Below are 72,089 nucleotides of genomic sequence, written 5' to 3' on the forward strand. Positions count from 1 at the left end.
TAATGACAGCTCTGTGGTTATAGGTATCTGCTGATAAGAAGAAATTCAGTGCTAAACCCTAGATTACAGTTTATAAATACTAACAGTTTTGATAGATTATTATTAAACAGCATTAATACTATAATTTTTAATATGGTCACATAAACTGATCCAGAATTACACTTTTCACAGAAAAAATATCTTAGGAAGGAAATTTAAAAGCTGAGCTTGCTTAATGTTTCATTGAAATACACATTTTTCCTAGATTCTGTAACTTTCGGCAGCATGTTTCATAATGACTTATTAAATAAGAATGGAGTTGATAATTCCTTTTTAAATTTATTATGCTGATTAAGTATAATCACTTGGACAGCTGGAATTCTTGTCCAAAAGAAAAACTTTCTCATATGTTCTTGCTTTGATAGATGAACAGAAAAAGGAAGCAACAATATAATTGTATGAGGAACTTCACAGCAACGTAGAAGTAAGTGAGCAAGCTTGATGCAAGGAATGTGAGTTATGTGAGCTGAGCTGAGTTCCATGTTTATTTTGGGATACTGTTTGTATCCATCCTGTGTGGGTATCATGTCATGTGTGATGCAGGAAGTTGGGTTTTCAATCCCTTTTCAAGAATTATTTTTGTGTTCTATCAAACACATTCAATGGAGAAGGTGCAGCAGTGTGTGGGATGTAGATCCTGTGATCTGGGTGATGTGTGCTTAGTGCTGGGTCACTGCCACAGCTTCTGGCTTCTCTTTGGGCTCTGTTTCACCTCCCTGCTGGTTCCTCAGAATGGCTGAGGTGGGCAGCAGCCCCTGGAGAAGTTCCAGGGTTTCCAATATTGAACTTCAAATATAAAATTTTGTGTTTAGAGAATGACAGTGGCATTTGGAGAGCTTCGTTTGCAAGCAGAGAATGACAGATTGGAAATGAGTTTCAAATGTGAGAATTCTGTTTATTGTGTTTATGCAGCTGGCTCAGTTTTGTACTTCATAGCTTGTGTTACACATGCAGTGTCAGGGCAGGCAGATGTGAAGGGCTGGAATGGTGAGCAGCTCACACTGAGACACTGGGACCCTTCTTTTATTCCTGCTGCCTTTGGTCACTGCCTGGCCCCTTCTGTTGCTGTTCCACTGGGCCAAAGCTAGAACTTTATTTCTCAAACAGTCACTCAAAATTGAAGTTTTGTCTGTGAAGTACAGTCTAGAGATCAATACTTACTTCCCATAGTTTGTTTATTTAAAAGATAATGCACTAGTGTATAGCTACAGAAACTTTAGCTAAATGCTCGCTCTCTGTATGTATAGCCTGCTATGTTCCTGTTTCATTCTCACATGCTCTTTTCTGTTTGTATTTTGATTATAAAATCAAACATTGCCTCAGCAATTACTCTTGGGAAACAAATGGTACAGCTGTACAATTCCAGGCAATCTTAAACTGGAAGTTGTATTGAACTTGGGGTATATTTCAGCTAGAATGTTAACTATGGATGTTACTGTATCTCCAAAGTAAAAGAAGAAGCAGAAAAAGTGGACAAGTTTGAGAAAGAATGCAAACTGGAAGTCAGTCGAAAGGAAAAGCAGGTTTGCTCATTTTACCATCTAAGATGTAGAGCTTTGTTTGTGCCTAAAGGGGCAATGCAAGAGCCAAGAAGTGTTTCTGGGTATTAGTAAAAAAGACAAAATAATATCTGAAGCTGTATTTAAGTCAAATTCTGCTAAGTTTAGTGGTGTTTCAGTCCCTTTACTCTACTGGAATTTATGGTTTGATTTTGAATTGGAGAACTTTTTTGTTTAGAATAATGTGACTTGATCAATATTTGGCTAAGATATTATCTAGACAAATTTTATCTATCTATCTATCTATCTATCTATCTATCTATCTATCTATCTATCTATCTGTCTGTCTGTCTGTCTGTCTATCTATCTATCTATCTATCTATCTGTCTATCTTGAATGACAGCAAAATGTCTGATTATCATACCTGGGGTACAAATGAAAATTAATATTTTTTCCAGACTTCATGATGATATTTCTTGCATTTTTCTAGATTTCAGCTCTTACCATACAGAGAGATGAAAAAGATGATGTCATAGAAGACATCAAGGCTCAGCTGCAGACATCACAAAATAAGATTGCTGACTTAATGGAAGCAAAATGTAAGAGTTCTGCCTGCTGTGTTTAAATGGAATTGTTTATAGAATTGAAATGTAATTGTTTATAATTGTTTATTTATTATATGTAATTGTTTAGAGAAGCACAGGAAACAGGGTCATGACAGTCCTATTCTGTTGCTGGTTGGCAGCAGAATTTTGGGGCCTTGAAGGCCTTATTTTTGTTTGGAGCAGGAGCTGCTCATGTGGGAGCAGGACTGGCAGGGCAGTTTTTAGGGGGAGTCAAGCAGTGAGAGCTTTTGAAAATTACAAGGGAAAAATATGTTGCTTCAGTTTGCAAATTTACAGTCAGGCAGATGTCACTGAGGGAACTTTTCAGAACTTGATTGCCAATACTTTTAAGCCATATATATTCAAATTTTATATATTATTTTATAGTATATGATGTCAGTACCATTGGTCTTTGTTACATTCTTTAAATGTATGTAATTTTCCATTTTTGGCAGCATTTTTTAGTAAATATCCTATTTTTTAAAATATAAACATCTTTTTTTGTTTAGTACATAATGAAGAAATGTTAAAGGAATCCCAGGTCAGTAAAGAACATTTGAGGGCAGAGCTGGAAGAGGCTAAAATTTCATTGCAAAAGGCAGAGGTACCCCTTGCTTATAGTTTTACAGTAGAAATAGATTAGATGAGTATTTGCATAAATAATTATGGATACTTTAGACATGAAACAGCTGTAGCTTTTTGTTGCAAAACATGTTTAGAAATGATATCATGTCTTGAAGGCTACTCAAAAGAACTTGGAAACTGAATTCCAGACTACAGTGAAAACATTATTTCAGGTCACTGGAGAAAAGGAAGAGCAGGAGGAAGAATGTAAAAAAATGAAGGCTTTGCTTGCAGCCCTGACAGAGGAGTTGGAGACTTCTGTTACCGATTTGAAAAGCTTGCAAAATAGGCAAATTAATGAGTTTAAATTCCAGGAGTGATCTTACAGGTTGCAGTCTATGACAAAATCAAGAACAACTGGAAATGAAGCTGAAATTTGGAGGTTTTTTTCACGCAGTGGTCTAAATGCAGAGAATTTCATGTAATTTTTTTTTTTGTTTGTGATAGTTGATACTGTATAAAAAGTAAATTTTTGTCCCCTCCAACTTTCATAATTCTCTCTTTAAGAAATACAGATTTCTTAAAGGTAGGTATATATTTGTTTACTTTTATGTCTGCTGTTCTGAGGTTGTACAAGTGAAATTTGATGTGTGTTGCAGGCAGATCTATCATCTGCCTGTTGAAAGGTAAATGTTCTTAAAGTGCTTGTGCTAAGACTTTGTCTTATTGTCCTGTAAGTTTCAAATGCAGTGCTTTGTACTCTACATTTGGGATACCATTTTCTTAGATTAAAGAAATCTGAAGATGACTCAAAGCTGCTTACCTTGGAGCTCCAGATTAAATCTGCTGAACTGGGTAAGGCTTGTAGAAAGGCAGAAAATGAGCTGGGCAGTAATAAAAATGTTTTCTGCTGTTGTCTGGAAATGGACTGTCTCTGGTAGTTGGAGAAATGATTTTACAGTGGCCTGTACCTGTCAGGAATGCCTGGATTTATTTTTACTCAGCTGATCCCTTTTCTTTGGGGCTCATTGGTGCTGGCAGCAGCCAAAGGGCAGTGCTGTGCACAGCTCCTATAGTCAGACCATTCATGCATAAATTCTTCTGGAGGTAATTTTGGTTTGCAGCTCAGAGCAGCAGCACTGCAGGTGCCATGAGTGACTTCTGCAGCAGAGATAAAACCTCCCATGGAGGTTTCTGTGACCCTCCCCATGCTGGAAGTGGAATGATGCTGGCAGGTGTTGTCTTTAAATATCATCAATTTGATATCCTGTGGTTTCTAGGGATGTGCTCCTTAGTCCCCAGAATCAGAGCTCTGCCTTGCTGTTGAGAACTTGCAAAAAATACCAGAATTGTGCAAGTGCACATAGAAACCATCTGGAAGTTAGTAGCAACTGGTTTCCTTTCCCAGCATATCCATGAGATACCTTCAGCAGTTCAGATTTTTTTTCTGAAACAATGCAGGTGCATCAATACTTGGAGAATACTCTAGTCTTACAGTCCATGGTTTATTTGAAGCTATATTTGTGGAAAACATAATAGGCTGTAAATTTTATTTAAGATAAATATTTAGTTTCTCTTCAGATATAGATTTGCTAATGTCTGAATCATTTTTTCAAGTCTACATTTAGATTAAGTCATAAATTAGCTTTTCAGTTTCTTAACTTAATTCAACAAGTTTTGAGAACTGGGTATTGCAAAAGGGTAAATGTTTTATACTGCCTGCTAAATATGAAAAATCATTTCTGTTCCAATAATTTTACATTTCATGTGCTGTAGAAGAGATGACTAAAGTAAAATGTGATAAAGAAGTGCAACTTGAAGAGCTGTCAGAAACTCTGGTAAATGTTAATTTTATTAATCTCATGGCATTTGCTCTTCATATGAAATTCCTCTTGCTTTGTAAGTATCTTAAATGCCATAAATAAACTCCATCCAGTCTACCTGAACATTTCTACTAAACTTTCTCACACACAATTTCAGTGTTTTCTTTGAAGAACTTCTTTATTGCCTCTGTTTTCCTTGTCTCCCATGCTTTTGGTTTTTCTTGTCTCCCTTGTTTTTGGTTTTCCATCTCAAGGTTTTTGGTTATTTCCTCCTTTGTTCATGCCCATTCAAATGCCACTCCCTCTGGATATAAAGTTTTCCCATTTTTCCTTCCTTCCAGGAAGGTAATTAGCTCTGGCCTCTGTGAACCCTGCTGTGCTGTGACACAGGCCCATTTTCTGTCACAGAAGTCTAAGCTATATGAAATACACTCTTAACAGAGGTTTATTTTCATTATGATTTTATATTTACAAGCCTAACAAGAATCCATATCAGCTAAAGTTAAGATAGTGAAATCAGGTGTGCATTTTACTATGTCTGCTTGTTGTTATAATCTGTGCATTGAGTGTTCTGAACTGAGTTTCACTCATTTTCTAAAATGGGCAAATTGGAGGACTTTGACTGAAGAAGAATCTTGAGGCTTGAGGCTACTGTACAAATTTTGCAGAGACAGAGAAATGTGGAGAGAGAAATGAAAATGCTCTCCAGATGAGAGAGGTCTGAAGCAGGGCAATAGTAACATGTTTTTAGAAATAGTGCAGTCACACATCATGACTTGGATACAAGTTTATACACCCAGAGCAGGGTCCCACCCTAATTGTGCAGCCCAGGTAATGAAACTCACAGCAGGGGACAGACATGAACAGCACCAGTGTCACAGTTCACTATCTCACACCACTTCCAGATCCCAGCAGAGACTGGAAAGATCCAATCTGGATAATCCATGACATGGATGTTGTTGGGTTCTTCTGAAAGCCTTGTGCTCTTAGTTCATGTCTGATAACCTCCAGCAGTTGGAGTTTGCTCATGGATACTGAAAACTCTTCATTTTGCAGAAAGAATTCCAGGATTTGAAAGCACAGCTGACAAGTACAGCTGAGAAGGAACAAGATTATTTAAAGCAGCTTGTGACTCTGAAAGCAGATCTTGAACAAGAGGCGTATGACCATTTGAAAATAGAATATTGAATTAGTTTTGGTGTAATATAGAAGTTGCTTTAATACACAGTGAAATGAACTGTGATTGTTTTCTAATGGAAGTTTTGAACCACATATATGCCATTAATTATATACTTACATTTCTAAATTCCACTTTCTCTATTTGTATGTGTTCTATGGCATATGTAGTTGTTCCATATCTCTCTGACTTATTTAACAAGAAGAGAAAGTTTCTGAATTCATTGCTAATCTTGCTTTGAACTACATCATCTTCACTAACCATTATATTGATATAAAAGTTGACTTTGATTTTCTTTCCTTCTTCTGTCACCTTTTTATATCTCTCTGGCTCTGCTGCAAAGCTTATATTTGTAGATAAAGGCCTGGACTTCTTTCAGCATGGAATAACACTTGATAATGGGTATGTTTATTTAAAAGGAGATTTCAAAATGCATCCTGTTATTCCTCTTGGCCATTTGTTTTAAATTAGGTTAAAGAATGAACAACTAACAGTGTATCTCAATAAGCTTTTACTAGAGAAAGAACAAACAGCACAAGAGAAAAATGCTGTGGCAGCAGAACTCCAGAAGCTGCAAGAACAACAAGAGGCAAGTTGTAAACTTCCAGCTTTCTTGAAAGGACTCAATTTGAGTCAATACTCAATTTGACAAATGACTCAGTTTCACAAATTAGATGATGAGCTGCAACGTGACTTGGGTCTGTAGAGTACCTGAGCTATTTTTTGTGTTTGAATTGGAAAGGAAGTGTATTTACACTTGTGAACAAGGCAGGTCAGTGTGCTTTGGATGTCTTTGAATTTTTTAAGAAGTCACTTTGAATTTTATTTCTTTGCTGACACGGGTCTTTATTTAGGATAGTAAGAAAGAAGAAGAAAATACAAAGCAGTTAGTTGAAAATCTAGAAGAGGCAAATAGCCAGCTAAGGCAAGTAAAAAATATTAATAATATTTGATATTGTTTAAGGAAGTAGACTCAAATAGTTGGTTATGTTCAAATGCTGCTTTCTGGGATTTTTTTGATTAAAGTTTTTCTAGATTACATAGCTAAACAGAAACTATTCAGAATTGCTGTTGGCCAAGTAGAAATTTTCTCAGATTGGAAATACCAATTGCTGCAGGAACAATGTTTGCCATCATTTTGTATTACACAGTAGGAGCTGTCTTGCTTTTTATATGTAGTGTGAGTTTTAGCTTAAATAGATTCAAACATTTTTACTTTCTTTCTATTGTTTCAAAGCAACCTGGGGTTTTGAGCATTAGAATGGATTTCAAAATTTCATTGTACACGTCTAAGATTTACAATTTTAATTTCTGGTTAAGAGTACTGAAAATGAAATTTCCAGAAAGGAAAAGCCATTGAAGATTCTAGAAAATAATTGGGAAAATTCATTTTTTCATGGATGTAGGGAACTTGATACAAGTGCATTTTTTAAATTGTGAAGATCCTGGGTTTTTTTTCTTCTTCTTTCTTGAGTCTCTAACCACTAAGGAATTGGTTCACTGCCATTAATTAACATCTTGTGGTACTTTATGGCTAAAACTCTGATTATTCTGACATGTCAGCTGGTGTTTCAGTCCCATTGGAACAAACCAGACTGGTGCAAGTGCAGGTTTGAGAACATTTACAGGAATTGCTCACATAGGGAGTCATTTGTAGAACTTACTAATTCATGTCTGAAATATCTCTTTCAGATGAATAATTTAAAGAAACAGATGGAAAATAAAACCAAATGCATTGAAGAGTTGCAGCAGGAGGTGTGTAGAGATTTTAAATGTCACAAATACATAAACACATTATACTTTGGGTTGCCTTTTCAGCAGGTTTGTGTCTGCTGTGATGTCTTTAGATACACCTATTTAATTTAAAAATTCTCCTTTCTTATCCTAACCCTGAGAAAACTAGGGAGTCAGCTTTGGAATCACTTGATTTGTTAAATGAGCCTTAATTTGAAAAGAGCAATTACAAAAATAATATCTTTAATAAACTTCTATTCTTTTTCATTTAGTGCATAGTGTTATTTATGTACTTGTATGAGTATCTCAGTTACCACTAGTAGAAAAGAATTCTGCACTGGCACAAACTGTAGTAACTTCACTGTAAAAATAAACAACTTGTATTTTTGGTCATGACATCTTCACACCTTCTGTCAGCAGCATCTTAGTTTTAATACCCATTCTGCACCTCATTTGTTATTCCCTGCTGCTGCTCAGGAGGAGCCTTTCTTAAGGTCATGAAGAAACAGTAATTATCACAGAAATTAGCTGAACATTCATTTGTTTGAAAAATTGTTCTGGAACCTGAGCTGTACAACAGCTGAGAGTTATTTGCCTGATGAAAGCTGGAATTTCTTGATGCAGTTAAACCATGACATAATTCTATTAACTTATTAAGGTACAGTGCTTGTTTTGTTTTATTTCAACAGAATAAGGTGCTGAAAAAGAAAATTATTGCAGAAAGCAAGAAAAGTAATACTTATGAAGAGAAGGTAGGTTTAAATAACATCATGTAGAAGATGAGGTGAGTGTTTTTAAGTCCCACTGTAAATAATGATAATACTTGTTAAATACATTCGGAACTGGTTTTTGGATCTGGGATACAGACTTTGCAGGAAGGAGTTCATAGTTTTTAGAAGATGCTTCCATTTTTAATCATTGGACACTGACTATTGGACATTTAAGAGATGGATTCACATTGCAATTAATGATGTTTCAAATCTGTTCCTTTCTTTTGTTGATAGTGGACTGAACAGGGTTCAGCAACCTCATTGTAACAGAAAAGAATTTAAAAGACATATATATATATATAAATATATTACTCTTTTTAGGCTGTTCTTTAAATGTGTTCTTCAGTGGCAATCCCTCTGATGGGAATATTGTGTCCAGCTTTGGGTACTGCACCTGAAGAAAAGTGGACTGTTTTGAGGATATTCATATGATAAACTTAAAAGGGAAAAACTGTAATCAAAATGCACAGCTGGGAGAAAAATGTACCATATGTACCATAAAACCTGTGAAAATCTGATACAGACTTACAAGAGAGGGAATAAAATCTCCATCTGTATTTGTTTTTTTCTGAGGCATTCACAGCATTTAGGGTGACTGCTTAGGGCAGTCTTCCCCATTGTGCTGTTGCCATTGTTCCTTTGAGTATTTTCTAACTCACTTCAGGCCTAAGTTCAACTCTTTATTAAAAAAAAAGGTGAACTTCTAAATAGCAAACACTTTAATCATATGCCTGAAAAGTAACAGAGTGTTTGTGCTCAAAAATAAGAGGTAAGAAAAAATCATCAACATAGTAATTCCTAAACAAATAACAGCAGCAATTCTGCATTCTCAAAAGGTGAATAAATTGCAGTTAGACAAGGAAAATATGAACAAGCAACATAAGGAAGAAGTTGACATCTATCAAAAAGACATAGAAACAAGAAAAGTAAATTAAAATAAACTACGTGAAGAGGTGAGAGGTGTTAATTTTTACAATCTAATTTTTTTTTAAATTTAAAATGTTTTTATGAAGCTTTATTGGCAGGAGTCCTTGTTCTTACATTTCAGATATAAATGGACCTTGTTGTGTTTGCCTGTGAGCAAAGCTTTAGTACATTTGGTTCTTAGGTTGGAGTATTTGAAAATATCTTTAAAATAAGAACTCCATTAAAAATTCTTTCTTTCAAGATATAGTGCAAAGAAATTCCACCCTTGGTATAAAGTCAGCACAATTAAATTAGATTATAACGTCTCCCACATTAGGACTTTTCCGCCCACACTTTTTTGATGGCAATACTAAGAAATGTTAGGGCAGAGGGCTTGAAATGGCCTTTTGGTTTGCAGTGAGCTTGCCTGCCATGGCTGTACCTTTGATCTTGCCCATTTTAACAATCTGCAGAAAAGATGAGGTATTTGAAAGGGATCTTAAAAGCAAATGAAGCCCAAGTGGGACTGCAAACTTTGCCCCCACAGGGGGAAGAAGAAATTAAGATCTAAAAAAAATTATATTGTTATGTTGATGAATGAGATGCAATTTATTACTGACAGGTAGAAAATATGAGGTTGCTTTGTGATGAAACTGCAATGATACGGAGAGAAACTGATACCCAATGTCAGCACAAGATAACTGAGATGGTGACACTGATGGAAAAGCACAAGGTCAGAGATTTTCCTGCTTGCTGTGGTTTGCAATGGGTGATACCATGTCAATACCATGTTTATAACTTGTGACACCACGTTAATGACCTTTCAAAAGCAGAAACAGGCCTGAGTCTGGGAAAAGGAAGCTGAACACATGCTGCACTTTGCCTCATCTAAAATCAAATTCATTTGAAGATTATGAACACATTCCTATGGGCAGATAAATTCCATTCATCTAAACTTCTGGGACTTTTAGATTTTTTTCAATTCAGGCTTCCTTTGATACCATGTGAATGCAATATTTTTCAGTATCAGTTTGGCTCTCTCTGAGATTACTTAATGACCATCAGCAGTTTAGCCTGACACATTTTAGTTTACCTTTCTATTCCTCATTTTGCAATATCTTTAGCAGATACATTAATAAAGATGGCACAGCTGGCTTAGTGTTGAGCACATATTGCTGCACAGAAATAAAGCACTCTCTGCCAGTCCACAAAATAATACTTGAATTGAGCATTTCCTGTTTTACAGTTTCTGCGGAAGCATCAATGAATCTTTTCTTTATGAATCTTAAGGGCCTGGTTTGAAAAAATGATGTTTAAAGACTGGATAACTCTATAATTGCAACATTTAGTCACATGTTTTGAGTTTGTTGTTGGTTTGGTTTTTTTTTTACCACAGAATGAATATGATAAAATGGTTGAAGAAAAAGATGCAGAGTTAAAAGTATATAAAATGAAACAGCAAAAGCAGTTCTCATCAGAAAGAGCACTGGTAAGGAGCACTTTGCAATGGTCAATAATTCAGTGAAGGGGCTGATGTCCTTGTGTAGGGGTTTTATGCTGGCTAAGTGCAGGCACACACAAAAAAAACATTTACTCATTTTTCTCTGCTATTGTTGAGCAGAGGAGGGGAAAGAAAATTCAAGGACTGAGTTGAGATAAGGATTAGGAGAAAAACACTTTGAGGGTAAAGCAGATTCAAAATAAATAGTATAAAAATTAATAAGAGAATTAAAAGTGAGTAATAAGAATTTTAAAAAATCCTTAAAACATCTTTTTTTCCAATCCCTCCCTCTTGCCCACCAACAGCACAGAGAGACAAAAGATGTGATCTTCAGTCAGTTTGTGACTTCTAAAGATCTTTTTTCAGTTTGCTTAGAGAGTTTCTTTTCCTGCTGTGCTCTGGGGTCTTCCCACCAGAGACATTCTCTGGGAACACTTCCAGTGTGCTTTTAATTTTTACCAGTAGCAGTCCCACCCAACCTGCTGCAACAGATCTTATTCTGGGCACTAAAAACTCAAAATGTTTCTAAAAATAAATTGCAGTAGCAGTGTGTTTGTGTCTGCTCCTCCAGGTAGCGTGTCATGTTCTGACTTCCCATGTTTCTGACTTTGAATAGGAAACTTTTGTTTTAAATATTTAGATTGTGCCCTCTCACCCCTGCTCTCCCAAGGGTTTTAAGGTATTACCTTGAACACTTCTGATCAAGTACCTGTTTCTTACAGTGCTTCAGTCTTTGTTAAACAAGCTAAAGCAAAGCTTCAAGTATAGGGCTGAAAAGCACATAGAATTATCTTGTGTATCTAATGAGTGTCCCTGTTAATTACTGCCTCACTTGGGACTGTTTTCCTTTTTCTGGTCTGTGCAGAGTTAACCCTGTCCTTTATTTAATGGTTTGTAGGAAAATGAGCTGTCATGTTTGAAACGGGAACTGTCCTCCCTTAAGGCACAGCTGAGAGCAGAAATGGAAGAAAAGGTGGAGTTTTTTATTCCCTGAGCACTGGGGGTGAGAGGTGTGGCCTGGGCTTGTGCTGTGGGAGAAGTTGGATAAGAAATGAAATTGAACAGAAAACAGTGACTTTGGAATGCTGGGCTTGTGCTAAATCTGGTCATAGATTTGTGTGAACTTTGTAGCAGTCTGCGATTGTAGACTGTGCTCTGTAATTACACCAAGAAGATTTTTAACAACTGAATTCAAATCAATATTTCCTTGCTGTCACATAACTCTTTTGTAGGAGAATCTTGTAAAAGAGCACTCTGGCAGTGTGATTCCTGACAGTGAAAAGAAACACAAGGTAACTTTAACTTTTTAATTGCTTTTACAATTTGGTAATATTTATATTTGTAGAATCAATTAAAGTGCCATGAGAATTTATTTGCATTCAACAAAAGACATTGGAATGCTTTTGACTTCAATCTTTTTAAATTATAGAAAATACAAATTTATGTTCCTGACTGCTAAACCTTGTTTAGATCTATACAGTGAATCTATTCATGTAAAAATAGAAAATCTCCAAATTATATTCCTGAAATAAAAAAAAAAAATTAAATAAAAATAAAAAATGCCTCCTTCAGTACAGGAAGCCTCTTGGGCAGTCCAACATTGAAGTTTTGTAACTCCTAACAGTGAATTTTTCTTGTTGCATTTTTCTGCCTATATTTCTTACTTCTCTGTAGATTTTTTTTTCCCCCTGGGATAAGAAGGGATTTTAAAGGGTCACACCATCCCATGGAGATATTAGACAGCAGTTTCTGGAAGGGCTCCCAGTGTGTAATTTTTCTTGCTCAGTTGTTGATTTTTTAATGTCTCTAGAACTGATTTACTTAGTCTTTAAAAGTGTCCATTTGTAAAGGCACTTTTCCTCTATGAAAGAAAAAAGCTGATACAGCTGTAAAAATGGTCAAAGTATCAAAGTAGTCCTGATGGCAGAACTCACCCTTCTTCCTGTCAGGAGTTCACTTGTGGTTTTCACATTGCAACAATGGAATCCAGCACCATTTTGATGTTATCAGTCTAAAAAAGGACTGCACTGGACCATTCAGTGCTTCTCAGTTTCACTTCTAGTGAAAAGACTATTTTAAATAACACCAATCTTGATATAGCTATCAATCTTTCTCTGAAAGCCTTTTCCTGCAGTTTTGTTTGTTCCCATTTTCTTTGATGTTTGATAGAGTCCAATGTAGCGGCTACAGTTCAGAATAACCTGAATTTCTGCAGATAAGCATGGAGAACTTAAATACAATGTGCCATGAAACTCAGCTCTTCCATAGCTTCCCCTTCATTCTCCTCATTTGGCAACAAAAATAATATAAAAAATTATATTTCCACCCCACCCCACTTTGTTTGGGTCTTTGCTTCATGTTTGGATGGAAAGATCAGAGTTCCACCATTTCTCTCAGGTGAATTCTGGGACACTCAGACTGTAAACTGGGTCCTGAGTTTGGCTTTAGATTCCATACTTACCCCATAAAATATAATCTAAAAAGAGAAACATTTTCTTTCCCAGACATGTGTTATAAAGACTCCTCCATTGGATAAAATGCAGAGTGGAAGAAGCACAAACCTGCCTGCAGGGCAGAGCAGCAGGAAAAAGCAGAAAGTGCTTGTGCAGCTGACACTCAGTCAGACAGCTCTGAGCACACTGAGCTCCTGGTAAGAGCCAGAGAACAAATCGTGTGCTGAGCAGCTCTTTGTGCTCACTGCTGAGGCTGAGAATGAAATAAAGAGTTTGGGCTTCCACATTCCAGCCAATATTTATGTGTATATTTTTAATTTATTGGTTCTTTCTGGAATTGTCATTGTATGTATATAATTAACATTCTTTTTATTGAACTGTTATGCCTCATAATGACATCTTTTTTTTCATAGTCTAATATCATTAGGGGGAAAGAAAAAGTATTTTTAATATAGTGTGACTAAGTAACTTTTTAATTTATTAGAGCATAGTCTCGGAAGAAGAAATGTTTAAAAATTTGTACAAAGATTATCCACAAGCTTCACAGTTACATTCCACAGCACCAAAAAAGGTATGTTAACCTTTCCTAAGATTAAACCAAGCAGTTAATCAGATTGTTTACAGAAACGAAAGGATGGCTTTATTTTCCTTCCCAGAGCCCAGCTCCATGCAGTGTGAAATCTCCAGGCTCTGCTCTGAAACTCAAAACCATGAGGAGAATGCACGAGGCGGGCTGGACTGTGCTCTCCAAAATGGACAGGAAAAGGAAAATTAAAGATACTGTAAAGCTCTTTGCTTAAAATGCAGAAATGCCCAGTGCCCTGGCATTGCTTGCAGGGCTGTTTTTCTCTCAGAGTTGGTGCTTTGTTGCATTTTTCTGTCATACTCAGTGTGTTTAATACTGTGTTCATTCCTTTACACATATAAACTTTATAGATCTATAACTGCAACCCCTGCAGAGCATTTTCCACCTTTCCTCCCTTGTGCTTCAAAATGTTGGGACACAAATTAGCCAATTTTAAATTTGGAAATAAATAGAACTACACAGAAAGTTGTTTCAAAGCTGTTTCTGGCATTAGAAATTCTGGTTTCAAAGAACTTCTGTTCTTTTACATTTACTCTGTTTTTCTTAACACATAACTACTTAGTGGAAGAAATGTAGCTGTTAAATGAATGTTCTTTTACCTGAAGTCCTCTTGCTTTTTCCTGCATTTTAATGGCTGTTAGACCTGTCTTTTTAGACTGTTTTGTTTTCAGTATGTTAAAATGGTTTCGAAACTTCTAAAATTTCAGTAGAATTACTTGTATTTAAAAAGATTTCAGCTTCACAAGGAGTAAAATATGCACGTTATAAGATTGTGAAACCAATGTTAAGATGACATTAAATTGTTTATCTGAAATATAAAGTGTGGGACTATTTGTTGTTGCTTTAAATATTTGAACACAGACAGAAATCACCCACCAGCCTTCCTAGGGACCAGCAGAAGTGCAAGGATAGATTAGAACATCTATTTCTGTATTAATCCTTGGTTAATCTTTGTCAGGATCTCTGGCTGGTCAGAGTGACCCTGAGAAAAGTTCCAAAGTCTCTTTTCCCAGTCTGGTGCTTGAAGAAGGAGTCAGGGCTCTTCATTTCTCCGTCTCAAGGTTGTTTATTTTATCTTATCTATAAAAAATTTTCTCCTGTCCTGCCAAGGTGAGCTCAGCAAGACAGTTCCAGGCACTCTGCCTCCCCCAGGGTTGTGTTATGTCTTTATACTAAAAACGACATATACAATGTTTACAATTACTTTCCAATACCTATCACCTGTGTTAGACAGTGGGCTTCTACTCTAAACCAATCTGTAAGTGCCACCATCACAGCAGAAGATGGAGGCCAAGAAGAAGAAGGAGAAAGCTAGACACATCCAGTTCCCACCATCTTCCCTACTTAACCCCCATACCAAAAACCCTAAAATCTACTTTTCCATCCTGTAATAACTTCACCAATATGCTACCTAAAGTGTTGTGGCTTGCTGATCTTCATACGAGATTGGTAATTTGCTCCATGGGTCATAATCAAAACCACAGGGGCATTTTGGGCTCTGTGCCAGGGTCTCTGAGCCCCCTGGCAGGGGTCTGGGCTGCTCAGGACAGCCAGAGGGATGTCCTGGGTCCTGACAAATCTTGGTTCCACAACAATGACAAATCCTGCTTCAGAGCCTAGACATAACAACAAAATTACAAGTGTTATGTTTGCCCAATTATCCCAACATAAAAAGGCCAAACAATATTAAAAATAGTAACAATTTTAATTAAATAGTTTAAAAATATATATAAACAAGGGATAATTTGGTTCCAATAATAGCGCATAAGCAAAAACAACTGTGGGGTACGGAGGGCAGAGTTCAATGACCCTTGCCACTTCACATACAAGCTTGCCAAGTGAAAGTCACCCCTTATATGCCATGTGTCAATACCATCTCCTCCTATTTTCAGTTCATCACTTTTCTGTCTCTGCCTTCATTACCACCTTTATCACGCATGCGCCATCACTCGGTTTGGTGGTTGCACAAGTCTTTGGGGGTCGTCACTGATGAAGGCCCTGTAGTCTTCTTCGTTGTCCTTTAATTCACCTTTGGGTTACACATGCGCACCAAGCCAGTACAATGTAAGCCAAAACTAACGTATCACTGCATCTACATATCAAAGCAATAAGTCCCTTATAATTAGCATTTTCTTGGACGCAACTGTATCTTCAGCTTCTTTCCTGTGGTCCTTGAGAACATCTGCTGGGAAGGGGGGGTGGGTGGAGCCCCTCCTTTCCCTCTCTTCTTTGGCATTACAACTTTTAGCTATTAACTATTTTATTATTCTCAAATATTAATTACTGTATCAATATTGATTACTGTTTCAATTTTTATCAGCACGAATCATACCTATTTATCACACAAGTACATCTTAATCCCCAAGCCCTGAGCCCCCTGTCCATCGCTAGGGACTCTGGGGTTTCCCCCCCTGCCCCAGTGTAGGATTGATGGGGGTAGCACAGTCGGGATGGACAGAGATGAGAGATCTCTGCAGCCAGGTCGTGGAACTTGGGGTTTATTGCAAAGGGCCTGGGTTCAGGGCCCTGCTGGGATTCGGGGTTTATTGCAAAGGGCTTGGGTGCAGGACCCTGCTGGGATTTGGGGTTTATTGCACAGGGCCTGGGTGCAGGGCCCTGCTGGGATTTGGGGTTTATTGCAAAGGGCCTGGGTGCAGGGCCCTGCTGGGATTTGGGGTTTATTGCACAGGGCCTGGGTGCAGGGCACTGTCGACGGAAGGAGACCCATACATCAATTTGATCATCACAGGCCCAATTTTATTGATCAGTACGGCGGGTTAAATACAGTTAATAATGAGCTTCATACATATTGCAAAAGTTGAGCTCAGGATTGGTCAGTTACATATCAGCACCTACGCCTACTTCTGCATTCCTATGGTTCTACTTTTGATACTTTTCACATATTCTCAGGATATATTCAGGACTAATCTCTACTCCCTCTCCTCATGTTGCAGCAAGGTCACTGCTGACCTTTCCTTTTAGCTTGCTGACTGCTGACTTTTCTCCTTCAGCTTAACCAGCGGCATTATGTCAGTATGGCCTTTCTCAGCTAACCAATTATTAATAATACTCTCCACATTTCCTTCGTTTTCTTCCTGAGCAAGGAGATTAGTTTGCCATGTTTTTGCTATTGTATGGCTGACCATGTTTTGAATACAGTTAAAGATACAAGGCAAAATAAGCAAAAACAGTAAAATTACACCCAGCAGGCCTATAGCATAGATCACAAGGTTCCTCAGCCACGGTCCAAGTCCTAAGCCTTTAAGCCATTCGTCAATTCCTAAACCGTCTTCTTCCTTAAGTTTGTGAAGTCCCTGTTGTAATTCTTTTATCTTAGTGTGAATGGACACCGAATGATCAGACAGATTCATGCAACACATTCCCTCGAACTCTTCACATCCATGCCCTTGTGCTAAGAGCAAAAAATCTACAGCAGCTCTATTTTGCAAAACAGCATGGTTAACACTTTGCACATCTGCAGTTAGCATGTCTAGAATTTGTGATGTCTTGTTCAGCTCATCTTTTGCCCAGCATCCTAATTGTTTTGCTAAATTCATGGCTTTATTGGCAGATCCTCCTGGCAAGATAGTTGAAACCACCACCTGTTTGAATGTGCCCCAAAACCGTGGATCTCCTATCTTGCTGCAGTCTAAGTCATGTATGCTACGTTTTTTCCTGTTTGAATTTTGACTCAGCTGCATTAGCAAGGACACATTAGGGTGAAACAGTGACAATTTTCCCAAAAAACAGGGTCCACCCTGTGGTTTAGCTGGTATACCATTCCATGCCCTGTCTCCACAAATCAAAAATATTCCTGTGGGTAATTTCATTGGTGCTGTGATATTTGTGCCGTTACATTGACTGTAATGCTGTGGAGAGAATTCACTCACATTCAGGGATGAATCTAGGGTGGCCCATGTTTCTTTAGGTTGGTTTAAATTCTGAGCACCCGAAAGTCTGAAGCTAAACCATCCACCAGCTGTAGTGTTAGATACGCTGGCATTTGTACTTCCAAAAAGATCCAGTTCCTCAGGAGGAGAATGCAAAGAGGTGTTAAGTGATTGGATTAGTAAGCATTGACGATAGCCATCACTCTGACCTGCAGTATACCCTTGTTGTACTGGCAATGTGATGTTTGACATGTTAGACATACATAAGGTTTGGTTGTTTATCAAACTGCAAAATTCTCCAGGAGACCACACCGGAAGTCCCACCAGGCATGTTCGCAATGGGTTAGTGACTCCTCCAAGACTAAGACAAAGCGATGATTGGTTAGTTTGATTAGCAAGTGTCACCCATAAATTTTCCCTTGGTTGACTAAAGTGTGTTATTCCTACTGCTTCACTTGCTACAGCATTGAGCAGTATAACAAGAACAAACCTCATTTTTCTTTCTGCTTGCTTTGCTTCTCCCTTTCTTCCTTCTGCTTGCTTTGTTTTTCCTTTCTTCGCTGTCTTTTCCCTGGTTTGCTAGATTGTCTATTGTAAGGCTGAGCCAATTTTTGAATATACTGATCTAATTCTAAATCAGCATCCTTGCTCACAAGTATAGCATGAGGTAAGTTTGAAGGCAAATCAGCTTTACAGCGAGCTGCTATGATGTGTGAGGCTTTATTAATTTCAAATATTCTAAGGTTTTATGTTGTGGTGTGTTGGTATGTTCTGTTTCTTCCCCCCCTTTGTTACGATGGTTCTGTCCTCCCAGTTTTCCCCACCCTAGTTTCTGTCTATTACTTAGTTGCTATGGTTGCCCCTATGTCATGTAATTTCCCCACTCTGTATCTCCTAATATGTATTATTTTCCCTCCTCCCTGGGCCCAGTCAATCACTCCCCACCACTCCCAGTCTTCCAGAATGTTCCTCTCAGGGGGAGTAGTGATTGGCTGAGGTCCCGGGGCCCCTCCTTTATAATGTATCAATTAGTTCTCCCTTACAGTCTATTATGTTAAGCACGTCCCCTGACTTCCCCTGATTGGTTTTTTGTAAATCCCACCTCCAGTTACCACCTCCCTTTATAATCCCATGCCCAACTTTTTTTTTTTTCTCGCGCGGTCACTCCCTGCTGGTCGCCCCCTGGGACATTAAACTCGTTTGACCCCAGAGAGTGTCCGGCTCTTTCCTGCTCCGCCCTATTCAGCAGCTCTACCCCGAGACCTCGTCCTGCAGGCACAGCCCAAGGCTATTACCGCCGAGGGGTGCTTGAAGCTGCCAGTCCTGGGGCCTTGCCACCGGGGCTGACACCCCCTGCTGCAGTGGGACTGTTGGCCACCTTCTCAGCTAGCCAGGTCACAGGGTCTCCGGCCAGTCATCGCTGCAGTTTTCCTGCAACTTCCACCTAAGATATGCTATAATCACTTGTTCTGCACTCTCAAAGAGCTCTAATCCTGTCCGTCCTGGCAGGCCAGTACCTTGTTCAAGAGCTCTAACCCAGAAAAAATTTCGAATCCACCTTCCAAAACAAGGTGCACACCATAAATATCCCAATGATCTCTGTGAATACCAATAAACCTGATTACAATCTGCACAATGCAAAGCTACCCATGCATAGCATTTATCTTTATCCTTTTTGCAAACATAACAAGGAAGTGAATATAAGTAAGGACCAGTATAAAAGTCTGGTTCTTCAACCCAAAGCAACCAATTCAATGGTGGTGATCGCAAAGCCTCTTCAGCCTTTTTACTATACAAGGCTAACAGCTCAAGGTCTTTCTTTAACACAAGGCGTATCTTATTTCGTAATCGTAGTTCTTATTCGTTATCCTCCTCAACAACTATATTCTCCTGAGGGTCCCACAACTGTAAGTGTTCTAATCATAGAAAATTAATTAGCAATCACTGATATCCTTATTCAAATGAGACCGTTCCCTTTTTGCCTTCTTTTTCTTATCTGTCTTTAATCTTGCTGCTCCTGATTTCACTGGTCCTGCCACTTGCAAACTCAATTTTTGCAACTTGTCAATGCAGCAATCTAATGCTCTATCAGGATCCCCTTTGAAGGGTCCTACAATTGAATGCTGTGTTAAAGGCACTAATTTCCTACACCTTATAGAAACTATACGTGATTTACTTTGAACCTTAATTCTATTTACAATACATTGTACTTCCCATCGATAATAAGCAAGAATTTTCTGTTCAGGAGACTCATAAAGATTTAAAGCTATATATGCATTTTGCCCTGTTTCTCTCCTTAATTCATCTTGCCAGCTTTTGCCCCACGTGTGCTCGTGTTCACAAGTATGACACCACAAATCCCACAATAGTGATTGCTCTATCCAAAAAGTTCTTTCACAACCCCCACAACGTAGAGCTATCCAGGCAGCACAATGTGGATTGTGACAGTCAAGACAATGTAGTTTCGCTGGATTCGTTAAACGAAAAGTTGATAATGAGTCAATAAAACCAATCAACTCCTGGACCGTCCGATAGTGACGTGTCAGTGCTCTGTCCACCGCTTCCGAGTGCCCCTTCAATTGTAACAGTAGTGGTTGTAGGACTAGAAGCAGTTTCTTCCCCAGTCGCTCCCTGTCCTCCTCCGTGAGGCGATCCACCAGAGGCTGCATCAAAAACAGGTTTAGTCCACTTAGCAGGCACCCACAAAGGCCCTGTAGGTGAGGAAACACAAAGATACCCCCGACCCCAATATAATACTTTTGCAGGTTTTTCCCATAATCCTGTACTTGGGTTCTTATACTTAACCCAGACCTCTGTTTCCTTAGTATTTTCCTGACCTGACCTTGGATGATGTTTCATTGCAGGGGGGGTATCATCTTCCCCAAAAATGCATAAATGGTTAATCACATACAAAACCTTAGCCAAACATGCTTGTGGATCTGCCAAATCTTGATGTTTTTCAATATACTGCTTAAGGGTACCATTTGCTCTTTCCACTATTGCCTGTCCAGTAGGAGAGTGTGGAATACCTGTCACGTGCTTAACAGACCACTGATTCAAAAATTTCCGAACCCTAGCACTTAGATAAGCTGGACCATTATCGGTTTTAATACTCTTTGGAACTCCCATAACAGCAGAACAACTTAACAGGTGTCTGATAACATGTGTAGCTTTCTCTCCTGCCTGAGCCGTAGCCCATATGTAATGGCTGTATGTATCTATGGTGACGTGCACATGCTTGACTTTACCAAATCTGGCTATGTGTGTAACATCCATTTGCCATTTCTCATTTATTTCTAAACCTCGAGGATTAACCCCGATGCCTAGACCTATTCCACCATTATGATAACTACATGTTGGACATGCTCTGACAATGGCCTTGGCTTCTGATAAACTCAGCTCAAAGTGTTTTGCTAAACCTCTTGCATTTTGATGATATCTACTATGTGCTTCTCTGGCCAATGTGAGCTTGTCAATAGGACAAGAATTATCAATGGGTAGAGTAACCAATTTATCTGCACGTTCATTCCCTTCTCCTAAAGCTTCAGACCACTTATGACTCCTAATATGAATCACAGAATATGCTGCATTTCTTTCTCGTAAGGCCTTCCTTAACTGTATCAGTAACTCATACAGTCGTTTATTATTCACTTCCTTAATTGCTGCTTCCTCTATTCTTTTGGCTACTCCTGCAACATACATAGAGTCTGTGACCACATTTAAAGGCTCCTGTAAGTTGGACACCGCCCGTACTACTGCTAACAATTCCAAAGTTTGTAAGCTATCTGCAGGGTCTGCTGTGAGGAGTTGATGCTTCCATTGTCCCTTTTCTTGCCAGGTAACAGCAGCACACCTTGATTTCTTTCCTGCATCCGTAAAAGCTGTAATAGCTCCTTCTATGGGGCGTTCTTCTCTCAAAGGTCGAGTGATCCAGTTCCATTCTTTCATCCATTGCAAAACTCTAGGCACTAATTTACTAGTCTCTACTTTAGCAGGTGACATCAATAATGCTTCTTGTAAATTCTTTGAATTAATCAAGTACCAGTCCAAGGTTTCTTTTTCCATAGGCAATCTAATAGTAGCAGGTTCTCTACCATCCACTTCAAGAATTCTGAGACGCCCCTTTTTGATTAATGCAGCCAATTGTTCAATTTTTGAAGATATTGTTTTCTTATGCTGTAGTGGTGGTGATAACCATTCCAACACCCGTATCTCCCCCGTTTTCTTTTGCAACTGAGAGAGAGCACCAAGCAAGTGGCAAGGGCTATTCCAGATAATAAGGTCAATGGGGTGGTTGAGTTGTCGACGAGACCATACCCTTGCTGTACACAGTTACTAATTTGCTGCAAGACAAGATGATGCTCCTTTGTCAGGTGTACAGGAGTAGTAGGGTCCACGCCTTTTAACAAAGGCCGTAGGGTTTCTAATAAATGATTTGGTATTCCCACAATAGGCTTCAGCCACTGTAAGTCTCCCAGCAACTTCTGTGCATCATGTAGAGTTTTAATGTCCAATTGTAATTCCAATTTTTGTGGTATTACTATTTGATCCGTCAGAGTCCATCCCAAATATTTCCAGGGCTTTGTAGTCTGAATTTTCTCTGCAGCAATAACAAGTGAATATGCAAGGGCTTGTGGATAAACGTAGGTGTCCCTTTTGTATATTGTTCCTGTACCAATTCATGGGCATGCATAAGACTCTCCCCTTTTAATGGCCATTGCTTAACCACCACCGGTGTATCTGTTTTCCAGGTGAGTGGAATGGGGAAAGTCCAAGCAATGGCAATTACCCCAAAGGGTGCTGATTAGTCAACACCACTCCCAATTGTGTTAAAATGTCCCTTCCAATTAAGCAGGAAACTGTAGGAGGCAGTTGAACAATTGAAAACACAGCAGATATTTGTTGATTCTCAATGCACACAGACAAAGACGGCGATCTGCTTGCCAATGTAAATCCTCCCACTCCTGTGAGCATGTTTGATGAAGGAAATAGAGGCCAATGTTGTGGCCATGCTTCTGGAGAAATGATGCTAGTATCTGCTCCTGTATCCAATAATCCATAAAGGGTTATACTTTGATGCCCATAAGTAATTTCAACCTTTTGCTTTGGTCTATTTTGTAAATCCACAGTTAAAAGTGTAACACCGGTAGAACCAAAACCTTTTTCATCCCGTGTTTGTCCAGTAAATGATTGTATTCCTGATGTCATTTGTGACAGTGGTACCAATTATGCAATGCGTTGTCCCTTTGTAATTTTAATCGGAGGATAAAGGGTGTAAGCCATGATTTGTATTTCCCCTGTAAAGTCCGCATCGATAACACCAGGCAAAACAAATAATCCCAACATAGTTGTAGAAGAAGGTCCCAGCAATAATGCTCCACATGTTTGTCCATTTAATATAAGAGGACCCTTTACTCCAGTGGGCATCCTCTCAGGCCGATTCGTCATTAGTGTGATGTCTACTGCTGCTGATAAGTCCAAGCCGAGGCTCCCTGTTGTTGCGGGTTGCAGACAGGAGGTAGCAGCGATGTCACGGCAGCTGCTGGTGTCTCCGATGTCACGGCGGCAACTTGTGTCTGTCCCTCATTGCCGCATCGGTAACACTTGATAAATGGTCTCGAGCCTCCTTACGTGACTGCCAGTGAGCCGCTTCGGAGAGGAGCAAGAGCAGCTAACAACTGACTCTGAGTAGACTCTGCTTGCTTTTGTAACCCTAATCCTAATTCCTTTAAGGCTTCTACTATAAATGCCTGTGAAGCTGTTGGCATTAATGCCATTCACTCTAATGCTTCCTCAATAGCCCAATTTGCCCCTAAAGTGGCTAACACTCTTTGGGTTGCTGGATTGCTATTTTGCAAGGCACACTGCTTCAATAGCGCCCTGCAACACCAGCCCGATCTATAGCAGTAGCTGTTCTATCAATAAAATTTCCAAATGATTCTTCCCTACCTTGTTTAATGCCCATATAAGCCGGTAACCCTCCTGGCTCTTTAACCATGTCTATTGCAGCACGCACTAACCACATAGACTCTCTAAGTTTATCTTCTCCCGATATCATCTGTGCCTCTGTACGTAAAAATGCCTCTAAGCCCATCAGCTCCTCTACTGTCACTCCATGTAATGAGTCATGTGCATTAAACAATAACTCTGATGCTGAGTGAATGTCAACCGAACTATTCCTCTTAAATCATTAGGACATAAAACCTGAGTATTAAAAAGATAATCTAGCATTTGCCTAACAGGTTCACTTTTTACTCCAAACTGACTAACCGTAGAACGTAGCTGAGTTAACAGCTTCCAATCTAAGGGAGTATATTCTGCTATATTATGCGTAAGGTTCCCCTGTGCATCATACTGTGGTGTGTATGTGACCGGATATGCAAGACTAGAAGCTATTTCTACCGCTTCACCATCCCCCATTTTCATTACTTCTTTTGCCAAAGCAATCCCAAGCTTCCCTCCTCTGTTTAGCCATCTCCCCCCATGGATCACGGTGTGCCCCTGGGATGGGATCTGACTCTTTAAGGGTGCTATGCTGCTGGCGCTTCGGTGCAGACACCGAGTTTTCACACGGGGAAGGCAGTGAAGCAGAGGCTGGCTCACGCGGGGGAATCAGGGGCCCCCCCGCTGGAGCTGACAGTGAAACCGGAGCCGGCTCGAGCGGAGCCGGCCTGCGGGGAGGAATCAGCCCCCCCGCTGGAGCCAGCTCGGGCGGGGGAATGGGCCCCCCCCTGCCGAAGCTGTAACCGGAGCCGGCTCGCTGAGGGGAAGCGACGGAGGCAAGGCTGGCGGCGGAGGCGAAGCTGGCTTGCTCCCACCCCCACCATCCGACCCGCCTGAAGCTGGTGGCGGAGGCAAAGCTGGTTTGCTCTTACCCCCACCATCCGACTCGCCCTCCCCCTCTGACAGGAAAGGTGCAGACGGTTCCACTGCGCCTATAGAAAAATCCTCCACACCACTTTGATGGGGACCCTTAGGCATAAGTATCTTAGTTACAGAAGGTGCCAGGGGATCATCCTCACGACCATACCCTATATTCCTCTTATGAGCTTCTGTCACCCTTTCTGCTGCCTTTCTGTCAGAGACCTGCTGAAGTAACGTGTTATACACCACCCGCCATAACTTCCCGAATTTCTTTGCTGACTTATCATCGTCTAACACTGTATCCCACAATATTTCCCCAAACTTCTTCCACTCTGCTAGCTCATGAACTGTATGAGGATTAGAAAAGATACCCTTAGCATGGCCATAGGCTAATAACCCTGGTAGCTCCTTTTTTAAATCTATCCCTTTTATCCCTCACCTCTCTAAATATGGGGCGAATAAATCATATGCCGCTTGCCTATCCATACCTATTAATCAGCGCGCGCTGTTGCAGCTCTCCAGGCTCCGGCGGCACGTATTGGCTTAAGTCACCGTTGTGAACCTCGAGGGTGCTTCAAATTCCAGCACCGTCCCGGCTGCAAGGACCCAAACCCAACTTCCTCGACCATGGCGTAATCACTTTTTCTTTTAATCCGAGAAAAAGGGCAGAGATTCGGTTATGCCCGCATTCTCCACCATTTGTCGATGGAAGGAGACCCAGACATCAATTTGATCATCATAGGCCCAATTTTATTGATCAGTACGGCGGGTTAAATACAGTTAATAATGAGCTTCATACATATTGCAAAAGTTGAGCTCAGGATTGGTCAGTTACATATCAGCACCTACGCCTACTTCTGCATTCCTATGGTTCTACTTTTGATACTTTTCACATATTCTCAGGATATATTCAGGACTAATCTCTACTCCCTCTCCTCATGTTGCAGCAAGGTCACTGCTGACCTTTCCTTTTAGCTTGCTGACTGCTGACTTTTCTCCTTCAGCTTAACCAGCGGCATTATGTCAGTATGGCCTTTCTCAGCTAACCAATTATTAATAATACTCTCCACAGGGCACTGCTGGGATTTGGGGTTTATTGCAAAGGGCCTGGGTGCAGGACCCTGCTGGGAGCTGCAGCCACAGCTTGGAGCAGGCCCGAGAGAAGAGAGGGGGAGAGAGGATGAGAAGGTAAGAGAGCAAAAGCGTAAGAGAGTAAAAGGGGTAAAAGCATCAAAGGCAAGAGCTAGGAGACAAGAGGTAAGAGCAAGAGTAAGAGAGGTAAGAGCTAAAACAGCAAAGTTCCCATTACAATATAATTAATCTTCTTCTGTGTTGAATATTCTGATTCTCACTAACCAATCTAATACAAGATACAAATCCTACAGCATTTTCATACCACCTATAAGAATCATTACATTACCATACTGTGCTACATTTTAAACCCTAAAAACTCCTCTGTGGTCCCCTTCAGTAGGGGCTGCTCTGACCCTGGGACCTGCCTGCAAGCAGAAGGAATTGTTCCATCAAAAGGGGATTACTTTCAGCGGCCACACCGTTGTTTTCCCGTTGTTCAGTAACTAAGGGATCTCATAGCTTGCTTTCATTTCAATCTCGCTTATAGTTTCCATATTCTCAAAATCTTTTGCCAGACAATCATATTTGTAAGGCTTTCCTGTTTCATCTTCCCCAACACCCCAGAGCCGGCGCTGCTGCGGCTGTGGGACAGAGGGGGTGCGAATGGGGGATCCGGGATTGGAGCGGGAGGAAGGGGAGGGAGAGGGGAAGGGGAGGAGCAGGAACAGGAGCAGCACGGAGGGAGCAGCCCGAGGAGGAGCAGCAGCCGGGGAAGAAGCATTGCGGGGTTCCACGGCAAGCCCGCAGATCGGCTGGGCCCGGCAGCATCGCATTGCCCCGCGTCCCGCAGGTGAGCGCCAAGGGGAAGCGGCAGCTCCGGGAGGGGTTTTGGGGGGGAAGAGGGGGATTTTGCTGGGGTTTGGACCTTGCCGATTCCGGAGTTATGAAAAGTGCATATTATATGGCTCTATGCAGATATTTACTGTGGGAATCCATAAAATCAGAGGGGTTTGGGAAAGCTGCAAAAGGCAGGCCGCAGAGACAGCAGAACTGTGAGTAGAGCGCAGCCATGAGATAGGTCAGCAGAAAAATTGTTTAAACTGTAGAAAAAGAAAGGGCAAATAGAACAATGGCCTGTGTATCAATGCTTGTCTGAATAGCTCTCTAAGCTGCAGAAAGTTTATCTAGCAAGATATTAGGAAGGTTAAAGCTTAAGAATGGAGCTCTGTGTATGGTGTTTTAAGGCTTACAAGCAGGTATTGTATTCGAAATAAGCAAGCATTGTTTTAAGCAAAGGTATGTGTGCTTATGGTGTGTGAAAAATTTTAAAAGTTTAGTAGTAATAAAATGTTTCTAAAAATAGTAATACAATTAGAGTAATAATAATTTGGACAATTTGAATTAGGACAATACGAGACAACAAATACAAAGAGTTACGGACCTCTGGGTACCTTTTTTGGGCAGCATGAGCCCGAAAAAGGACCCCCGCTAACAAAGATTAACCCTTAAAAACAATAGTCCATTGCATATTCATGCACTTCATACATGATGCATAAATTCCATTCAAACACAGGATTCTGTCTGGTCAGTGTCAGCTTCTTCCTCTGAATCCTAACAGCACCTTTGAGGCAGGAAGAAGTTCATTTCTTCTGGTAAGAGAGCAATAAATTCTTTTTCTCTTGAAAGATTCAGGTGTCCTGTGGCTGCTATCTCGCTGGAAGTCCTTTCTTTAAAAAAGTATCCTACATGGCATCGTTTCTATTTTAACAATTTTTATAACCTAAAACTATATTTAACATGGTACTTAAGAGAATTAATACAGCATTACTTTCTAACACAACACATATAATATTCATTTAATATTTGCGAAAAGTCAATCATAAAATACAGGCATTTTCACATTTACCATATGTATTTTGGTATATTGATTAGTAGTGCTGTATTAACAGTTTAATAATAAATGTAGTCTTGTAATTAAAAGGTAACTTTTGTAGTTAAAAGAAGAACTATGTCAGTGAGGTTTTTTTAAAGAAAGGAATGAGGCACTCGCATCAGATAGCAGCCACAGGACACCTGAATCTTTCAGAAAAAAGAATTTTTTGCTCTCTTACCAGAAGAAACGAACTTCTTCCCGCCTCAAAGGGGCTGTTAAGATTAGAAGGAAGAAGTTGATGATGGCCAGACAGAATCCTGTGTTTGAATGGAATTTATGCATCATGTATGAGGTGTATGAATGTGCAACGGGTTATTGTTTTTAAGGGTTAATCTTTGTTAACAGGTGCCCTTTTTCAGGCTCGTGCTGCCCAGAAAAAGGTACCCGGACATCCATAATTCTTTCTATTTGTTATCTCGTATTGTCCTAATTCAAATCGTCCAAATTATTATTACTCTAATTGTATTACTGTTTTTAGAACCATTTTATTACTATTAAACTTTTAAAATTTATAAACAAGTGATTGGCGTTTTTCACAGGAGTTGAGTCCCAAATATATTTTGGTGTCACTGAGAGAGGTATTTTAAATTTATTTGATGAAGGGGATACTTTTGGATCTCTCAGGAGTGCAAAGGGGAGCAGGGGAAGCGCTGAGTGCCTAGAGTGGGGGGATGCTGGAGAAAGGGGACCCTGGAAAACCTGATGTAAAATTTCAATAGCCAATGTGAATTTTACTTCTATACCTTTTATTTTAAAGCAAGCACGCAGCGCTGGGTGGCTGGGGAGTCACTGCTCCACTCATAGCACACACAGTTCAGTAAAGTATATATACTGTTTTTAAGCCTACAAAGCATTTTCCAATGTGCTCGGTTAGTCCAAATTAGCAAATATCAATAAGCTGGGAGCAGTAATTTCACAATATTTCTAGGTGGTCATTGATTGCTATCCTTCTTGTGATTGTCTGGAGGGAGGCCTTGCAGTGGTGTCTGCTACATGATTTTGTCAAGTACATCAAGCTTGTTATTATACATAAGCTTTTAATTGCTTTGTTGCAATATCTCTTAGCTTTACCCCAACTTCCTCTATTTTATTCTAAGCATCAGTCGTCTTGCTGCCTCATCTCTTTTGCTCTACTATACTTCTTTGATTTTGATGCTTTATTTGTCTATTTGGTCAGAAAGTTTCAAAACCTTTCTTTGTGTCTGTTTTGGACACAGCAGATAGAAGCATTTGCTGATTCCATTCCCAATTGGCACAAACCACAAAAACAATTTCCACAGAATCAGGGGAGGGTGAGCCCTGGGACCCCCAAAACCCCCTCAGCATGCCTGAGCAGGACCCGGGAGAGGGGGAATGCCCAGGACCCACGGGCCCCCCAGCAGCTGTGAGAAGAGGGACCCCCATAACCCCACAATAAGGACACTGGAAATGGGGCACTCCTGGGAGAGGTTTTTGGAATTCCTGATTTTTGGAGGTATTTCTGGCCACCAGACACCCGGTGACTTCTAGAGATGGACTTGGCCAGTGGGACCTTCAAAGCCAATGTCCTGGCTTAGGGCAATTTTGGGAGGAAAAACTCTAAAGGTGTTTCCTGTAGAAGAGCAAAGTCAAGTGGCCCCACCTCCAGCTGGTTCTGGAAAAATATTTTCTTTGAGAGAAGTGGAAAAAACTGTTTATTGAACAGGCAAAGCACTCACCAGCCCCAGAAATGAACAGTATTAAACAATAAAATCTCTTGCTGCTCCAAAAGAGATGACAAACTCACAAAGTCCCTCCATGAGCTGTAGCTTGGCTTGTTCAGTCTCTTATCAGTCTCCTATGAGTCTCTCTGGTGCTGGAAATGCTGTGGCCCAGCCCCAGTGGGGCACAGGTGTGAGCACCTGGTGCTTTTCTGGGTGTTCAGTCCAGAGCAGGTTTAGACAGGTCCAAAGAAAAGGAAAAACCAAAACCCACAGTCCAGGGAACTTCTCTGCCTCTGCTAGCTCAAACTAACCAAAAGCAAAGGAGGGCTCTGTCCCGCTGTCTGTCCATCTGCAGACAAGAGAGGAGCAGGAATGTGGAGGAGTGAGAGAGGTTCTGAAAACAAACTCTGTGCTTCTTGTTCCTCCCTCTCTGCTCTCAGAACCAGTGTTAAAGGTGCAAAGCCTATTTCAGGCAAATGGGGATACGAGCATCATAATTTCACCCCTGGGACCCCCAAAAGACCCTCAGCCTGTGTAAACAGGACCCGGGAGAGGGGGAATGCCCAGGCCCCACAGCCTCCCCAGCAGCTCTGAGAAGAGGGACCCCCATAACCCCAAAGTGAGGACACTGGAAACACAGAACTCCTGGGAGAGGTTTTTGGACTCCTTGATTTTTGGAGGTATTTCTGGCCACCAGACACCCGGTGACTTCTAGAGGTGGACTTGGCCAGTGGGACTTCCAAAGGCAATGCACTCACATCTTGTTTTTCCCCCAAATCAGGATTTCCCATTCCCAAACCTCATCTGGATGGAGAAGGCTGTGAGGAAGAGGAAGATGCCCCAGGGCACTGAGGCAGGTGAGGAGGAAGTCGGTGCCCCTTTTCCCCTCTCTCCTGCTCCATCTCCCAGCCCAGCACGGCCCCGGCTGCAGTACAGCCCCACTGCTGATGCTGTCCAGCCAGGGATGCACTGGGGGGATCTCCTTCCCCTTCCCTGTGGCACGGAGGCAAATCCCATCCTCTCCTTGTCCTTCCTCCCCCAGGGAAGGAGCTGAGGATGGAGACCAGGGAGGACAAATGCCCACAGCAGAACCTGGTGGAAGAGGCCTTTTTGAGCGGCTCCAGGGCACAGGAATCTACCGGGGAGGAAAAGCCCCGGAGATCCCTCAGGAGGAGGGGCTGCAAACCCAGCCCAGGGTGCTCCGAGGAGGAAAGACCCAGCCTGTGCCAGGAAGGCAGCCAGAGATCTGGCCAGAGCACTGAGGTGGTGGTCCATGAGCAGCTTGATGATGGCAAGAAGCCCCACCAGTGCTTGGAATGTGGGAAGAGTTTCGGCAGGACCGACCACCTGCTCATCCACCAGAGGACCCACACCAGGGAACGGCCCTATGAGTGTGGGGAATGTGGGAAGAGCTTCAGGATCAGCTCCCACCTGATCGCCCACCAGAGGATCCACACCAATGAACAGCCCCACAAGTGTGGGGAATGTGGGAAGAGCTTCAGGATCAGCTCCCACCTGATCGCCCACCAGAGGATCCACACCAATGAACAGCCCCACAAGTGTGGGGAATGTGGGAAGAGCTTCAGGATCAACTCCAACCTGATCGCCCACCAGAGGATCCACAACAATGAACGGCCCTATAAATGTGGAGAATGTGGGAAGGGCTTCAGGAGGAGCTCCAGCTTGAAACTCCACCAGATGATCCACACTGGGATACGAACCTTTGTGTGTGGGGAATGTGGGAAGGGCTTCCGTGACAGCTCCTGCCTGATCATCCACCAGACAATGCACACTGGGGAATGCCCCTACACGTGCTCAGAGTGTGGGAAGAGCTTCATTGAGAACTCCAGCCTGATTCTGCACCAGAGGATCCACACTGGGGAGAGGCCCTACAAGTGCAGGGAATGTGGGAAAAGCTTTAGGCAGAGCTGCCATCTGAATGCCCACCAGAGGATCCACACTGGGGAGAGGCCCTATAAGTGCAGGGAATGTGGGAAAAGCTTCATCGACCCCTCCGGCCTGAGTGTCCACCAGAGGATCCACACTGGGGAGAGGCCTTACAGGTGTGGGGAATGTGGGAAAAGCTTCAGTAAGAGCACTAGGCTGATTCTGCACCAGACGATCCATACCAGGGAGAGGCCTTACAGGCGTGGGGAATGTGGGAAATGCTTCAGGCAGAACTCTAGGCTGATTGCCCACCAGAGAATCCACACTGGGGAGAGACTATGAGTGTTCTGAGTGTGGGGAGAGGTTTCAGAGCCGATACCGTCTCCTCAAGCATCAGCAGATTCACACAGAATAGAGGCCCTTCTTCTGCCCTGACTGCAGGAAGGGCTTTTAGAAAAACTCCACCCTCATCACCCACCAGTGGATCCACACGGGGGAGAGGCCCTGACAGTGTCCCAAGTGTGGGAAGAGCTTCTCCCAGAACTCTGCCGTGACCCAACACCAAGGGAGGCAGCAGTAAGGGATGCCCAACAAGTGCCCTGTGTGCAGGAAGAATGTTGCCTTGATTTTTAAAGATTTTCTGAGCCTTCTAATGTTTACATTCTTGTAGCAAACTTTCTCAAACACTTTCTGTAAATAACTTCTTGTTTGGCATTCTTTTATAGAAGAAGAAAAATATGATGGACTGTTAGTTTGTCCAGTGTCATTGGAGAGGTGGCACTTTCACCCTCCAATCCACGGTCGCTTTTAGAAAACTATAAATGTTGGAGTCAGGAAATAAACTTCCCTTTTCTTTCCCTTGAGAGCAGCAGTGTGTGCGCTCATGTTGTTTTGTGTCCTACAGTGACAGGAAGAGCTTTGAGCGCTGCTTCAACTCCATCCCCCATTGGGGACCCCCACTGGATGGTCCACAGTCACCCTCGCTGGGCAGAGACTTGGTCATCCATGATCCTGGTCATCCATGTTGGGAAGACACGTGGCTGGTGGTCCCCACATCTTCCTGGTTCTCCTTGGGCACTTGGACACGGCCGGAGAAAAATCCATTGGGATGCAAACAGACATCAGAATTTCATAGTGGACAGCACAGTTTTTTACTTTCAACCCCAAAACAGTCTCACCTTTTGCATCCAGTCATTGCTTCGAGTGGCATCCAGAATTCCAAATGGTGTTGGAGGTCTTTTCCAACCTGAATCATTCCATGATTCTAATTCTCTCTGGCCCACCAGCATCTTCCCCAGCCAAATGGTGATTGACTGGGGCAAAACCCAGGATTTTGGAGACAATGGAGTGGAAATCTTTCTAGAAAAGGTCCTTTCTACCAGCCCAGGCACACGGGTACTCAGCCAGCATGGACACATAAATGCTTTTATTTTGGCCTTTATTTTCTTTCATTTTTCATTATCCTTCACCCAACATTGGGGTAAATATAAAGACATTCAACTAAGACATGGATGGTGACATTGTGGGACATGAGTGGGGACATGGTAGGGATGGGGACAAGGACGTGGGTGGGGACATGGTGGGGATGGGGACAAGGACCTGGGTGGGGATGTGGTGGGGATGGGGACAAGGACATGGCTGTGGATGGCGATATTTGGCATGGGGGGTGTCACAGATAGAGATGGTGACTTGGGGCTCTATGGCCATGGATGCGGAAATGGGGGACATGGCCATGGATGGTGACACAAGTGGCCTAGAGACAAGTCCATGGGTTGACATGTCCATGCCATGGGGTGTCCCATGGCCAAGGACAACACATCCCCACCACCACCATGATACTGTCCCTTTCATGCTGCCATTTATTCCCTGCTCCTCCCCATTGTCACCCCACTGTGAACCCAGCCAGGGACAGGGGTGACATTTGGGGACACTCCTGTCCCCACTCCAGCACATACCTGGGGCCAGCAGAGAAGGGGATGAAGGACGACGGGGACCGTTCCTTGCTGTTCTCCAGACTGAACCTCAGAGGACTGAACACCTGGGGTGACACCGACACAGTCACACCGAGGGGACACAGCTGTCACCACCATGGTGACAGGGACACCTCATAGGGCGGCCCTACCTCAGGCTTGGGCCAGAGATCTGGGTTGTGGTGTGTCCTGTAGATGCTCATCAGGCAGATGACCCCTGGTGGGATGGGAATGGCCACTTTAGGGACAGCAGATGAGGGTGGGTGGTGACACTGGGACACCCTGGCCATGCCATACCCTTGGGGATGACACGGCCATCACACAGGGGGATGTCCTCGGTGCAGCGCCGGGACACAGCAGTGACAGGAGGGTGCAGCCGCAGGCTCTCCTTGATGCACATGGTGGTGAAGGGCAGCTGGGACAGGTCGTCCCTGGGGACAAGCGGGGGTGGCATCGTGTCCCCAAGCCACATGACCGGGGTGGCCCTGGGAACATCTCACCATTCAATGTCTGCAGTGTCCCGGCCAGCCAGGAGCTCCTGGACGTGCTGGCGGCATCGCTCCTGGTGCTCAGGATGGCTGGCCAGGTTGTAGAAGAGCCATGCCAGGCCACTGGCCGTGGTGTCATGGCCTGTGGGGACACTGGGTGAGTGAGGGGACACTGGAGTGGCTCCTCCCCAGTGGCACCTGGGAGCTCATGCTCACCCTCACACATGAAGGTGTCAGCCTCAGCCGCAATGTCCTCGTCCAACAGGGTGCGGCCATTCTTGTCCTGCAGGGGCAAGATGAGCCACGGGCCACTGGGGCCACCAGTCTGTGGCCACCTGGGGCCAAATCCCATCCATGGCCACCACCCTATGGCACCTTCATCCCACTGGCCACCAGCTCTATGGTCAATGCTGCCCATGGCCACCACTGTTCCCCTGTAGCCACCAGTCTATGTCCAAGCCTCCCATGGCCACCAGCATCCTACTGGCCTCTATGGTCAATCCTTCCATGGCCACCACCACTCTCTTGACCACTTTCATGCCCCATGGCCACCACCCCAGCCCCACCTTGGTGAGCAGCAGGATGTACTTGCTGGGCTGCCTGTACCAGGGACGATGTGGGGACACTGTGGCCACCAGCATGGATGATAGCAGGACCATTGGGGCCACCAGAATGGCCAACAGGGACAGTGATTGGACAGGATGGCCAGTGGGGACCATGGCAGAGCCAGCACAGCCACCAGGATGGCCAGCAGGGACAATGGTAGGGTCACCAGGGCCACCAGGATGGTGTCATGATCTGCTCGTACAAGCGGGGGTCATGATGGTTCGTTAACTGATCTGAGTGCAAAAGCAACACAGAAGGGGATTTTGGTATTAATCAAAACAAATGCACCTTTAATTGAGTGCCCACAGCAGATGTGATAGAAGGATTAGAAAGGAGAATAAAGAATAGAGAGAGAGAGAGAGAGAGAGAGAGAGAGAGAGAGAGAGAGAAAGAGGGGAGGAATAGCTGCCAATGGAGAGATGAAACCCTCATGGTCCAGCCAATAGATCCGTCTTGTCACGTCAGGGAGAATCTCAAAGTCTTGGTTCTATTATAGTCCTCCACCAAGGCGGGGAACAGGTAAGTCTATTGAAACCACCGAGAGGGAACAGGTAAGTTTACAGACAGTCCATGTTCTCAGCAGTGAGTGAGACCAATTGCTTTCTTGGTCCAGGGAACACACCTGCAGGCAACACTTGGCAAACATCTGGCTTCAGTCCGGCCAGCCCCCTGTGTTAGAGTTATAGGGGTCTCAGTCTCAGCCCTTGGGAGGGGGCTTCAGTCTCCGTCCATCACAGTGGTCGTGAGGCAGCTGAGGGAAACCTCAGAGTGTCTCTTACAGATGATCAATGGGGACAGGTGACACTCACTCCTGGCAGTGGGTCTCATAGCTGAAGATGCACTTCTGGAGCGTGTCCAGGGCGAGGAGGCTCAGGGGCTGCAGCACTTCCAACTCCACCGGCCCCCACCAGCTGCCACTGCTGCTGCCCACCACTTATGGGGAAGGACTGGGTTGGGGAGGGAACAGGGAGGGGATCAGGGACAGGGGATAAATTTGGGGGTGGGACAGGGGTGGGAGAGGGGGAGGAGTTGAAGAGAAGGTGTGGAACAGGAATGTGGTGATGAATGAGGGGTGGGGTTGGGGTTTGGGGGCAGCTTTGAGTTTGGGGTATGGGACAGTACAGAATTTGGGTACAGGATGGGGCTCGGGGTGCAGGACAGGACTCAGGATGCAGCAGTGGGTGCAGGACAGAATTTTGGGTGCAGGACTGTCCTACGGTGACGTTAAGATGCTTGTATCCCCATCCATGTGTTCTGCTTATGCTGGATATTTTGTTCTGTGCCTTCAAGACTGGCTCTGAAGAGCGAAGTTTTGTTTTGGTTTTGTTATCAGCTGCTCCCCCATGGCTGGCGGGACACAGAGACAGGGCAGTACATGGTGCTGCTTTTGCTTTTTGCTTGGCTTTTTGATTTGCTCTTGCTTTTGTTTCTGCTCATTACTTACTTTAGCTAAGCACTCCGAATTTTTCCCTGGACTGTTTTTCCTTTCCCTTTTTTGGAACCACTCAAACCTGCTCTGGACTGGGACCTGGGAAACACTGAGAGTTTGCACCTTGTGGCTGTAGCAGCTACTCCCGCACCGGAGGGACTGAGAACAGAGCGACCACCCCAAGAGAGACTTTCTGAACTTGTCATCTTTTTCAGAGTGGTGAAAGAGTGGTATCACCTGGTATTGTTCATTTTGTGTGCTGGGGGTGCTTTGCCTGTTAAATAAACAGGTTCTTTCCACTTCTCTCCAGGGAATCCTTCCTGACCCAGTTGTGGGGAGGGACTGTTTGGGTTTGCTTTCTGGAGGGGCCCCTTTGGAGGTTTTCTCCCAAATTTGCCCTAAACCAGGACAAAATTTGGTGCCCAACGTGTGGGGCTTGAGAGAGAGTGGAAAAAACCCTGGTCTGACTGCATTTTGGTTGCCATTACTCTGTGTTGGTATAAAGCAGTTAATGGCCATGTTTTTTGAATTCATAATGTCTCTTGGGATGGAGGCTTGCATGCATTTGTGGTCCCCAGGTGCAGAGGATCATTAATGGGACATCACACCATGATTAATATGATAAGGGAAACCAATTTATTACAAAAAGCAAGCCATATTTATACTGTTCTCTATTGTTCACACCTCAAGCTAATTCATGATTGATTAAATCCTTTTTACGCACGCATTTTGATATTTCAGTTAATTTTAGTTACTCTTTCTTCTTCATGCATCTTGCTGCAGGTTTTCTTGTGTGCCTTTGCATCCCAAACCATCTGCTGCTGAGCATGTTCTTCTCCTTTTGTGTCCTTCAAGGGCATAGAGACCTTACTCAGTTTCTATGAAGGCTGGATTGTGCATATGTTGCATAGTCCATTGTCCTGCAAAAAACCCTCAACACTCCTCCCAATGCTTTCTGGTCATTCAAGTGCCCTTCAGCTGACTGGTTTCATGCTTTGAACTTTGGGGAATTGCCTAATATTTCTGAAGCTCAAATAAATATCATATTAGTCAACATCTTAATTGTGTTTATATCTCACAGAATTACCTTTTCTTTTGTCTTTGTCTGAAACTGTTGCTGTACGGAAATCTCTAGGAGATGGTGGACATGTCAGATGGTGCTGGGACATCCCAGAGCACTTGGACCTTGGCTCTGCACAGGAGAGCTCTTCATCCCCTTTCTCTCTTTTCCTCCCTCTGGCCATGGAGGGAGCTCCTGACTTCAGCCTGTGACTCAAGTGTGCAAAGAGCAAATCTGGGCAGAATTGGGGCAGGGAGGGTTTGGGGAGACCTTGGGATCTGTGCTGGGCACAGAAGGTGTTTTCCATTGCTCTGAAGCTGTCTGCTGTGGAAAGTGGATTTAATATCCCACAGAGGAATGGCTTTTGCATTTCATGGAGCTGTGCCTTCCCTTGGCTTTGTTGGCTGACAAGAAATGAACATCCCTCTGTGTCTCGGGCAGCTCCTTCTCCAAGGAAAGCAGGCGGGTGTTGGAGCCAAGGAGCTGAAAGCTGCAGGTGCAGCCTGGGCTGGAGGGAGCTCAGATTTGCACAAGGCTGCTCTGAGTGCCAGGCCTTGGATTGGGGGAAATGGTGGGGTGGGGGTAGGGACAGAGTCTGATTGATTGTCAGCCATGAAGGGTCTTGATTTTCATATCTATTCAAACTGCATGAGGAGGTACCTGGATTCAGTGTCAATTGAAGATTGCACATATCAACTTATTAACAGGGAAAAAAACCTTAACGGGACCTAAGAAATCTTTTCTCACTGTTTTTTAAAATAGAATATATTCAGTTTGAATGCACTTCTGAAATCTGCCTAATTAACCACACAAGATTTGAAAACTGAAATCAAATTATCCCCAGAGGCTTGGCTTGTTAAGGTGTTCTGAATGTTACTGAGCCCTGGGACACTGAATTCCTGAACTGAAGAGCTGAAGGCTGAACAAGCCTCTGCAGCAGGAAAATTCAGCAGCAGCCTCCAAGGTGCTGAGGATGTCAGCAGCCCCCACTGAGGCCATCCCTGCCCAGAGACCGTGGGGGAATGGGCAGACAAGGAGAGCGTCCCTGGGGCTGGGGCAGCACAACTCAGAGGCACCAGTGGCTGCAACTGGGAAATGGAGTGTGGAATGTGGCTGGGAGTTCAAAGGAACAAAACAGCCTTTACTGGGAACTTTAGAAAAATCAGAGAAACTTTGGCAAAAGGTTTAGTATGACATTCAATCAACAAAAACCAATTCTCAAAGCACTGACTTGGCCCATTCACCTTCACAAACTCTTAGCTTGATCAATTTTAAGTTACTCAAATTTTACAAGAAGCGTGAATTAAAAAGAGAGAAAGACAAAAAAGATACAGAGAAGCACACACACAGCTACCAACTCCTGGATTCCAGCATTGTTCAGATGGAAATTCCAAGAGGAGGCAGGGTCAAGATGTGTGCTTGCCTTGTGGTCAGCCTTCAATACCCCTTGGTGTTGCTGGGCCCTTCCCCCAGGTGGGCCTTGGGCTCATTTGGTCCCTCAGGAGCTGGGCTGGGGCTGCAGAGGTGGCTGTGGAGCATTGCCTGTGCTGTGCCAGGGACTGGCAGACACTGCTGGGCTGGGATGGAGGCTCTGGGGGGATTGGGGTCACAGGGCATGTCGGTTTCTCGGCTGTTTAGGTGGCCTGGAAAGGCCCAGGGATGGCCTTGGAGAGCCAACGCTTCAAAGGACGAGAAGAGACTTCTGATCTTTTCTCGGTCTTGGTGTTTATTAATTGTTTATCTAAAAGATTTTTTTTCGGCCCAACAGAGGTCTGCACAGCAAGTCAGCCATGGGCACACTGCGAGCCCCCGGGGCGGTCACCTATCTTTATACACGAAGTTACTTACACAATATTTATTATTTTTCCCCAATACCTTTTACCCTTATTAACCGGTGCACTTCTAGTAATAACCAATCCCAAAGTGCCACCACCACCACAGAAGATGGAGGCCAAGAAGAAAAAGAAGAGGACACGCCCCAATTCCTCCATCTTACTTCTTTAGACCCCTCTGTACAGAAATCTTAAACCCTGTGTCTTACACTCTAATTAACTTATCCCTTCACCATACACCCAGTGAAATCCTCCCATCCTCATACAGGTGTCGTCTCCTGTGTAGGATCAAAGTCCAGCCACCAGACACTTCTGGCAACATTCCAGGACTCCCGAGCCCCCCAAGGGTGGTCTCGGCCACTCTGCACCTCCTCCTGAGGTGCTGAGATCCCACAAGGGCAGAGCAGGGCAAGGCTGGACCTGTCCCTTCCTCCCCCCCACACAAAATGCTTAGAGCCAACAATCTCCTCCAGTCTGTCACTACAGGGAATGCTGGAAGTGAAATCCCATTTGTGGCCATGGCCACCTGTTTCAGAAGGACAGTTCTTTTCCATAGGAAGGAAAGCACAGAGCTCCAAGGTTTGAAAGGCAGATGAGAACCTCAGTAGGCCAAATCCAGCCAGACGTGTCAGGAATGGCACTTTTTTTTGGGAGCAGTCTTTGAATTTAGGGAATTTTGGAGGTGGAAACCCAATCTCGGCCATGGGCACCTGGAGAGGCAGGACAGTTCTTTCCCATGGGAAGGAGAGCATGGACCCTCCCTCAGTGTTTTGGGGACAGATGAGAAGTGACTATTGTGAAACCACTGCCAGTCAGATTTGTCCTGACAATATTCCTATGGGAACAATCTCGAGATATAAGGAAATTTGGAGGTGAAATCCCAATTCTGGCCATGGGTGCCAGGAGCAGAAGGACAGTTCTTTTCCATTGGGAAGGAAAGCACAGAGCCCCAGCGTTTTAGCAGCAGATGAGAAGTGACCCTCAACATGCAAAGGTCACTTAGATCAGTCAGGCAGTCCATGGGAAGCCAAACCAGCCAGAGCTGTTCTGTGTTCCCTTGGTTTTATGGGGCTCCATAATGTCACAACGGTGCCTTGGATCCATGGGGCCCCGCAGTGTCAGAATGGTGACTTGATTCCATGGGTTCCAGCAGTGTCACAGTGGCCCCTTGATTACAAGAAGACCTGCAGTGCCACAATGGCCCCTAGGTTCCATGGGGTCCCACAATGTCACAGTGGCCCCTAGGTGTCATAAGGCCCACAGTGTCACAACGGTCCCAAGGACTCCCTGAGCCCTTGCAGTGTCACAATGGTCTCCATGGTTCCCCAGGCCCCACAATGTCATGGGACTCCTCTGTTCCATGAGGTCTGCAATGTCACAATGGACCTTTGTACCCTGGGGCTTTGCTGTGTCACAATGGTCTCCTCTGGCTTCACAGTGTCACAATGGACCATTGATGACAGGAGGCCACTCTATTGCCCTGGAGCTTTGGTTCCATGCAGCCCTGCAGTGTCACAAAGGCCTCTTGGTTTCATGAGGCCCCACAGTATCACAATAGTCCTCCCAGGGCCACCATGAGGAGGTCCATAGTATCACAATGGACTTCCTCATGGTCTTACTGGTTCCATGAGGCCTCACAGTGTCCCAATGGTTTTTTTATTCCACCAAGCCTCATAGTGTCACAATGGTCTCCATGTTTCCATGAATCCCAGCAATGTCACAGTGCTCTCCATGATTCCATGGTGCCCCACAGTGTCACAATGGTCCCTTGATGTCACAGGGCCCCACAGTGTCACACTGGCTCTTTGGTCTGACAGGGCCCCACAGTGTCACCATGGTCCCTTGACCTCACAGGGCCCCACAGTGTCACAATGGTCCCTTGGTCTTACAGGGCCCCACAGGGTCACAATGGTCCCTTGGTTCCATGGGCCCTGTGCTGCTGCATTCCCCCTTCCCTTCTCAGGCCGCCCTGCCAGCTGAGAAATGCTCCCTGGGCCTCGGCCTTGGCCAACAGCCCCTGGGCTCAGCTCCTCTGCAGCTCATCACAAACACTGTCTGCTACAGGCACTGCTGCTGCCCAACCAGCTCCTGGTTCCTTTAGCAGCAGCCCTGGGACCTGTTTGTGTTCCCTGAGCGGCACAACATCCCTGTTCTCACACTGCCAAAGAAAGCTGCTGATGCCAAGTGCGGCCAGGATGAACCATTGCTGGGACTGAAGCCCCTCTCTTGGGGCCCTGCAAACAGCGCTCCAAAAGGAGCCCTTGGAGCTCTCCTGGGCCAGCCACTCCCTCTGAGTGGGGCCTCTCCCAGCCGGGAACTCTCCCGTTTGCCGCACTTGGGGATTCTGAACAACCACAGAGCCTGGGCCGATCCCCCCACTCCTCCAGGCTCGGCCCTTTGCCCTTTTGCTGGGGAGATGCCAAAGGATCCACAGTGAGCATTGCCTGCCCTCAGGGGAATTGCTCACAGGTGCCTTGCACTGACTCTTTGTGTCTGTGTGCGCACACGAGTGCCTGTGCTGGGGAAATGTGGCAGAAATGCTGCTCTCTGAGGGGTTGGCATCCCTTGGATAGCTGAGTCAGTCAGATATCCAGATATCAGTAAGTAAGGTTTTGTCACAAGCTCAAAGCTAAGTTAAATGCTGCTAAGAGCTGTTCTTTTGCTAAGATATAAAATTTATTTTAAGTTATTACCTAATTTTTTTAAAGTGGTATTCCTGTTTTAAATTGTTAAGTCATAAGTTATAAGTTAGGTTAAATACTGTTAAGTAGTGTTCTTCTGCCAAATTTCGAGGTTGAAGGTATCACTTAAGGTTAAGGTGCAAGTTAAATTCTGTTAGGTTTGAGCTCTATTAAGCTTTTAGGCTGTAGTCCTTTTATCCTTGCCCTCGCTGCCCTTGTGTCATACACAAACACAGGGACAGTTCTCAGTTCATTTCTGGTTTGATTGCCTGGATTAACTTTGGTTTTGTTGTTACTTTGTTTCCCTGGTGTGCCTGAAGTGTCCAGTCAGGAGCAGAGTGACTCTTGCCAAGGAACTTTGTGCTGCTGTCCCTTAATATTAAATTTGGTTTTTGCTGATCCCTGCTGGGGATTTTTTCAGTGCTATCATGGCCTCGTTGGTAGCAGTGTGAAGGAGCCCTGGCCCAGGCTCTGGCCCTGGGGGACACGGGGACGCTGCCGGGGGGTCCCTGTCCCCCTGTGCCACCCCCAGGGCTCCAGTCCCCCATCCCCGTGTCAGGCTCTGGGGTCGATCTCGTGGAACATCCTCTGGGGGAGGCTGCGGGGCCGGGGGCGGGGGGACCCGGGGGGACAGGGGACCCCGCTGTGCACGAGCAGGGTTGGACTGCTCTGGGGGGAACTGTGAGGGGGGCCAGGGCAGAGTGACCTCCCCAGTGCCCTCACACAGCCCCTGTGATGTCACACAGTCCCTTATGATGACACACAGCTCTTTTGCAATGTCACATAGACACCAATGATGTCACAGCCCACTCTGGGATGTCACACATCCCGCTTGTGATGCCACAGAACCAAATCTGGGATGTCACCCTAGAATGTCATGCAGCTGCACTGTGATGTCACAGAAGACACTGTGATGTCAAAAAGGCACCCTGTGATGTCACTGTCTGTTCTGTGTTGTCACAGCCTGCTCTGTGATGTTACACAGCCACCCAGTGATGTCACAACCCACTCTCTGATGTCACAGAGACACCCTCTATGATGGCAGGATCTGCTCTGTGGCCTCACACCCTACTCTTTATTGTCACAGGCAGTTGTGTGATGTTACAACAGTCTCAGTGATGTCACAAAACCCTCTCTTCGATGTCATACTGCCATTCTGTAATGTCACAGCACACACTCTGACCTCACAGCCAGCTCTATGATGTCATACAGCCATGCCATGATGTCACAACCTGCTCTGGATAGCACAGAATCCACTCCGTGATGCTACAGCTGCTCAATGACCTCACACAACAAACTCTGTGATGCCATAGCCCAATCTGTGACCTCACACAGCCCACTCTGTGCTGTCACACAGCCCCTTGCTGGCATCGCAGCTGCTCTGTGCCTCTGTGACACAGCCCCAGAGGTGCTGCTGTGACACAGCCCCCTCAGGGACATGCCACAGCCCCTGCCAGTGCTGAGCCCCTGTGAGCTCTGTCTGTGCCCTGCTGGTGTCCCTGAGGGGCCCTGGCAGCGTCCCAGCCCTGCTGGGCTGTGCACAGGAGCTGCTCCGGGCCAGAGCTGTCTCTCTGCAGCGCTGCCCTTGCCAGGAGCTGCCTCTGGGCCAGGAGCCCGGCCCAGCTCAGCAGCACAGACACAGCACAGGGACTTTAATGACCCTCTGGGGCTTTGGTGCATTTTGCATCCGACTCAGTCCCTCCGAGTGTGCTCAAAAATTTCTGAAGAATTCAAAAAGTAATTGAAACACTGAAATTTCCCAAAATATAAATAGATTCATCTGAGGGACAGGACTGAGAAAGTGTCCCCAGGTTCCAGGAAGAGCAGCACACTCGTTGCAGTGATGGCAGCTGGGGACAAGCAAGGGAAAGGTGTCTCTGATGCTGAGCAAACCTGCACCTCTGTCCCTGCAGGCTGTCAGCATCCCCCGGCTGCCCCACCTGGCTGGGCCCTTCCTTTGCTGACAGCTCTGCCTCCTGCCTGCCCCTGCCTGCCCACACAGAGCCTGGGGCTGCTCCAGGCTCCTGCTGGGGACGTGCTGCACCACAGCCCTGCCCTGGCAAGGAAATTCCTTTCTGCTGCTGCCCAGGCTGGACCTGCCCAGCTGCCCTTGGTGCTATTATGTCTTATTCAGGCTCATTCCTACTATGAAAAAAAAGCTCCAGCCTCTCTGAAACCACCCTTCCATCCCTCCCGGGCTACTCCTATTCTACCCTCAGTCTCCACAGCACTGAGCCCAGAGCCATCACCTTCTACCAGCTGATTTTGTGATGAGGCCTCCAAAGCGCATCCTGGGAGATTTTTGTGTCTTCTCCAAGGTCTGAGAAAATGGAAAAATAGTGATCAAAGTTATTTTCTCCACAATCTTGGAATGACAGAAGAGGGGCCAATATCTTTAAATTGAATGAGTGTGGATTTATATATCTTAGAAGGAGGAAATAATTTACAAGTATGAGGGTGGCTCGAAACTGCAGCTGATTTTCCAGAGAAGTGGATTCCCCATCCCAGAAATTGTCCAAGAGCAGGAACTTTGTGCAGCCTGACCCAGTGAAACCCTCTCATCCTCAGGGACAGAATTCCTGTAGTGTGGGTTCTCTGATGTGCTGGGTGCCCTCACAACGCTTCTGGCCAGAATGTCTGCTGAGGGCAGCCAGGCTGCTGCAGGGGCAGTGACCTCACAGCCATCACCACGGCAGCCCTGTCCCCTGGGCCTGGCTCTGCCTTTTCCTCTGCCCCTGCCTTGGCTCTGCTGCCATGAAGAGTTTTGTCATCAATATCTTGTCCCCAAGGTGCTGGGGCAAATGGCTTCCCAGTCAGGCTCCTGGGGCAGAAGTGGCTTTTCAGAGCCCAGCCAGGAATGAGCCCTGAGGCAGCAGCTCTGCAGTGGTGGCCACCAGGCCGGGCTGCCAAGGGAGGCTTCTGGCCATGGCCTGCAAGCAGCTGCTGCTGCCAAGGTGCCTTTGGTGCCTCAGGCTCTCCCTGGCACAGCTCCCAGCACGGCACTGTGCCCTTGTGCCCGAGCCCTTCCCTGTGCTGGGGCTGGCCTGCGGCTTTTCCTGCAGAGGGACCTGCCCTGCTGATGGCACAGGAAAGGCAGTTCCTGCTGGAGCAGGAGACTCTGCCTGCAGTGGGCTGCAGCAACTCCAGCAAGGCCCTGCTGACTTCAAAACTGCTGCCTAGAGCACTATATTCTAATAATAGTTATAGCTCCTGAACTGTGGATTAAATAACTGTGCTGGTGATCTTTCCATCTGATCATGATCAGAATAAGCCAGAGACATATTTATATAAATTAATCTGGTATTCTATCATTAATCCTATGGGACAAATTGTGTTAAAGTTGAATTCCACCTGTTCAATGTTTTACACCTTTGACAAATTCTTGGGCTGGGATTGGATCCAGCCACTCCCAGTCTCCTCTCTTTGAAGGAATTTTAGAAGTCTAGGGGCCCTACAGGGGTTTGAGGAACCATGGTGGCTGTTGGGTGTGATTTCTCCACCTCATGATTTAGCAGGAGTTTTTCCAATAAAGAAATAAAGCTTTTACCTGAAGCTCCCACTGTGCCCATGACAGGAACCCCTGTGAGTGTCTGGGACATCCGGGCTCTTTGGCAGCCTGGAGACTCCTGGGATGTCACCGTGGAGCCCCCGTGAGTGCCTGTGACAGACCGGTGCCTTTGCAGCCCACAGTCCCCCTGGGATGTCACCATGGAATGGCTGTGACTGCCTCTGACCACACGGCTCTTTACCATCCCCAGAAAGCCCTGGGAGGTCTCCATGGAGCCCCTGTCTGTGCCTGTGACATTCCAGCTCTGGAACAGCCTGTAGACTCTTGGAAAGTCCCCATGGAACCTCTCTGAGGGCCTGTGACAAATCTGATCCTTAGCAGGCAACCATCACCAGCCCCCTGTTGCTATGGTCAGTTTCCATGGCAACCATCACCAGCCCCCTGTTGCTATGGTCAGTTTCCATGGCAGCTCCATGGAGACCCCATGATGGGGTGGTTGCCATGGACACCAGCTCAGGCCTGCAGCCACAGCCCGTTGCCATGGCAACCATTGGCAGCCCCCATTCCCAGGCTCACGGGATCCCAGAACCACAGAATTGGCTGAGCTGGGAGGGACCCATCAGGATCCTCCAGTCCAACTGCTGGCCCTGCACAGGACACCCCAACAATGCCAGCCTGGGCCTGGCAGTGCTGTCCAAACGCTGCTGGAGCTCAGAGAGCCCTGGAGCTGGGACCCTTCCCTGGGGAGCCTGGGCAGGGCCTCAGCAGCCTCTGGGCAAAATCCTTTTCCTGACATCCAACCTGAGCCTGCCCCAACTCAGCTGCAGCCGTTCCATCCACTCCTGTCCCTGGGCACCAGAGGGAAGAGGTTCCCACAGCCCCAGCCAGGGACCCGCTCCCAAGGCTGTTGCCATGGCCGCCAGGGCTGGGACCAGCTGGGATGCTGGTTTCCATGGGCCGGGGTTCAGGAATGGGATTCCCCAATTTCCTGCTCCTGCTAAAACCGCGCTGCCCTCCCTGCCCTCCCACCTCTTGTGGAAAGAACAAAAGGCAAAGATCCCAGGCTGGGATAAGAACAATTTATTGGGAACAGCAACAAGATAAGGAATAAACAGGAACAAAAGAATATTGAAAACGGAAGAGATTAGAATAAGTATTTATAGTGAAGACTACAACAGAACTGCCTGGCTCTTTCCAGTAATGTATTTCCTCCTGCCTGGAAAGGACAGCTTTCTTCTCAGTGAGACAGAAAGAGAGAGGGAGTGTCCCTTTTCTGCACCTGGAAATGTTCTGAGGTGGGAGTAAATGTAATGACACAGCCATTGCCAGACCCTCATGTTTTTCAATGCCACATCATGTCACTCGCAGGGGCAGGAAAAGCAACGAGTGTCTTCCCAACATGGATCATGGGGAACATGGATCACCAGGGTTTTTCCCAATGTGGGTTCTCCCATGGGGGATGAAGCTGGAGTGGTGCATGAAGCTCCTCCTGCACTTGGGGCATTGGCTGGCCGTCCTTTACTGGTGGCTCCCTTGGTGTCTTGTAAAGTGAGAGCTGCTGGTGAAGCTCTTCCCACACTGGGGACACTCGAAGGGCCCCTCCCCAGCGTGGATGCGCCGGTGGATGATGAAGGTGGAGTTTTGCTTGAAGCCCTTCCCGCAGTCAGGGCAGCGGAAGGGCCTCTCATCCGCGTGAATCCGCTCGTGCAGGAGGAGATTGGAGCTGCTCTGAAACCTCTTCCCACAGGTTGGACACTCGTAGCGCCTCTCCCCAGTGTGGACGCGCCGGTGGGTGACGAGGTGGGAGTTTTGCTTGTAGAACTTCCCACAGTCAGGGCAGTGGAAGGGCCTCTGCTCTGTGTGAATCTGCTGGTGGCGCAGGAGATGGGAGCTGGTCCGAAACCCCTTCCCACACTCGGGACGCTTGTAGGGCTTCTGCCCAGTGTGGATGCGCAGGTGGGTAATGAGGGCAGAGCTGCAGCTGAACCCTTTCCCACATTCCCCACACTTGTAGGGCCATTCCCCGGTGTGGATCATCTGAGGGCACATCAGGCTGCTGCTCTGCCTGAAGCTCTTCCCATACTCCAAGCACTTCTGGGGCTTCTCCCCATCATGAAGCTGCTCATGGACCACTAGCTCTGAGCTCTGCCTAAAGCTCTGTCCACCTTTCTGACACAGGGTGGGTTTTTCCTCCTCAGAGCACCCTGGGTTGTGTTTGAAGCCCGTCCTCCTTTGGAATCTCCGTAGATTTTCCTCCCCAATGTAATTCTGCACTGTGGAGTCACTCAAAACTGCCTCTTCCAGGAGGTTCTTCCAAGGAGATTTGTCCTCTGTGATCTCCATCCTCAGCCTTTTGTCTGAGGGAGGAAGGACAAGGAGAGGATGGGATTTGCCTCTGTGCCAGGAGGAAGGGGAAGGAGATCTCCCCAGTTCATCTCCAGCAGGACAGCGTTGGCACCGGGTTTGTCCTGCATCCAGGGGTCTGTGCTGGGCTGGGAGATGGAGCAGGAGAGAGGGGGAATAGGGCACTGACTTCCTCCTCACCTGCCTGGGTGTCCCAGGGCTCCTTCCTCTTCCTTGCAGCCTCCTCCTCCATCCAATCAAGATTTGGGAATGGGAAATCCTGTTCTGGGAAGAAAACAAAGGGTGCACACATTGTCTTTTGTTCTGGTTTGAAGGCAAACCTGGGGGACAGTCTAAGTCAGAATTACAATTTAAGAAGAAAATTTAGATCAGGGTAATGATACAGAAACACTGCCTTAAACTGACAGAGTCAGGATATAACCTGACACCCTGTTGGTCTGGGTGGTGGCAGCAGTCCCATTAAATGGTGGCTGCAGTCCTGTAGGAGTGATCAACGTGATTCTGCCAAAGCAGTGATCCTGTAGAAGGGTCTGGTCTTCCCCTGAAGGTCCAGTGGTGGTTATGGAGTTCTTGTCCTCTGGCAATCCAGTAGGCAAGGCAAGCTGCTCCTGGTTGTAGCAAGCCTCAGCTTATATCCAGGTGGGAATGCTTGGTCCCTCCCCCTGGGCGGAGCATCCCACAATGGGATGATGGAATTTTATCAGTCCTGCAGTGACACTCAATGGCCCATTAGCAGAAGATATCTCCCCTGGAGGGCGTTATCAGGGGTGAGTCATGCAAGAGATAAAAAACACTGACCCACCTGTTTATAGCAGTTGATGAAGATGGGGATTGAAAACCTGCATTTGGTTACATCTTGCATTGCACCCTGAAACAGTGGGGTAATCCCTGCTCAGGGGGGCGAATACCACCCCCCTTACCCAAACTGGCTCAGGTGTAAAACCCCCACCCTGGGAAGGGCACACACACAGGGGACAATGTCACACTTGCCCTGCTCCAGGGGAGGTCTCTGTCCCTTGCTCTCTCCTCTTTTCTCTTTCTTTCCCTCTTTCTCTCTACCTCACATTTACTGTTTAATAAAATGCATTTTGGATTTGATCTCATTAGCACCTTAATTGGGGCAGAGGAATCTCTGTAACACTTTTCTTAACCAGATTACAATATTATTTGGGCACAGTGAGTTCAGGGTGCTGTTCTCTGACTCCAAGTGCCTTTGACCACAGCATAGTTCCCTTCTCTGAGGAGGTTGTGGTTCTTTCTGGAATAACTCTTGGAAACTTGGAAGGACTTGGAAACAGTCCCTCCTTCCTCCTGGGGAACTTATGGGAGAAATGATGATGAAAATGGCTGTTGTGAGTGACCAGTGAAAAAGAAAATATTTTGTTGTCCTTCCTTGAAAAGTTTGTTAAAATCACTGGAGGAAAGGGAGCAAATGCTACCAGTGAGACTGACAAGGTTCATTCACCCCACAGTGAGGAACACAAGGCTGCTAAAAGTCCCAGAAGAAGCCCGGCTCAAGTAGCTAAATTCCCAAATAACTCCAGAATTCACAGGCTTGGGGGCTTTGTAAAATGTGAGGTTCATTATTCTCTTCATTCCTATCACCTTTTTGACAGCTACACAGAGCTTCCCCTTCCTTTTAATATACTGTATTGGGCCAAATTTGCACTTTGCTCTTATTGGAACCTTCCAGCAGCTGAGCTGGAGCTGTGCAGGAACCGATGAAACTTGGAATTGCCACATCACTGATACTATTGTCAGTTTATTCATTTTTGGGATTTTTTTTGTGTTTTCGTCACATGTGAATTGTGGGAAAATCAAATATTCTTCAAAAAAGGTATTTTATGCAGAGTTGAGGTTGATTTCTGCTAAGTTTATTTTGTCCAGTGCCCAGCGGATGCTCAAGGGGTCTCTGAGGCTCTTGCCCTGGAGGATGCTTGGGAGGGGTTTGGGGGGGTTGTCCCTGTCCCTGTCACTCCACACCATTCCCCAGAGGTGTCCCTGTCCCTGTCACCCCAGGGCATTTCCCGGGGTGTCCCTGTCCCTGTCACCCCAGGCCATTCCCCAGGGGATCTCCATCATTCTTACCCCGGGAATGCCTTGGGGTTCTCCCTCCCTCCCATACCCTGTGCCAGGGGATGCTCGGAGCAGTCTCTGTTCCTCTCAGCCCAGGGGGTACTCAGGGGGTCTCCATCCCTCTGGCCTCAGGCAATGCCTGTGCAGGGCTGGGCACCAGGGGCTCTGTGTCCCTCTCACCGCTGAGGGTGCTCGGGGCTGGGGGGGCTCTCTGACCCTCTCACACCTGGGGAGGCCGGGGGGTCTCTGTCCCTCTCAGCCCTGCTGTGACCCCACCCAAACATCATCGGGGTCAGAGGGACAGAGACACCCCCAAACCCCCAGAAGGGCTGAACCTGGGATTTGGTTTGGGGCTGAGGATTTAGGAAGGGGCTGGAATTGGGGCTGGGTTTGGAGTTGGGGCTGAGATTTGGATTAGAGCTGGGTTTAGGGTTAAGGCTAGACATGGAATTGTCTTGAGGGCTGGGGTTGGGATTGGGTCTGAGGCTAGACAAGTCTGGCACTGGGATGAGATTAAATACAGAACTGTGAGTGTGTCTAAATGTGGAGTGAGATTGAGACCAGGATCAGGGTCAGATTTTGGACTGAGCTCACCCAGACCAGGACAGAGGGATGTCACTGCAGGATGTCCCTGGCATCATCCCAGCCCTCCTCAGGCACCTCCAAACATGGGGAGCAGCTGGGTGCTCCAAGATCCAGGTGCTCCCACCCTGTTCCTCAATACCAGGCAAGCATTCCCTGAGGGCAGCCCTGACTGTGACCCTTGGGGCTCTGGGATCAGCCCTCACATCTCTGTGGGAGCAGCTGCAGACAGGATGGGAGATTTCTCCTGGGCACTGGACAAAATAAACTTGGCAGAAATCAAACCTGACTCTGCAGAAATCGCTTTGATGAATACTTGTTTTTCCCACAAGTCACATGTGATGAAAACACAAATAAATCACCAACATGAATAAACCAAAAATAGAAGCAATTTTGTGGCAATTCCAAGTTTGATCAGTTCCTGAACAGCTCCAGTTCAGCTGCTGGTAGGTTCCAATAAGACCAAAGTAGAAATTCAGCCCAATAGAGATTATGAAAAGGAAGGAAAAGCTCTGTGTAGCTGTCACAAAGCTGACGGGGATGAAGAGAAAAATGGTTCTCACATTTGGCAAAGCCCCCAAGCCTGTGAATTCTGGAGTTATTTGGGAATTTAGCTACTTGAGCCGGGCTTCTATTGGGACTTTTAGCAGCCTTGTGTTCCTCACTGTGGGGTGAATGAACCTTGTCAGTCTCACTGGTAGCATTTGCTCCCTTTCCTCCAGTGATTTTAACAAACTTTTCAAGGAAGGACAACAAAATATTTTCTTTTTCACTGGTCACTCACAACAGCCATTTTCATCATCATTTCTCCCATAAGTTCCCCAGGAGGAAGGAGGGACTGTTTCCAAGTCCTTCCAAGTTTCCAAGAGTTATTCCAGAAAGAACCACAACCTCCTCAGAGAAGGGAACTATGCTGTGGTCAAAGGCACTTGGAGTCAGAGAACAGCACCCTGAACTCACTGTGCCCAAATAATATTGTAATCTGGTTAAGAAAAGTGTTACAGAGATTCCTCTGCCCCAATTAAGGTGCTAATGAGATCAAATCCAAAATGCATTTTATTAAACAGTAAATGTGAGGTAGAGAGAAAGAGGGAAAGAAAGAGAAAAGAGGAGAGAGCAAGGGACAGAGACCTCCCCTGGAGCAGGGCAAGTGTGACATTGTCCCCTGTGTGTGTGCCCTTCCCAGGGTGGGGGTTTTACACCTGAGCCAGTTTGGGTAAGGGGGGTGGTATTCGCCCCCCTGAGCAGGGATTACCCCACTGTTTCAGGGTGCAATGCAAGATGTAACCAAATGCAGGTTTTCAATCCCCATCTTCATCAACTGCTATAAACAGGTGGGTCAGTGTTTTTTATCTCTTGCATGACTCACCCCTGATAACGCCCTCCAGGGGAGATATCTTCTGCTAATGGGCCATTGAGTGTCACTGCAGGACTGATAAAATTCCATCATCCCATTGTGGGATGCTCCGCCCAGGGGGAGGGACCAAGCATTCCCACCTGGATATAAGCTGAGGCTTGCTACAACCAGGAGCAGCTTGCCTACTGGATTGCCAGAGGACAAGAACTCCATAACCACCACTGGACCTTCAGGGGAAGACCAGACCCTTCTACAGGATCACTGCTTTGGCAGAATCACGTTGATCACTCCTACAGGACTGCAGCCACCATTTAATGGGACTGCTGCCACCACCCAGACCAACAGGGTGTCAGGTTATATCCTGACTCTGTCAGTTTAAGGCAGTGTTTCTGTATCATTACCCTGATCTAAATTTTCTTCTTAAATTGTAATTCTGACTTAGACTGTCCCCCAGGTTTGCCTTCAAACCAGAACAAAAGACAATGTGTGCACCCTTTGTTTTCTTCCCAGAACAGGATTTCCCATTCCCAAATCTTGATTGGATGGAGGAGGAGGCTGCAAGGAAGAGGAAGGAGCCCTGGGACACCCAGGCAGGTGAGGAGGAAGTCAGTGCCCTATTCCCCCTCTCTCCTGCTCCATCTCCCAGCCCAGCACAGACCCCTGGATGCAGGACAAACCCGGTGCCAACGCTGTCCTGCTGGAGATGAACTGGGGAGATCTCCTTCCCCTTCCTCCTGGCACAGAGGCAAATCCCATCCTCTCCTTGTCCTTCCTCCCTCAGACAAAAGGCTGAGGATGGAGATCACAGAGGACAAATCTCCTTGGAAGAACCTCCTGGAAGAGGCAGTTTTGAGTGACTCCACAGTGCAGAATTACATTGGGGAGGAAAATCTACGGAGATTCCAAAGGAGGACGGGCTTCAAACACAACCCAGGGTGCTCTGAGGAGGAAAAACCCACCCTGTGTCAGAAAGGTGGACAGAGCTTTAGGCAGAGCTCAGAGCTAGTGGTCCATGAGCAGCTTCATGATGGGGAGAAGCCCCAGAAGTGCTTGGAGTATGGGAAGAGCTTCAGGCAGAGCAGCAGCCTGATGTGCCCTCAGATGATCCACACCGGGGAATGGCCCTACAAGTGTGGGGAATGTGGGAAAGGGTTCAGCTGCAGCTCTGCCCTCATTACCCACCTGCGCATCCACACTGGGCAGAAGCCCTACAAGCGTCCCGAGTGTGGGAAGGGGTTTCGGACCAGCTCCCATCTCCTGCGCCACCAGCAGATTCACACAGAGCAGAGGCCCTTCCACTGCCCTGACTGTGGGAAGTTCTACAAGCAAAACTCCCACCTCGTCACCCACCGGCGCGTCCACACTGGGGAGAGGCGCTACGAGTGTCCAACCTGTGGGAAGAGGTTTCAGAGCAGCTCCAATCTCCTCCTGCACGAGCGGATTCACGCGGATGAGAGGCCCTTCCGCTGCCCTGACTGCGGGAAGGGCTTCAAGCAAAACTCCACCTTCATCATCCACCGGCGCATCCACGCTGGGGAGGGGCCCTTCGAGTGTCCCCAGTGTGGGAAGAGCTTCACCAGCAGCTCTCACTTTACAAGACACCAAGGGAGCCACCAGTAAAGGACGGCCAGCCAATGCCCCAAGTGCAGGAGGAGCTTCATGCACCACTCCAGCTTCATCCCCCATGGGAGAACCCACATTGGGAAAAACCCTGGTGATCCATGTTCCCCATGATCCATGTTGGGAAGACACTCGTTGCTTTTCCTGCCCCTGCGAGTGACATGATGTGGCATTGAAAAACATGAGGGTCTGGCAATGGCTGTGTCATTACATTTACTCCCACCTCAGAACATTTCCAGGTGCAGAAAAGGGACACTCCCTCTCTCTTTCTGTCTCACTGAGAAGAAAGCTGTCCTTTCCAGGCAGGAGGAAATACATTACTGGAAAGAGCCAGGCAGTTCTGTTGTAGTCTTCACTATAAATACTTATTCTAATCTCTTCCGTTTTCAATATTCTTTTGTTCCTGTTTATTCCTTATCTTGTTGCTGTTCCCAATAAATTGTTCTTATCCCAGCCTGGGATCTTTGCCTTTTGTTCTTTCCACAAGAGGTGGGAGGGCAGGGAGGGCAGCGCGGTTTTAGCAGGAGCAGGAAATTGGGGAATCCCATTCCTGAACCCCGGCCCATGGAAACCAGCATCCCAGCTGGTCCCAGCCCTGGCGGCCATGGCAACAGCCTTGGGAGCGGGTCCCTGGCTGGGGCTGTGGGAACCTCTTCCCTCTGGTGCCCAGGGACAGGAGTGGATGGAACGGCTGCAGCTGAGTTGGGGCAGGCTCAGGTTGGATGTCAGGAAAAGGATTTTGCCCAGAGGCTGCTGAGGCCCTGCCCAGGCTCCCCAGGGAAGGGTCCCAGCTCCAGGGCTCTCTGAGCTCCAGCAGCGTTTGGACAGCACTGCCAGGCCCAGGCTGGCATTGTTGGGGTGTCCTGTGCAGGGCCAGCAGTTGGACTGGAGGATCCTGATGGGTCCCTCCCAGCTCAGCCAATTCTGTGGTTCTGGGATCCCGTGAGCCTGGGAATGGGGGCTGCCAATGGTTGCCATGGCAACGGGCTGTGGCTGCAGGCCTGAGCTGGTGTCCATGGCAACCACCCCATCATGGGGTCTCCATGGAGCTGCCATGGAAACTGACCATAGCAACAGGGGGCTGGTGATGGTTGCCATGGAAACTGACCATAGCAACAGGGGGCTGGTGATGGTTGCCTGCTAAGGATCAGATTTGTCACAGGCCCTCAGAGAGGTTCCATGGGGACTTTCCAAGAGTCTACAGGCTGTTCCAGAGCTGGAATGTCACAGGCACAGACAGGGGCTCCATGGAGACCTCCCAGGGCTTTCTGGGGATGGTAAAGAGCCGTGTGGTCAGAGGCAGTCACAGCCATTCCATGGTGACATCCCAGGGGGACTGTGGGCTGCAAAGGCACCGGTCTGTCACAGGCACTCACGGGGGCTCCACGGTGACATCCCAGGAGTCTCCAGGCTGCCAAAGAGCCCGGATGTCCCAGACACTCACAGGGGTTCCTGTCATGGGCACAGTGGGAGCTTCAGGTAAAAGCTTTATTTCTTTATTGGAAAAACTCCTGCTAAATCATGAGGTGGAGAAATCACACCCAACAGCCACCATGGTTCCTCAAACCCCTGTAGGGCCCCTAGACTTCTAAAATTCCTTCAAAGAGAGGAGACTGGGAGTGGCTGGATCCAATCCCAGCCCAAGAATTTGTCAAAGGTGTAAAACATTGAACAGGTGGAATTCAACTTTAACACAATTTGTCCCATAGGATTAATGATAGAATACCAGATTAATTTATATAAATATGTCTCTGGCTTATTCTGATCATGATCAGATGGAAAGATCACCAGCACAGTTATTTAATCCACAGTTCAGGAGCTATAACTATTATTAGAATATAGTGCTCTAGGCAGCAGTTTTGAAGTCAGCAGGGCCTTGCTGGAGTTGCTGCAGCCCACTGCAGGCAGAGTCTCCTGCTCCAGCAGGAACTGCCTTTCCTGTGCCATCAGCAGGGCAGGTCCCTCTGCAGGAAAAGCCGCAGGCCAGCCCCAGCACAGGGAAGGGCTCGGGCACAAGGGCACAGTGCCGTGCTGGGAGCTGTGCCAGGGAGAGCCTGAGGCACCAAAGGCACCTTGGCAGCAGCAGCTGCTTGCAGGCCATGGCCAGAAGCCTCCCTTGGCAGCCCGGCCTGGTGGCCACCACTGCAGAGCTGCTGCCTCAGGGCTCATTCCTGGCTGGGCTCTGAAAAGCCACTTCTGCCCCAGGAGCCTGACTGGGAAGCCATTTGCCCCAGCACCTTGGGGACAAGATATTGATGACAAAACTCTTCATGGCAGCAGAGCCAAGGCAGGGGCAGAGGAAAAGGCAGAGCCAGGCCCAGGGGACAGGGCTGCCGTGGTGATGGCTGTGAGGTCACTGCCCCTGCAGCAGCCTGGCTGCCCTCAGCAGACATTCTGGCCAGAAGCGTTGTGAGGGCACCCAGCACATCAGAGAACCCACACTACAGGAATTCTGTCCCTGAGGATGAGAGGGTTTCACTGGGTCAGGCTGCACAAAGTTCCTGCTCTTGGACAATTTCTGGGATGGGGAATCCACTTCTCTGGAAAATCAGCTGCAGTTTCGAGCCACCCTCATACTTGTAAATTATTTCCTCCTTCTAAGATATATAAATCCACACTCATTCAATTTAAAGATATTGGCCCCTCTTCTGTCATTCCAAGATTGTGGAGAAAATAACTTTGATCACTATTTTTCCATTTTCTCAGACCTTGGAGAAGACACAAAAATCTCCCAGGATGCGCTTTGGAGGCCTCATCACAAAATCAGCTGGTAGAAGGTGATGGCTCTGGGCTCAGTGCTGTGGAGACTGAGGGTAGAATAGGAGTAGCCCGGGAGGGATGGAAGGGTGGTTTCAGAGAGGCTGGAGCTTTTTTTTCATAGTAGGAATGAGCCTGAATAAGACATAATAGCACCAAGGGCAGCTGGGCAGGTCCAGCCTGGGCAGCAGCAGAAAGGAATTTCCTTGCCAGGGCAGGGCTGTGGTGCAGCACGTCCCCAGCAGGAGCCTGGAGCAGCCCCAGGCTCTGTGTGGGCAGGCAGGGGCAGGCAGGAGGCAGAGCTGTCAGCAAAGGAAGGGCCCAGCCAGGTGGGGCAGCCGGGGGATGCTGACAGCCTGCAGGGACAGAGGTGCAGGTTTGCTCAGCATCAGAGACACCTTTCCCTTGCTTGTCCCCAGCTGCCATCACTGCAACGAGTGTGCTGCTCTTCCTGGAACCTGGGGACACTTTCTCAGTCCTGTCCCTCAGATGAATCTATTTATATTTTGGGAAATTTCAGTGTTTCAATTACTTTTTGAATTCTTCAGAAATTTTTGAGCACACTCGGAGGGACTGAGTCGGATGCAAAATGCACCAAAGCCCCAGAGGGTCATTAAAGTCCCTGTGCTGTGTCTGTGCTGCTGAGCTGGGCCGGGCTCCTGGCCCAGAGGCAGCTCCTGGCAAGGGCAGCGCTGCAGAGAGACAGCTCTGGCCCGGAGCAGCTCCTGTGCACAGCCCAGCAGGGCTGGGACGCTGCCAGGGCCCCTCAGGGACACCAGCAGGGCACAGACAGAGCTCACAGGGGCTCAGCACTGGCAGGGGCTGTGGCATGTCCCCGAGGGGGCTGTGTCACAGCAGCACCTCTGGGGCTGTGTCACAGAGGCACAGAGCAGCTGCGATGCCAGCAAGGGGCTGTGTGAGGTCACAGATTGGGCTATGGCATCACAGAGTTTGTTGTGTGAGGTCATTGAGCAGCTGTAGCATCATAGAGGGGATTTTGTGACGTCACAGAGCAGATTGTGACATCATGGCATGGCTGTATGACATCATAGAGCTGGCTGTAAGGTCAAAGCGTGTGCTGTGACATTACAGAGTGCCAGTAGGACACTACAGACAGGATTTTGTGACAACACAGAGCTGGCTGTGACACCACAGAACAGACAATGACATCACTTGGTGACTTTTTGACATCACAGAGTCGTCTGTGACATCACAGAGTCTTCTGTGAAATCACAGCACAGCTGTATGACATCACTGAGTGATACTGCAGAGCTTGCTCTGGGACATCACAAGGGTATGCTGTGATATCCCAGAGTGGACTGAGACATCACAGGAGGCTGTTTGACATCACAGGGGCTCTGCGACATCATAGGAGGCTGTGTGACATCACAGGGGCTGTGTGACATCACAGGTGCTGTGTGAGGTCCCTTGGGAGGTCACTCTGCCCCGGCCCCTCTCACAGTTCCCCCCAGAGCAGTCCAACACTGCTTGTGCACAGCGGGGTCCCCTGTCCCCCCGGGTCCCCCCGCCCCCGGCCCCGCAGCCTCCCCCAGAGGATGTTCCACGAGATCGACCCCAGAGCCTGACACGGGGATGGGGGACAGGGGCCCTGGGGGTGGCACAGGGGGACAGGGACCCCCCGGCAGCGTCCCCGTGTCCCCCAGGGCCAGAGCCTGGGCCAGGGCTCCTTCACCCGGCTACCAATGAGGCCTTCAGACCACTGAAAAAATCCCCAGCAAGGGATCAGCAAATATCAGATTTAGTATTAAGAGACAGCACTACAACATTCCTTGGCAAGAGCCGCTCTGCTCCTGACTGGACACTTCAGGCACACCAAGGCAACAAAGCAATGACAAAACCAAACCAAATCTAGGCAATCAAACCAGAAATTTACTGAGAACTGTCCCTGTGTGTGTGTGTATGACACAAGGACAGTGAGGGCAAGGATAAAAGGAATATGGCCTAAAGCTCAAAGGATCTCAAATTTAACAGTACCTAACTTATACCTTAACCCTAACTGATGCCTTCAACTTCACAATTTAGCAAAAGAGTGGCACTTAACAATATTTGACTAAACTTATAACACATGACTTAGCAATTTAATAGAGTAACACTTAACAATATTTAACTTAGCTAATAGCTTAAATATACAACTTAGCAAAAGAAATACTCTAGCAGCATTTAACTTAGCTTAGACATTGTGACTTAACATTACTGATATCTGGGTATCTGACTGACTCAGCTCAGTCCAAGACACTCCAACCCCTCAGAGAGTAGCATTTTCTGCCACATTTCCCCAGCACAGGCACTCCTGTGTGCACACAGACACAAAGAGTCAGTGCAAGGCACCTGTGAGCAATTCCCCTGAGGGCAGGAAATGCTCCCTGTGGATCCTTTGGCATCTCCCCAGCAAAGGGCAAAGGGCCGAGCCTGGAGGAGTGGGGGGATCGGCCCAGGCTCTGTGGTTGTTCAGAATCCCCGAGTGCAGCAAACGGGAGAGTTCCCGGCTGGGAGAGGCCCCACTCAGAGGGAGTGGCTGGCCCAGGAGAGCTCCAAGGGCTCCTTTTGGAGCGCTGTTTGCAAGGCCCCAAGAGAGGGGCTTCAGTCCCAGCAATGGCTCATCCTGGCCACACTTGGCACAAACACCCTTCTTTGGCAGTGTGAGAACAGGGATGTTGTGCCACTGAGGGAACAAAAACAGCTCCCAGAGATGCCCCTAAAGGAACCAGGAGCTGGTTGGGCAGCAGCAGTGCCTGGAGCAGGCAGTGTTTGTGATGAGCTGCAGAGGAGCTGAGCCCAGGGGCTGTTGGCCAAGGCCGAGGCCCAGGGAGCATTTCTCAGCTGGCAGGGCGGCCTGAGAAGGGGAGGGGGGAATGCAGCAGCACAGGCCCATGGAACCAAGGGACCATTGTGACACTGTGGGGCCCTGTGAGACCAAGGGATATTTGTGACACTGTGGGGCCGTGTGAGACCAAGGGACCATTGTGACACTGTGGGGCCCTGTCAGACCAAGGGACCATTGTGACTCTGTGGGGCCTCTTGGAATCATGAAGACCACTGTGACATGGCTGGGCCGCATTGAGCCAAGGGGACAGTACTGAGGCTGTGGGGCTCCATGGAATGTAGGGATCATTGTGACACTGTGTGGCCCCATCAAACCAAGGGTCCATTTTGACACCGTGAGGCCTCATGGAATGATGGAAACCATTGTGACGCTTTGGGGTGTCATGGAACCAAAGGACCTTTGTGACACTGTGAGACCCCATGGAGCCAAAGGTCCATTGTGACATTGCAAGGCCTCATGGAACCATGGAGAGACCAGTAAGGCACTTCACAACCTCATGGTGCCATGGATTCATTGTGATACTGCAGGGCTGCATGCAACCAAAGATCCAGGGTGACACAGAGGGGACTCCTGTCATCAACGGTCCATTGTGACACTGTGGAGCCAAAGGAGACCATTGTGACACTGCAAACCCCCAGGGTCTAAAAGTCCATTGTGACATTGCAGGGCATATGGAATATAGGAGTCATGTGACACTCTGGGGAACCATGTGACACATGGGGAACCATGGAGACCATTGTGACATGCAAGGCTCATGGAACCTTTGGGACCATTGTGACACTGCAGGGCCTTCTGGAACCTGGGGGCCACTGTGACACTGTGGGACCCCATAGAAACAAGTCACCCTTATGGCATTGTGGGGCATCATGGATCCAAGGCACCACTGTGACACTGTGAGGCCCCACAATACCAAGGGAACACGGAGCAGGTCTGCCTGGTTTGGCCTCCCAGGGTCCACCTGACTGATCCAGCTTACCTTGGCATGGTGAGGGGCTCTTCTGCTATTGAAACACTGGGGCTCCGTACTTTCCCTTCTATGGAAAAGAACTCTCCTTCTCCTCCAGGCACGCATGGCCAGAATTGGGATTTCACCTCCAAATTTCCTTATATCCAGGGATTGTTCGAAAAGGAATATTGCCAGGACATGTCTGGCTGGCAATGGTTTCACAAGGATCACCTCTTTTCTATCCACAAAACTCCGGTGAAGGCTCCATGCTTTCCTTTCAATGGGAAAGAACTGTCCTGCTTCTCCAGGTGCCCATGGCTGAGATTGGGCTTCCACCTCCAAAATTCCCTATGTACAAGTACTGCTCCCAGACAAAATCTGCCATTACTGGTAAGTCTGACGGGCCTTGGCCTAGTGAGGCTCTCATCAGCCTTACAAACACTGGGACTCTGTGCTTTCCTTCCTATGGAAAAGAACTGTTCTTCTAGTCCAGGTGCACATGGCCAGAATTGGGATTTCACCTCCAACATTTCCCTACTGTGAGAGACTGGAGGAGATTGTTGGCTCAAAATAGTTCATGTGTAGGGGAGGAAGGGGCAGGTCCAGCCTTGCCCTGCCCTGGAACCCCAGCCCTGCCCTGCGCTGTGACCCCAATCCCCCTAGAGCCTCCATCCCAGCCCAGCAGTGTCTGCCAGTCCCCGGCACAGCACAGGCAATGCTCCACAGCCACCTCTGCAGCCCCAGCCCAGCTCCTGAGGGACCAAATGAGCCCAAGGCCCACCTGGGGGAAGGGCCCAGCAACACCAAGGGGTATTGAAGGCTGACCACAAGGCAAGCACACATCTTGACCCTATCTCTTCTTGGAATTTCCATCTGAACAATGCTGGAATCCAGGAGTTGGTAGCTGTGTGTGTGCTGCTCTGTATCTTTTTTAATTTCTTTCTTTCTTTCTGTGTCTTCTCCTTCTTCAAATTACCTCTTCCTGCAAATTTTGATTAACTTAAAATTGGACAGGCTTAGAGATTGTGAAGTTTAATGGGCTAAGGTAATGCTTTGGGAGGTGTTTTTTGTTCATTGAATGTCAATTGAACTTTTGCCAAAGTTTCTCTCAATTTCTAAAGTTGCCAGTAAAGGCTGTTTTATTGTTTTAAGCTCCTGAAAATCTCTTGTTGGTATTTCTCCAGTGCATCCAACTCAGAGTACACAAACAGCTATAAATCCTTCTAAAAGTCTCCTTGAGAGAGTTTTTTGGGGCATGGCAGTCAGGGCTTGTCTGTCCTGCTTGGCCCAGCCCAGGCAGGGCTTTCCCAGCCACATTCCACACTCCATTTCCCAGTTGCAGCCACTGGTGCCTCTGAGTTGTGCTGCCCCAGCCCCAGGGACGCTCTCCTTGTCTGCCATTCCCCCACGGTCTCTGGGCAGGGATGGCCTCAGTGGGGGCTGCTGACATCCTCAGCACCTTGGAGGCTGCTGCTGAATTTTCCTGCTCCAGAGGCTTGTTCAGCCTTCAGCTCTTCAGTGCAGGAATTCAGTGTCCCAGGGCTTATTAGCATTGAGAAGCCAAGCCTCCGGGGATAATTTGATTTAATTGTTCAAATCTTTTGTGGTTAGGTAGATCTCAGTAGTGTATTCAAAGTGAATACATGATATTTAAAAAGACAGCGAGAAGAGATTTTTTTAGATCCTGTTTAGTTTTACTTTCCCGTTAATTTATTGATATGTGCAATCTCCAATTGACATTGAATCCCAGTGCCTCCTCATGCAGTTTGAATAGATATGAAAATCAAGACCCTTCATGGCTGACAATCAATCAGACTCCGTCCCTACCCCCACCCCACCATTTCCCCCATCCAAGCCCTGGCACTCAGAGCAGCCTTGTGCAAATCTGAGCTGCCTCCAGCCCAGGCTGCACCTGCAGCTTTCAGCTCCTTGGCTCCAACTGCCACCTGCTTTCCTTGGAGAAGGAGCTGCCCGAGACACAGAGGGATGTTCATTTCTTGTCAGCCAACAAAGCCAAGGGAAGGCACAGCTTCATCAAATGCAAAAGCCATTCCTCTCCATGGCTCTGCCCTGCCCCTGATCCCCACAGCCTATCCTCTTTCCTTCATCCCTTCATTGCCAGGAACTTTCTGGGACAGGGGAGCTCTGCTCTGAGTATGGAGAGAGGTGCTATGAATTGTGGTGGGAACCACAACTCATCAGGTTTGTCTCCTTTGGGGGTCAGGAACTGGTGAGACTCAGAGGCACAGAAAGTTTCTCTTCATGGCCAACGGACCACAGTTGAACAGGACACAATTTAATAACAGTCACGCCCTTCCCTGAGCTATGCGCAACGTCCCAGCAGTGTCTGGTGAGTCCACAATTCACAAGTGATTTCCATACTAAAATTTATTTCACACAAACGTGGTTCTGTGATAGATATAAACACAATTAAGTTCTTGTATCAGGATTCTCATTCTGGAGTGAGGACAGAACAGCTTGAACAATTCCTGATTTGCAAAGCCGTCAGTGGTGGATGAAGAAGGGAGGTCAGGCTGCTCTTGGTGGTGAGGAAATGCTGAAACCAACCTGACTCATTTCATCTCCTCCTGTCCTGGCTGATGTCTCCTCTTTCCCCTTCCATCCATTGGTTTTTGTCTCCCCCCAGCTCCCTGTGAAGAGCCTGGCTCTGTGTTCTCCATCCCCTCCTCGCTGGCACTGCCAGGCTGGCATGAGGAGCCCCTCAGCCTTCCCTGCTCCAGGCTGGACCAGCCCAGCTCCCTCAGCCTCTGCTCACAGCTCTGGACAAAATTGGTACTTCTCCAAAATTCCCTACATGCAAGGGTTTCTCCCAGACAAAAGCTGCAAGGACAGACAGGCATGGCTCAATTTGGCCTCTGGTGGTCACCTCTAATCTGCCGTGGAAACACTGGGGCTCTTTCCTTTCCTTCCTGAGGGAAAGAACTGACCTTCTCATCCAGGTGCTCCTGGGCTGAAATTGGCATTCTTCCCCCAAAATCCCGTATATCTGAGATACAAAATATTTATATCTGAGATACAAGATATTTATTCTGTTGCTCCCAGATGAAAGCTGCCAGGACAGACAGATCTGGCTGGCCTTGGCCTCTAGTGGCTGCTGTTTATCAGCTCCTGGAAGACTGGGGCTCCATGCTTTCCTTCCTGCTTTCCTTCCTGTGGAACCATGATGACACTTCAGGGCCTCATGGATCCAAGGGACCATTGTGACACTGTGGGGCCTCGTAGAACCAAGGCAATCACTGTGGCTCTGTTGGGCTGCATGGTCCCAAGGGGCCAGTGTGAAGCAGCGGGGCTTTGTGGAACCAAGAGGCCACTGCTGCATTTCAGGGCCTCGTGGAGCCAAAGGGCCGTTGTCATCCTGCAAGGCACCGTGGATCCATGGAGAGCATTGTGGCATTGCAAGGCCCCATGGAATCATGGAGACCATTGTGACACTGTGGGGCCCCATGGAACCAAAGGGCAACTGTGACCCTCCAGGGCCTCATGGAAGCACGGGGACATTGTGACACTGCAGAAGCAAGGAGAACACTGTGATAGAGCAGAGCACCATGAAACCAAGGGAACATAGAACAGGTCTGGCTAGCTTGGCCACCCAGGGCCCACTTGACAGGCCCAGCTGATCTTGGAATGTTGAGGGCTGCCTCTCATCAGCCCCTGGAGAACTTGAGCCCAATGCTTTCCTTCCTATGGGAAAGAACCATTTGTCCTTCCAGGTGCCCACAGACAAAACTGATACTCCCCTCGAAAATTCCCTGTATGCCAGGGTTCTCCCAGACAAAAGCTGCCAGGACAGAGAGCTCTGGCTGGTCTTGGCCTCTGGTGGTCACCTCTCATCTCAAGGAAGCCCTGAGGAAAGTATTTGAACAGATTTGACTGCTGGAACATCAATGAGTCTCATGCTCTTAAAAACTCAAATGCTCTTCTGATTATGAGTCTTTTCTTTCTTATTGTGTATTATGGGTGAAGTATTATTTTCAGCTAAAAATATTATTCTTATCACTTTACCCGAGTTATCTGAAACAAAACAGCTCATCTATATATGACTCCAGGTCACCTGTATAAGCAAACACAAGAAACGATCCAGCAGGAATTATTTGTCCCTGCTCCCATCTATCACATCTCTGGAGATGGAGATGCAGCCCCAGCACTTGGCAGGGCTCAAGGGCTCACAAGCTCAGCTCCCACACCGAGAACTTGTGGACTCTGGGCTGCTCTCTTCTTGGGCCCTGCACGCTCAGCCAGGCTGAGATGGACACTGATGGTTTCTGGGCCAGGCTCTCTGAGCCCAGCCCAGCTCCCTGCAAGCTCTGCCAGCTGCCCTGAGCTCTGGGCAGCACCGAGGGCCTCTCCCCAGCCCAGCCCAGCCGCCTCTGGCCCCACAGCTCTGCTCAGGCCAGGCTGCTCTGGGCACTGCCCCACGGCCTCCGCCCCTGGCAAGGGCACAGCAGCAGCTGCAGCTGCCACAGGACTCAGCCCCAGCCATGGGGGAAGGTGCTTGGCCAAGGCCAAAGGAGGCTCCCTGGCTGCCCTGCTCCCCTCAGGCTGAGGCGCTGAGAACTCTGCAGCCCCTGCTGCCATCCCATCTGCCCAGGGCAGCACAAGAGCCCCGGCCTTGGGGCCCTCAAAGCTGCTCCAGCTCCAGGCCCAGGGCCCAGGCCAAAGCTGGGGCAGCCACAAAGCTGTGCCCATTTCTGTTCATTGCTGCCCTGATGGGAATGGATCCTCAGCCGCTTGGAGGGTACTGATGAATTTTACTCCTCCAGAGGCCTCTTCTTTCTGGAGCTCCTCAGTTCAGGAATTCAGTGAGCAAAGCTCATAAACATTTGTTCAAATACCCAAACAGGAAAAACCACTGCGAATAATCTATGTTTTCAATTCTTCTGTGGTTAATTAGACATATTTCAGAAGAGTATTCAAAGTGAATCTTCTATATTGAAAACAATGCAGGTTTGGTTTTCTTTTCCTCTTTATAGATTGATATCAGACATGTCCAATTCATATTGACCCCCAGACTCTTCTAAAGCAGTCTGAATACACATAAAAATCAAGACCCTTCATGGCTGACAATCAATAACACTGTATCCCCACTCCCTCCCCACAATTTCCCTCATAAAACCCCTGAAACTCCTATGGATCAGGAATGGTGTGGCCAGCAGGAGCAGGGCAGGGATTCTTCCCCTGTGCTCAGCACTGCTTGGGCAGCACCTTGAGTGCTGTGTCCAGTTCTGGGCCCCCAATTTAGGAAGGACATGGAGGGGCTGGAACATGTCCAGAGAAGGGCAACAAGGTTGGGGAGGGGTTGGGAGCACAAGTCCTGTGAGGAATGGCTGAGGGAGCTGAGGTTGTTTATCCTGGAGGAGAGGAGGCTAAGGGGAGACCTCATCCCTCTCTACAACTCCCTGACAGGAGGGTGCAGCCAGGTGGCGGTCAGGCTCTTTTCCCAGGGAACAGTGACAGGACAAGAGGACACAGCCTTCAGCTGCAGCAGGAGACATTTAGGCTGGACATTAGGAAATATTCTCCATACAACTGGGCATTGGAATGGGCTGCTCAGGGAGGTGGGTGAGTCACCAACCCTGGAAGTGTTTAGGAAAGAGTGGATGTTACACTCAATGCCATGGCCTGGGTGACGAGGTGGTGTTGGGTCCCAGGTTGGTCTTGATGCTCTCCAAGGTCTTTTGCAGCCTGGTTCATTCTCTGATGATTGTGACACTGCAGGGCCCTGGGAAAGCAAGGGGTCATTGTGTCACTGTGGGGCCTGGTGGCACAAAGAGGACCATGGTGACACTGTGTACGACATGGCAGCAGAGAGCCAAGGGGCCATTGTGACACTGTGGGGCTGAATGGAAGCAAGGAGTCAGTCCATGGTGACAGTCTGGGTCCTGGTGGAACCACAAAGGCCAGTGTGAAACTGCAGGGCCTTGTGGAACCAAGGGGCCATTGTGACACTGCAGAACCAAGGAGACCTTGGAAGAGCCTGAGGACAATGGATTTAAGAAGGCATTGCTCCATTGCAAGGACTCTGGGAACTGAGGGAACAATTGTGACACTGTGGTACCCCATAGAACCAAGGGTCTCTGGTGACACTGAAGGATCTTGTGTCACCAGGGCTCCATTGTGACACTGCCACACCAAGGAATCCATTGTGGCACTCTGAGGCCTCCTGGAACCACAGAGACCACTGTGACCCTGCAAGGCCTTGTGGAACCATGCAGAGCTTTGTGACAGAGCAGGACCTGGTGTCATGATGGGGCCATTGTGACACTGGAACCATGGAACCAAAGGGCCAGTGCTGCTCCTCAGGGACTCCTGGAATGAAGGAAACACTTTTGACACCGTGGAGGCCCTTGGGACTAAGAGGCCATTGTGACGCTGTGGAACCAAAGAGAGATTTGTTTCACTGCCCGATCTCATGGAACCAAGGGCCCGTTGAGACAAGGCAAGGCCTTGGGGGAACAAAGGATCCATTGTGACATTGCAGGGCCCAAGGATCCAAGGACTTTGTAACATGAAGGGGTCCCATGGAACCAAAGAGACATTAAGGCACTGTGAGGCCTCAAGGAACCGTGGTGACATCGAGTTGGCTGGGAGTGTTGACCTCCTGGATGGTAGGAGGGCTCTGCACAGGGCCCTAGACAGGCTGGATCCAGGGCCCAGATGCAACAAGGTGAGGTTTAAAAAGTCCAAGTGCCGGGTCCTGGACTGTGGCCACAACAACCCCTGCAGCTCTACAGGCTGAAGACAGAGGGGCTGGACAGCAGCCAGGCAGAAAGGGACCTGCAGGGACTGATGGACAGCAAGCTGGAAATCAGGCAGCGATGTGCCCAGGTGGCCAAGAAGGCCAATGGCTCCTGGCCTGGATCAGGAATGGTGTGGCCAGCAGGAGCAGGGCAGGGATTCTTCTCCAGTGCTCAGCACTGCTTGGGCAGCACCTTGAGTGCTGAGTCCAGTTCTGGGGCCCCCAATTTAGGAAGGACATGGAGGGGCTGGAGCGTGTCCAGAGAAGGGCAACAAGGCTGGGGGGGGCGGTTTGGAACACAAGAGCTTTGAGGAATGGCTGAGGGAGCTGGGGTTGTTTATCCTGGAGGAGAGGAGCCCCAAAGGAGACAAGGCGGTGTCAGGGCAGAGGTTGGACTTGATGATCTCCATAGCCTGTTCCACCCTTGCTGATTCTGTGATTCTCTGAAACCACCCTTGGAGCAGTTGCAGGATGAGCCCTGGGCCTCCTCTTCAGAAGCTCCAGCAGCCCAGGTCCCTCAGCTTCTCCTGCCAGCCCCAAAGCCCATCCTGTCAATCCTGCAGAGCCTCTGCAGCTCCTCCTCACTGCCCAGAACAGGGAGCCCCCGAGCCAGACACAGCAGCCCAGATGTGCCCCCCTGGCCTGGGGTGCCGCTGGCGAGGGAGCAGCACGAGGAGCCTGCAGGAGCCTGCAGACAATTCCTGCAGCACTTGTAGGATGATCCTGCTGCCCAAGGGACATACCTATGGTGCCAAGTCAGGAACTGCAATGGGGAGTGAGGCCAGAGAGGAAAGGGCAAACAGGGATGGGCTGTTTGCAGGGGAGGGAACAGGGGTGGGCAATGGGAAGACATTTGTATCAGGAAGAGGAAACAAAGCAAAGGTGAAGCCAAGGAAATGCTGAGGGCAGTCTGGGGGTGGCTGCCAGGCAGCCCTGGCTCTGAGCAACAGCGTCTGCAGTGGGACAGGAAACTCCCAGCTGATGGGAACAAACTTTCTGGCTGAGTGCAGAGGCCAGGACAAAGCTGAGTGGTTCCCCTGGTGTCCCCCAGCCCTTGCTGGCCCCAGGGGCTGATGGCATTTGTGCTCCCTCAGGTTCATGTCCCCACACCAACAGCATGGGTGTGCTGCCCCTGCTCTGTGCAATGCAAACAGGGGCTCCTGAGCCAGTGCTGCCGTGTCTGTGCCTGCAAGGATGGGGCACCTGTGTGAGCTGGGGGAGAGGCCAGGGCTGCAGAGGGGGGATGTTGTTGGCAGCTCCATCAGGACGCTCTGGGACGCTGCCCTGGGCTGTCCAGCACCTTGGGGATGGATCAGCCCCTGCTCTGCTGCTCCTTCCCGTCTGCCCCAGGGCCCTTGCAGAGCCCCAGCTGTTGCTGTCCTCAGCTGCCATGGCAACCCTGGGACAAAGCGGTGCCAGGGCTGTTCCAGGTACAATTGCAGTGACACTCGTTGGTGCCACCAGGTGCCATGGCAATGGCCACAGGGACCCGGTCCTTGGTTTGGTGCCATGGAAACCAATGCCCGGACCCGTTGTGATGGTTGGTGGCCATGGAAAGCTGCCCTGGCCCCTTGCTCAGGGCTGGTGTCAGTGCCCAGAGCCAGAGGGGATCCCTTGCTGGGGGCTGTGCCATGGCCACCTGCCCTGTGCCGCGCTGGCCGCTCAGGCACCAGGAACCAGCAGCCACCGGCACTGCCAGGGCCAAAGGCCAGGTCAGCCAGGCAGAAAGGGGCAGGGCTGGGCACTGTTTCCATGGCAACCGGCACTGGGGGGACACCTGGGTCACCTGGCCTGGCAGTTGCCATGGAAACCCCCGGCAGGGACTGAGGGCACAGCCCCTGGCACTGAGACACTGCTGGGCTGGGTGCTGAGCACGGGCTGAGCACGCAGAGATGGTTTTGTTCTTGCTGAGCTGCAGCACAGCCAAGGCCTGTCCTGCCCCTCGTCCAGCCACGCTGGGGAGGGGCTGGGGCTGCGGGGGAGCTGGGCAGGGGACACAGCCAGGACAGGGGACCCCACCTGACCCCGAGCATAGCCCAGAGCAGAGCACATCATGCTCAGGGTATTGGCAGGGGGGAACAGGGAGGAAGGGGGAATTTTGGAGTGAGGGCTTTTGCCTTCCCAGGTAACACTTAGGCAAGAGGGGGCCCTGTTTCTCCAGTGGGCAGGGTCACTACCAAGGACACAGACACCAGCTTAAGGAATTGTGTCATTTATATCATGCACAGCTGCAAAGATTTACAAAAGGATAAGCTCAGCAAAGCACATCATCATTAGCAAAGAATTACAAAGGAAGCTCAGCAATCCATCATAAGCCATCATTACATTTTGATGACCAATCCCTTGGTGAAACACGAGAGGTGTTTGTGGCAGACAAAGATTCTGGCTGACTATCAAGGTACACCTTACAGGCATCAGTAGTACTTTAGCGACACCGTTCTTCATTCTTTTTTCTCAATCTCATTCAAATTAGGAACAAGAATTCTGTTGTGCATGGAGCTGGCACCTTTTTAATTCCAGAATAATGCCCCCAGGCCCTTTGCTGTTCAGCTTTACCATGCTGTCTGTGGCTAACAAGGCTTGGGGGGTCCTTTCCCCTCTGGCTGGAAGGGGCCGGGTCCCAGTCCCTGAGGGTACCCAGGCTCCTGGATGGAATTCCTGTGCAAGTCCCTCAGTGTCACAGCAGCTTTCCCATGGAGCCGGGTGGATCAGAGCATTTCCCAAAGGGGCCCTTGGGGCAAACAGGGAGACCTGCTCTGGCAGGATGTGTAAAACAATATCCTGTCAGATCTACTTGTTCTCACACACAATACTTGGATGCAGGGACACATTCCCATTGTTCCTGCCCAGGGTTCAGGACGCAGAGTTGTCTTTCCCAGGAGCTGCTCCTTCAGCTGCCTCGGGAGGGTCATTTGGCCTCCAGACCCACACTCTGGCTCCATTATTAGGGCTGTTGGATCCAAACCCTTTATCTCCACAAATGGTGGTGACTGGAGGTGGATCTCCTGTTTTCACAATGGTTCTTAAAATTGCAAGATCAATAATTGTGCTACCCTGTCATGTGGTTGAATAATCCAATCCTGGTCACTATTGTTTAACAGAATTACTGTAATTTCTCCTTAATATTCTGCAACAATTCCTCCTGCCATGACAGGAACACTTTGCAAGGCCAAGCTGCAAGGGAGCAGTTACCAAAGCAAAGTGTCCTGAAGGAATCTGAATTCCTGTTTCAGTATTGATAGCTCTCATTGGCTTTGAATTTTTCCTAATGAATTCCAATGCATGAAGGCCCAGCCCTGCAGCCTCTGGGCTGGTCCTGCCAGGGGCCATCACAGCCAGAACAATTTCCCAGGCAGCCCAAGTCTCACTGCCCATGGCTGGATTTGCAAACTGGGGACAGCCGTGCACAGCCAGGGGGTTTCCATTTCCCCAGTGGGCCATTGTGAAGGACATGGAGCACATCTGGGAGATGGGTTCTCCATGGGCAAAGGTTCCCATCTCCTCATTTTTCCAACTGCTCTTTTAACAACCCCTTCACCCGTGCAACCAATCCTGCAGCTTGTGCATAATCTGGTACATGAAAAACCCTGCAGGCAAAATCACTGTATTTTTCACAGGAACAAAGTAATCACAGTATCAGCACACCCTGTAAAAATAGCCAATTCCCTCCCTTCCTCCTTTTTCCATTGTATACAATCTCCCAAAGTTGACCACTGACATTAGGGTCCTGGCCAATCCTGTTCTGTAGGGTATTTAGTGTTACATCCCTGAGCAGCCAAAGATACCAAATTAGTATTGTCAGCACTATTTCACATTATTCTCATTTTATATGTACATATTTATATAGAAATATAGATATAGATATGTAGATGTGTAGATGTAGACATATATATATAAAAATCTATAAATATAAACATGAAGGTCTTATTATCCTATAAATATGTATATAGTTATTTATTATATTGGTATTTCACTTGCACAAGTGCATCAGTGCTCAAGATTAAAACCTTCTTCTGTTGCTCCCTGTGGGAGCATTCCAACAAGCATTGTTCCTTCTGAAGGTGCTGTTTCCTATGTACTCTCAACAAATTCATCTTTGTCTGCCCAAACCCACAAGGTCTTTTCCTTTTCCATTTGCAATTTTTGAATGCATTTGAAGCCATCCAGGGGTGCAGCTTCTTTTACCCGACTGCCCCACTACTCCCACAGGGCTCCGACCTCAGCCCACTCCAGAGCCAGGGAACTCCAGGGAAGGGCTTCCCAGCTGGCAATTTCTGATGGGACTGATTCCTCACATTTACATTGAACAAGTGACATTTTGTTGGCATCTGGCCAGACTGTGCCCGTTTTGTTTTACCAGTGGGCAGGGTCAGCACCAGAGATACAGACTCCAGCTGAAGGAATCAGTGTCATTTCCTGCAGTTCAGAGCAGCAAAGAATCACAAAAGGAGCAGCTCAGCAATGCACCCAACCATCCCCACCAAAGATTGCAGCAGTGATTAACAAAGATCCAGCAGCATTTACCCTCAGCCTTTACCATCCCCCAGACCCACACAGCAGCTGGGGAAGCTGTCACAGCCAAGGGCTGCAGAGCCACTCCTGGGCACTGGGAATTCCTGCAGGTGCCTCCAGCCCCAGGTGAGGCTCCAACCCCGCTGGGAGAGGGCCCAGCTCTGACAGTGCTGAATGAACAAACTGACAGCACTGCTAGTGTGGCAACATCTGCTTTCATCCTCCTCTTGGGTCCCTCCCAAAGCCTGGCCAGGGCTCAAGGAGGAACCAAGGGAGCTGACTTTGACCATACAGCCCCAAACAAGGCCAGATGTCAGATTTCATGGCCTTGTCTGGCCTCTAAATACACAAAGGTCAATACATGTTTCACTAGTGAGTGGCTACATCTATCACAGTGTTAATGACCATGCATATTTCATCAGGGAGCAGATAAAAAGATAACCTTTGCTTGGAAGGTTCATCCAGCGGCCACCTTTGGCTCAGGGCCTGCTGTCCAGGCCTCACTCAGGGTTGATGTCCAGGCCTTGGCACTTCAGGGACGTGGTTTAGTGCTGGGCTTGGCACTGCTGGGTGACCGGCTGCACTGGGTGAGCTCAGAGGGCTTTTCCAACAGAAAGGATTCTGTGATTCCATTCTAATATCCACTGCATTCAGCTGGGGCTATTTTAGCAGCATTACTTTGCTCCAAAAGTTCCCTCTTGCCCAGCTCCTGTGGCCTGAGGCTTCAGCTCCTTCAGCTCCTGGTGCTGAGCTGCTCATGCTGAACGAGACGGCTCGGAGAGAAGAACACAGTCCATGCAATTCCTTCTGGGACACGGAGAGGGGAGGCTGTGCAAACAGGAGCATTGCTTGCTGTGGCCTCCTCTCTGCCCTTCACGCCTTTCAGCGCTTTGAACCAGCCAAGAGCTTTCTCCAAGAGTGCAATGGAGCAGCTGCTCCTGCTCCCGGGCCTGGCTCTCTCCAGTCTCTGCCCTTGCCTGGTTCTGTCCCTCTTGCTGTGCCCTCTGTTCCCCCAGGGCTCGCTGGCTGCTGCCCAGGACTGTGGCACTGGCACAGATCCAGTACTCCAGAGCCTCCTTTCTGTGCCCTTGCAGCTGCCTGGGCACAGCAGCCTTTTCCATCTGGAAGCTCCCCATGCACAGGGAGTGCCCAGCTCCGTTCCTTGCACAGCCTCCAGGAGCCCAGGGCTGCCATCTCCAGTCCCTGCTGGCCCTGGGGGCTCCCAGGTGCCTCAGGCTGCTGTGACACCGCTGCACACGGGAGGGAAGAGGGGCAGGGGCTGTGCTCAAAGTCAGCTCCATGTGCTGCTGCTGCTGCTGCTGCTGCTGTGGGGTCATTTGTGCAGCCCTGTCTGCCCAGAGTCAGGGATCAGATCCTGCCAGTCTCTTCCAACCCTGGCTGCTCAGAGTTTGGGCCTTGGAGCCCCAGGTGGCCAAAGGCAGCTGCTGCTGGTCCCTCTGTGTGCCCGTGTTCAGCAGTGCTGCTCCATCAGTCTGTGCCCAGCAACGGGGAAAAGCCTCAGCCCTGCAGGGCCAGGAGCTGCCGGGCTCTGCCTGAGCAGCTCAGCCAGCAGGAAGGGAGCTGCTCCACACGGGAACCAGGAGCAAAGGACATTCCTTTGATAGGACATGTTTTCTATTGAAAGGAAAAAAAAGGAAAAAAGAAAAATAGGTAAATTGTAAAAGATAAGAGTAAAATCCAAGTGTTAGAGA

At 47.7% G+C, this 72,089-nt stretch overlaps 1 protein-coding gene and 1 pseudogene across 1 annotated transcript; both read left to right on the forward strand.

The window, feature by feature from the left end:
* Window positions 1-14,412, forward strand: part of LOC131565400 (synaptonemal complex protein 1-like) — a 21,134-nt pseudogene extending 6,722 nt beyond the window's left edge.
* Window positions 14,413-23,074: 8,662 nt separating this feature from the next.
* Window positions 23,075-52,560, forward strand: LOC131565401 (zinc finger protein 345-like). Its single transcript, XM_058816268.1, is given in 7 exon segments — window positions 23,075-23,144; window positions 23,557-23,615; window positions 24,103-24,258; window positions 27,778-27,798; window positions 30,382-31,322; window positions 31,324-31,340; window positions 51,914-52,560. Coding segments are annotated over 7 exon segments (1,911 nt in total).
* Window positions 52,561-72,089: the final 19,529 nt, after the last annotated feature.

The sequence above is a fragment of the Ammospiza caudacuta genome, chromosome 17, assembly GCF_027887145.1.
Source record: "Ammospiza caudacuta isolate bAmmCau1 chromosome 17, bAmmCau1.pri, whole genome shotgun sequence".
NCBI lineage: Eukaryota > Metazoa > Chordata > Aves > Passeriformes > Passerellidae > Ammospiza > Ammospiza caudacuta.